The 69,009-nt window shown below is 52.1% G+C and overlaps 2 protein-coding genes and 1 long non-coding RNA gene across 5 annotated transcripts; 2 read left to right on the top strand and 1 right to left on the bottom strand.

Annotated features, from left to right (window-relative positions):
- Nucleotides 1–16,484: 16,484 nt before the first annotated feature.
- LOC141577769 (uncharacterized) lies at nt 16,485–35,904 on the bottom strand. Of its 2 annotated transcripts, none has more exons than XR_012507234.1 (2): nt 35,220–35,904; nt 16,485–26,561 (listed from the first exon to the last, which is right to left on the bottom strand). It is a non-coding gene; the product is annotated as an uncharacterized LOC141577769 (long non-coding RNA). The 2 variants fall into 2 exon arrangements; XR_012507233.1 differs by having other exon boundaries at nt 34,391–35,850.
- Nucleotides 28,782–30,175, top strand: LOC141577768 (olfactory receptor 6B2-like). The gene is given in 3 exon segments (XM_074364641.1): nt 28,782–29,347; nt 29,349–29,411; nt 29,413–30,175. Coding segments are annotated over 3 exon segments (921 nt in total). The 3' UTR covers nt 29,705–30,175.
- Nucleotides 35,905–35,985: 81 nt separating the features above from the next.
- Nucleotides 35,986–68,142, top strand: NDUFA10 (NADH:ubiquinone oxidoreductase subunit A10). Of its 2 annotated transcripts, none has more exons than XM_074364639.1 (10): nt 35,986–36,143; nt 40,133–40,301; nt 41,062–41,277; nt 43,565–43,651; nt 45,097–45,218; nt 47,028–47,107; nt 47,869–47,923; nt 49,729–49,814; nt 57,934–58,042; nt 67,731–68,142. In XM_074364639.1, the coding sequence occupies exons 1-10, from the start codon at nt 36,063–36,065 to the stop codon at nt 67,797–67,799; spliced, it is 1,074 nt and encodes a 357-aa protein (XP_074220740.1). In that variant the 5' UTR covers nt 35,986–36,062; the 3' UTR covers nt 67,800–68,142. The 2 variants fall into 2 exon arrangements, with proteins under 2 accessions (XP_074220740.1, XP_074220741.1); XM_074364640.1 differs by lacking the exon at nt 67,731–68,142 and adding an exon at nt 62,125–67,724 and having other exon boundaries at nt 36,045–36,143.
- Nucleotides 68,143–69,009: the final 867 nt, after the last annotated feature.

The raw sequence follows: 69,009 nt of genomic DNA, 5'->3' as shown, positions 1-69,009 counted from the left end.
TAAATGAGAAAACACCACATCAAATGGGTAGGGAAGGCTGAAACACAGTCTCACCATAAATCCACCCCTACCCCGGGCGTAGCAACGTAATGATTAAGTGGAGACTCACAATTCCCAGCTTCTCCCTTAGGAACAAACAATTTGGACCCAACCTGTAGCACCCCAGCCTTTAAGACTTCACCTGAGAGATGGGTCCCTCAAAACACCTAGCTCTGAAAGCCAAATGGGCTTGCAGACACGAGACCCACAAGACGACAGTCAACAAAGAATCAGTTCTCAGTGGACTCACAAGAACTCACTGTGGATATTCTTCCAGGCCTCAGCAGAGGGGGAACAGACAGAAATACCCATTTCCCAGTCTTCCTGTGAAAGAGACCTATTTGTATACCTTAAAAGCTGCTACTCAAGGGTCAGGTGTCCCAGCACACATCGAAGGGATGGCTGCAATCATCCCTAGATACAGGGAAGCAGCAGATTCCATTGCTGCATTCTCCCTGTAGCCACCTCCACTTGCCAACATCGCCCCCAGAAGGAGCTTGTACACACATCTGACACTCTGGCTTTTGTGGGTGCCCCCAGCACATGCACCTCTTGATTGCCTGGTTCTAGTGGCCAGTAGGTCTTGTGTTTTCAGGTCCCATAGGATTGTAGCAAATAAAGAAACAGTTCTTAACCAGCTCTTCCTCTAGGGCTCAGTGCAGAGGGAGCAGAGAGAAATGTCCATCTCTCAATCTTTCCCTGAAAAAGGCCTATTTGCATACTTTAGAAGCTGTTTTCTGAGGGTCTGATTTACAATTAGCCCGCATCTTGTGCTGACTGAGGTTCCCCCCTTTGGGACACTGGCACATACTCAAGCTTTGGGAGCCATTAAGAACAAAGAAGGCAGTTTAGGCTGTCACTAGAGCTGAGGGACAATCAAGAACTCAGGCCAGGCTAAAAAAGTTTCATCTCCTACATAAAAGCACCACGTCAAGTCTGGGAGGAGAGATAGTTGGTTCATCTAATGCACAGAAACCAACACAGAAGGTCAAGGAAAATGAAGAAACAAAAGAGTATGTTCTAAGCAAAAGAACAAGATAAAACTCCAGAAACAGACCTTAATAAAATGAATGGTCAAAATAATGGTAATAAAGGTGATCACCAAGGTCTGAAGAACAATGCATAACAAAGTGGGAACTTCAGCAAAGTGATAGAAGGTATATGAGAGTATCAAACAGAAATCACAGAGCCAAAGACTACGGTTACTGAACTGAAAAATTCAATAGAGGGGTTCAGCAGCAGACCAGATCAAGTGGAAGAAGGGTCAGTGAACTTGAAGACAGAACAGTGGAATTCAATCAATTAGAGAAGCAAAGAGAAAAAAGAAGGAAAAAAGAGTGAAGATAGTGTAAGAGACTAATGCAACACCATCAAGCAGACCAATATTTGCATTATGGAGGCCCTAGAAGAAGAACAGAGAAAGAGGACAGAAGGCTTATTCAAAGAAATAATGGCTGAAAACTTTCCTAACCTGGGGAAAGAAACAGACATACAGACCCAGAATGCCTATAAATTTCAAATAAGATGGATCCAAAGAGACCTACACAGAGACACGTTACAATTAAATTGTCAAAAGTTAAGGGCAAAGAGAGAATCCTAAAAGCAGCAAGAGAAAAACAACTTGTTACACACAAGGGACTGCCAATAAAACTACCAGCAGATTTTTCAGCAGAATCTTTGCAGGCCAGAAGAGAGTGGCACGATATAGTCAAAGAGCTGAAAGAAAAAAAATCCAACCAAGAGTACCACCTGGGAAAGCTGTCCTTCAGAACTGAGGAACAGATAATGAGCTTTACAGACAAACAACAGCTGAAAGAACTTATTACCACTAGATCAGCCTTACAAGAGGTGTCAAAGAGCCCTCTTCAAACTGAAATTAAAGTATGCTAATTAGCAAGAGGAAAACATGAAAGTATGAATCTCACTGGTAAAGGTAAATATACAATTAAATTCAGGATACCCTAATGGAGTCATGGTGATGGGTAAGTCACTTATAAATCTAGTATGAAGGTTAAAAGCCAACAGTATTTTTAAAACTTTAAAATAATTTGTTAATGGATACACAAGATAAAAATATGCAAATTATGACATCAAAACCATAAAATGTAGGGAGGAGGAGAGTAAAAATGTAGAACATTAGTACGTATTTGAAGTTAGATTGTTATCAGCTTAAAATATACTATTGTAAATATAAGATGTTTTATGTAATCCTCATCATAACTACAAGGCAAAAATCCATAGTAGATACACAAAAGATAAAGATTATTAAACCAATGAATTACAAAATAGCCAGAACACAATTAAAAAAATCACAGTGGTAAGTCCTACCTAAAATAATATCTCTAAATGTAAATGGACTAAATTCTTTAATCAAAAGAACAGAGTGGCTGAATGGATTTTTTTTAAAGACATAACAATGTGCTGCCTATAAAAGACTCACTTACAGGGGACAGTATAGCTCAGTGGTAGAATGCATGCCCAGCATGCACAAAGTCCTGGATTCAATCCCCAGTAGCTCCATTAAAACAAACAAACAAACAAAAAACCAAACAAACACCTAATTACCTCCTCCACACAAACAATTTTTTTAATTTCAAAAAAGAAACACAACACGTAAAGGCACACACAGACTGAAAGCGAAGGGACAGAAGTTATTTCATGCAAATGCAAACTGAAAGAAAGCAATAGCTTTACTTATTTCAGACAAAATAGACTTTAAGTTAAAGATTATAATAAGAGACAAAGAAGGTCATTAAATAATGATAAAGGAATCAATCTAACAAGAGGATATGACATTTTTAAGTATTTATGCACCGAACATAGGTTCACCGAAATATATAAAATAAATATTAACAGTCCTGAAGGGAGAAACAGACAATACAGTAGTAAGGGATTTCAATGCTCCACTTTCAACAATGAATAAATTATCCAGGCAGAAAGTCAGTAAGGAAATATCAGACTTAAATTACATATTAGACCAGATGAACTTAGACATTTGCTAAACATTCCATCCAACAGCAGCAGAATTCTTCTCAAGCACACATGAAATGCTCTCCAGGATAGATTATACATTAGGTCACGAAACAAGACTTAATAAATTTAAAAAGATTGAAATCATGTCAAATATTTATTCTGACCACAATAGTATGAAAGTAAAAATCAAATATGAGTAGAAAACTGGATAATTCACAAGTATATGGAGATTAAACACCATGCTACTGAACAACCAACTGATCAAAGAAGAAATCAAGAGAAAAATAAAAAAGTATATTGAGCCAAATGAAAATACAGCATAGCAAAGCTTGTGAGGTGCAGCAAAAGCAGTTTTAAGAGGGAAGTTTATGATAATGTACCCCTATATTAAGAAATAAGAACGACCTAAAATAAACAACCTAACTATATACTTCAAGGAACTAGAAAAAGACCAAACTAAGCCCAGAGTTAGTAGAAGATTTTATTTTATTACTTTCCATGTAATTTGCAATTCTTTTTTTAATTTTCTCTTTGACCTATGTAAAGCACATTTAGAAATATGTTTCCAAATCTCCGAAGTTTGGATTTTTATCCCTTTTAATAAACATTTTAAATTTTATTGTATATGACCAAAGAGTCTCATTGAAAAAAAAAACTGTTTTTTAAACTTATAAAGATTTCAATTTATGGCCTAGCCAAGATCTACTTTTGGAGCATTCTATGAACAAACAAAATCTTTTTTTAATTGAAGTATAGTTGATTGTAGTTGATATGCAATATTACATAAGTTACAGGTGTACAATATAGTGATTCACAATTTTTAAAGATTATGCTCTATTTAGTTATTATAAAATATTGGCTCTATTCCCTGTGCTGTACAATTTGTCCTTGTAGCTTAGCTTATATGTAATAGTGCATAACTCTTAATCTCCTGCCCCTATAGTGCCCCTCCCCTTTCCCTCTCCCCACTGGTAACCACTAGTTTGTTCTCTATATCTGTGTCTGTTTCTTTTTTTTTATATTCTAGTTTATTTTATGTTTTAAGTGATATCATACAGTATTTATCTTTCTCTGTCTGACTTATTTCTCTTAGCATAATAGCCCCCAAGTCCATTTATGTTGTTGTAAGTGGCAAAATTCCATCCTTTCATGGCTGAGTAGTAGTCCATTGCATATGTATGCCATATCTTCTTTATCCATTCACTTGTTTTTTTTGATATTCAATGTAATGCTTTTTTTTATTGAGTTATAGTCAGCTTACAATGTTGTGTCAATTTCCAGTGTAGAGCTCAATTTTTCAGTTATACATGAATATATTTATTTTCACATTCTTTTTCACTGTGAGCTACCACAAGATCTTGTATATATTTCCCTGTGCTATACAGTATAGTCTTGTTTATCTATTTTGCATATGCCTGTCAGTATCTACAAATTTTGAACTCCCAGTCTGTCCCTTCCCACCCCACTCCCCTCTGGCAACCACAAGTTTGTATTCTATGTCTATGAGTCTATTTCTGTTTTGCATTTATGTTCTTTTTTTTTTTTTTTTTTTTTTTTTTTAGATTCCACATATGAGCAATCTCATATGGTATTTTTCTTTCTTTTTCTGGCTTACTTCACTTAGAATGACATTCTCCAGGGACATCCATGTTGCTGCAAATGGCATTATGTTGTCATTTTTGTGGCTGAATAATATTCCATTGTATAAATATACCACATCTTCTTTATCCAGTCATCTGTCAATGGACATTTAAGCTGTTTCCATGTTTTGGCTATTGTAAATAGTGCTGCTATGAACATTGGGGTGCAGGTGTCATTTTGAAGTAGGGTTCCTTCTGGATATATGCCCAGGAGTGGGATGACTGGGTCATATGGTAAGTCTGTTCCTAGTCTTTTGAGGAATCTCCATACGGTTTTCCACAGTGGCTGCACCAAACTGCATTCCCACCAGCAGTGTGGGAGGGTTCCCCTTTCTCCACAGCCTCTCCAGCATTTGTAATTTGTGGACTTTAGAATGATGGCCATTCTGACTGGTGTGAGGTGACACCTCATTGTAGTTTTGATTTGCATTTCTCTGATAATTAGTGATATTGAGCATTTTTCATGTGCTTATTAATCATTTGTGTTTCTTCCTTGGAGAATTGCTTGTTTTAGGTCTTCTGCCCATTTTTGGATTGGGTTGTTTGTTTTTTTCTTGTAAAGTCATATGAGCTGCTTATATATTCTGGAGATCAAGATTGTTGGTTTTATGTTTTGCAAAATTTTCTCCCATTCCGTAGGTTGTCATTTTGTATTGCTGGTGGTTTCCTTTGCTGTGCAGAAGCTTGTAAATTTCATTAGGTCCCATTTGTTTATTCTTGCTTTTATTTCTATTGCTTGGGCAGACTGCCCTAGGAGAACATTTTTGAGATGTATGTGAAATAATGTTTTCCCTATGTTTTCTTCTAGAAGATTTATTGTATCTTGTCTTATGTTTAAGCCTTTGATCCATTTTGAGTTTATTTTTGTGTATGGTGTAAGGGAGTGTTCTAGCTTCACTGATTTACATGCTGCTGTCCAATTTTCCCAACACCATAATCCATTCATCTGTTGATGGACACTTAGATTGCTTCCATATCTTGGCAATTTTGATAATGCTGCTATGAATATTGGGGTACATGATCTGTTTGAATTAGTGTTTTGTGTTTTGGGGGGATATATACTGAGGAGTGGAATTTCTGGGTCATATGGCAGTTCTATTTTTAGTTTTTTTGAGAAACTTTCATCCTATTTTCCACAGTGGCTGTACCAACTTACATTCCCACCAACAGTGCACGAGGGTTCCCTTTTCACCACATCCTCACTAATAATTGTTGTTTGTGTTCTTTTTGATGATAGACATTCTGACAGGTGTGAGGTGGTTTTGATTTGCATTTCCCTGATGACTGGCAATGTGGAGCATCTTCTCATGTGGCTATTGGCCATCTGTATGTCTTCTTTGGAAAAATGTCTGTTCAGCTCTTCTGCCCATTCTTTAATTGAGTTGTTTGTTTTTTTGATGTTGAGTTGTATGGGCTGTTTATTTATTTTGGATATTAACCCGTATCGGTCATACCATTTGCAAATATTTTCTCCCATCTAGTGTTTCCCCTTTGATCTACCTCTGCCATTTTTTAAGATGTAGCTTGTGTATAAAGCATCAAAAAAATGCAGGTTTATCTCTTATCATTGTAAGAGCAATTTTCTCTGAAAAGTTTAATTTATTACTTTTTCCTTTGTTGTAAGTCTTGATATGTTTAAATTTATAACCCATGTATTTTCTCTTATTTTGCCATTTAAAATTGGGCCATTTTTCTTACCTTTTATCTATCTGTTGTACAAATTATTGGCTTTTTTCTTCCACTTTTTACTCAGCATTTTAGAAATTTCACATTTATTTCTACTCTTATATTTTCAATACATACATTAAACATATATCTTGTATTGATGCCCAGAGTGAGTCAGAATCTCCTTCCTCAAGAAGCCAAGAACATTCGCATGGTCTTCCCTATAACCCCCACTCTAACATTAACATCCTTTAACACTTTGAAACCAAATTGTATTTAAAAAGTAAACATTGCATTACATCTGTATCAAAAGACATGAGGCTTAAAAATACATTTTACATTTTTATATTTCACCGCGATTTCTTTCATGCCTTATCTTTCTAATTTTAAGCCACTTACTTTGCTGCAGTACCTCATACACAACTGTCTCGTCTACTTAATAAGCAGGATGTGCCGGAATCCCGCCTTTTGGGGTCTGTGGCTCCCTATACAGGGCCGGACCACTTTGGTTCCAATTTCCACAAATAGCAATTTTAACCTGTGCACAAATGCCCTACTGTGCACCCTAAGAAAACTGGGGAGGTACTGGTTGGTGTAGACTGGTTCAAAAGTAGCTCCCAAGTCAATCACTGGGCAAAGCCCTGGGGCCTCTGAGTCTCTGCTTTTTGCCTCATTGCTGGAGCACCGGCCACGCTCCCCCCTAGAGCTCTCCTCCTGCGGACTTGGGGGGTTTGATCTTCACCGCATTAGTTATTCCACAGATCTTTCCTTTCTGAAGTGTTCTTTAAAAATGTCTGCTCACTGATGACATTACTTCTGATTTTCCAAATTCCTATGGAGTTTTACATTTCAGGAACTATCTTTTCCAACACTTAATGGAATCAGGAGTGGACAAGAGAAAAGGCAGATGTGCTTAGTCAGCCATATTGATCCAATATTGGTTTTTTTTTAATTGAAGTACAGTTGATTCACAATGTTGTGTTGGTTTCAGGTGTACCGCAAAGTGATTCATTTATACATATATGTGTATATATTCTTTTAAAATTCTTTGCCACTATAGCTTATTACAAGATATTGAATACAGTTTCCTGTGCTGCACAGGAGATCCTGTTGTTTATTTGTTTTATATATGGTCGTGTGCTTCTGTCAATCCCATACTCCCAGTTTAACCTCCCCACCCCTTCCCCTTTGGTAACCATAAGTTTGTTTTCTATGCCTGGGAGTCTGTTTCTTTTTTATAAATAAGTTAATTTGTGCTATTTTTTAGATTTCACACATAAGTGACATCATATAATATATCTTTCTCTATTTCACTTAGTATGGTCATCTCTAGGTCTACCCATGTTGCTGCAAATGGCATTATTCCATTCTTTTTCAAGGCTGAGTAGTATTCCATTGTGTAGATGTATTATATATATATAAAACATACATACCACATCTAATTTGTATGACAATGTAATAAGTGACACCTATGTATTTGGATTTTTATTATGAATTTTTATAAACTTTCAAATTAATTTTATCCAATAAAGAAGAGGTTCAAAAAAGATTCAAAGGATAAAAGAAGTATGTAAGAATTTCTGAGCACACGGCTGCCATGTGTTTTACGTTCTATACTCAAATGCGTATTTCAATATGATAACGTTAATCACCCCGTTCTTACGCTACGCTGTGCAGCTAAAATGCATTCACATGCTTACTTAAATACATTGTGACAACACTGCGAGGCAAATATGAACAGTGCTCCGCAGCGTTCAGCGTCTTTTTTGAGAGCCCCCTGCTAGCGGCTGCGCTGGGACGCGAGCCCGGCGCCAGCTCCCGCGGGGGCGGCCCTTCCCTGCGCGCTGTCGCCCGGCGCTGTCGCCGCGCTCGCGTCCCCCGGGGCTGCTCACTGGTAACGCCGGAGCCTGCTTTCCCGGCCCTGAAGTCAAGTGCTCCCCTGGGCTCTGCCTTCGGACTAACTCGCTGCTGACAGGCCTGCAGCTCTTGCCTCATTAAAAAGTTTCTAATGAGCTAATCAAACACGGGTGAGTTCGGCGCGTGAAGGGCCCCTGGAGACCGGGGGCTGCGGCACCGGGAGCGCAGGGCGCACACCCCCGAGGCCTCAGCCTTGACTGGGGAACCCTAGGGAGCCAGGCCGGCTCGCCTCCAGCTCCCAGGCAGCGCGTGGTGACGAGCAGGGCTTCCCACCCAGCCTCCGGGGGGCCAGCCTGGCCAGCTGCCTCCTCGGGGGGTCTCGCTGCCAAACCAGCACCTGCGCAGCCGCGCCCCGCACGCCCAGGTCCTCGCACGGCGCCTCGCGGGTCTGAGCCTCGGAGCTCCGGGCTCTGGGCAACGCACTGTCTCGTGGGACCAGAGTCAGAGCGCCTGGAAATACCCGAAAGCTCGTTTAGCCAAATCCCATCATTTCCTGGGGCCGAAACACCCGGGATTTTACAGGCTGTGTAAACTCAGACGTCAGTCACAGAGAGAAAAGCTGCAAGAATAACAGAGAAACCTTTGAAAAAGCACATTTTTTTTCAACCAGATGTTCGCATTTATTATGAGTAAGGGCAATTGTGCTGCTATTTAAACAGCCTTTATTGCAAAGCCTACGAAAAACAAAGCTTCAGCCTAAATTTCGCACCTTACATAAAAATTAACACAAATGGATCGTGGACTTCAGTGTAAAATGTAAACCTGTAAAGCTCTGTATTGTTTCTACAACCACATGTCACCCTATGACTATTTCAAAATAAAGATCTAATTTATAAAAGTTGTCAGTGAGCTTGAGGACAAAACACAACCTAAATGAACTGAGCTCTAGAAAGTGCCAGACGTCTCATAGGATAAAAACATCCCACAGCTGTCCCCATCCTTGATGTAACTTCTCGAGGAAAAGGATCCGCAGGAGAGGAGAGAAGACAAACGGGCAAACCTTCACTGAGCTGTTAGCCGTCTCCCTGGCTGGCAGGAGACGGTAGACCCTGGCAGGACCCTGGCAGGACCCCAGACGGTGGCAGGATTGTGCCCCTTAGTCACGATCCTCGCCTGGTGCGGAGGGAGGAGCCCCCGGGGAGGGGTGGACAGAGACTGAGTTGACAGAGACACCGTTGAGGCAAATGAGGTCCCTCCTAGGTCGTGGGCGCAGATGCACCGTTTGTGTGGGCACCTGAGTTACATCCATCAGAGGCACTCCCAGCTCTCGGCTACAAAGGGTTCAGAGTGTGGCAGCCACACTGAGAGAGGCCCTGTAGATATCCTGTATTTCCTGCGGGCGGGGCAGGAAAACTGAGAAACCCCTCGAGTCATAGCTGACATTCACAGAACGGGCTTGGTGGGGTTCGGGACTCGCTACCCCAAGATACGGCTCCTTGGCACACTGGCTGTCTTAAGCCGAGTGAGTCTGAGATGAGGGGAAGCAGGAAGGCCCCTTCTCCCTCCTCCCTCACCCCTTCTCCCTGAGACAGGGCCCAGGCACTGCCGCGAGAGCTGCCTCCCGGCCCCGGGAGGAGGGAGACATTCTCATCACCAGAGACGGGGGGTTCGGAGCCAGAAATCTGTGCAGATAAACCTTATCGTCCAAGTCACTTCTTCACTTACCACCCCCGGCCCAAACCCCTCTATCCTGTCAATTGGTCCCAGATTTACTGTTTCTTTGTCTAAAAGGTACATAGCTTCCTGCTCTGGTTACTTCTTTCCGTCTTCAGTCTTGTGAAGGATCCCAGATTCATGTAAAAGTTCAGTCAAATGTGTGTGCTTTTCTCCTGATCCCGCCTTTGTCAGTTCAGTTTTCAGACCCAGCCAGGGACCCGAGGAGGTGCCAGGAAAGCCGGTTCCTCCCGTGCAGGTGCGTGGAAAGCAACAGGGCCGAGAGAGCTCTTGTGCACAGAGAACAGGTACGTGGCTGGAGAGCAAAGCAGATCCCATTACCTGGAGTCCTGGGCGCCGAGGTACAAGCGTGAAGCGCTCGCTCACAGCTCCTCGAGGAGGTGGCTCGAATTTCAGGTCCCTGCGAGCTCACGGATGCTGGTCCTTGATGCTGCTGCAGGAAGTCATCCCCACTCCAAGCACCTGAAGCTGGCGGTGAAATGGATCAGACTAACCCGCCTCAGAGCCATACGCAGCCCAGTTGCAGCCAGACTGACTCAGTGCTCACCCAGTGCAAAGAAATCCCACTTCAGCCCAGCACAGTCAAGGCAACCTTAGCCGCAGCCTGAGAAAAGACACGTGGCATGCACTGGAATAACACTGAAAATGCATCTGCCTTTCCTTGTGAGCAGTGGCGTCTAGAGGACAATGGAACAGCATCTCTAAGATACTGAAAGGAAAACACTGTCAATGCAGAATTCTTTTTTTGAGTTATTAATTCCTTTTTTTAATTGAAGTATAGTCAGTTTACAATGTTGTGTTAACTTCTGGTGTACAACGAAGTGATTCAGTTATACATGTGTATGTATATATGTTCCTTTTCATAGTCTTTTTCATTACAGGTTACTGCAAGATATTGAATCTAGTTCCCTGTGCTCTACAGTAGGGCCTTGCTGTTTATCTGTGTTATATATGGTAGTCAGTGTCTGCAAATCCCAGACTCCCGATTTATACTTCCCCCACCCATAACCATGTTTGTTCTCTCTGTCTGTGAAGTCTGTTTCTGTTTTGTAAATAAGTTCATTTGTGTTATTTTTTTAGATTCCACATATAAGTGATATCATACAGTATTTTTATTCTCTTTCTGGCTTACTTCACTTAGTATGATAATATCCAGGTCCATCCATGTTGCTGCAAATGGCATTATTTTATTCTTTTTTATGGCTGAGTAGTATTCCATTATATAAATATACCACAAAATCTTTATCCAATCGTCTGTCAATGGAAATTTGGGTTGCTTCCATGTCTTGGCTACTGTAAATAGTGCTGCTGTGAACATTGGGGTGCATGTATCTTTTTGAATTAAAATTCTCTCTGGATATATGCCCAGGAGTAGGATTGTTGGATCATATGGTAAGTCTATCTTTAGTTTTTTAAGGAATCTCCATACTGTTTTCCATAATGGCTGCACCAAATGTAGAGTTCCGTATCCAGCAAAAATATTCCTCAAAATGAATGCAGAAGTGAACACATTCTCAAGCAGAGAGAAACGGAGATAATTTGGAGCTCGCACACCTGCACTATGAGAAATTCTAAAAGAAGACCTCCCAGCAGAAAGGAAATGCGTGCCTGAAACAGCCTTGGATCTTTAGTGAAGGAGGTGCACATTTCAGTTTCTAGAATAATCCCCCAAACTAGTCATATTTGTTTCCTTCGACTGCTGTAACAAATTACCACAAAATTAGTGGCTCAAAACAACACAGAACTATTACCTCATGACAGGAGCCCAGTTGGGCCTCGTGGAGGGAACCCAGGCCGAACCAGGATGCAAGAGTGGCTGCACATGTGGAAGCTCCCAAGGCATCAATTCCTTGCCTTTTCCTGCTTTCAGAGGCTGCATCGCCCCGACCCATGCTTCCTCCATCACATCTCCTTCCCTGACTCTTCTGTTTCCCTCTTCTACCTTTTAAGGACTCCTGTGATCACCCCGGACCCACCCTGATAATCTCCCCATCTCAGGTCTGCAACGCCCCTTTGCCTGCGAGGTAGTGTCCACAGATTCCAGGAGTTAGGATGTGGATGCCACTGGCTGGGGAGGAGGCTGTTATTCTGCCTACCACACTAACCGAAGATGTACAGCTAAAATCTCAAAATGGAATATAAACTGAAATATTTAAAAATACATAATTTGCCCAGTTGAGGAGAGGAAACAGAAACAGAGAAGCAAAGAACAAAGGGAACAGATGGAAGACAGATGCTAATATGGGAGAATTAAAGCAAAACATGTCATTGATTATATTAAGTGTAAATGAAGTAAATCCTCCAAATAAAAGACAGAGAGCAGCCGTTACCTTTTTAAAGCATGTTCTAATTTTAAGATCAATAACCTTGCTTTTAAAAGGCAGATATTTTCTGAAAGTTCTGTTCACTCAGCTTCCCTATGCTTGTCCAAGAATTCCCAGAGGCCAGCCTCCTTTCCTTAGTGGTTTCCTGAGCTCCAATAGATAGGACCAAGCATATTTCTCCTCAAATAAATATCCACTGTGAAGACTGAAGAATGCTAGGTTAGCATTCTCCCTCTTCCAGGAAGAAGGGGGAGTGCAGGCCAAGTAAAGCAGGAACGTTCTCCAAACACCTCTGGCTGTGAAATTCCCAGCCCAGCGCAGGCTGAATTGTCAAAAACAATTCTCCTTCTGCAAGTACCTCCAAAACGCAAAGACTCTACGGCCAGGCCTAACGACCTAATGGGACCTGCGTGGCTAGTGCTGGTATCACGCTGCTTTGAAAGGAAGCCCCAGTAAGAGTCTCTCCTCTTCTAGGTCCTGGGAACCTAACAACATCTAAACTTAGCTGACAGTATTTTCCAAGGAAACTGCCCCAGACAGTGCGTGGCCCTTACCTGTGATTTTGTTAGCATGCCTTACCTTTCTGAAAGTGTGTGCTTCTGTGACTCTGTGTGGCCCGAATGGATGCTGCCACCTTCTTACATGTTCAGAATCTTGGTCACTCTGGTCTGGTCGGGAGAAGGCACCCAACAGAAGTGGGGCACATTTTCAATCTGACCAGAAGAGCAGCTCACAACCCCAACAAAGAGGTGAAACAGGGCACATGGAACACAAAAACTGTGGTCTTCTGCTGTGCAGAGAAAGACCTTCTGGGCCAAAATGGCCAATGAACAAAGGGAAACAAGAGCCTGGGAAGAGCAAGACCAGCCCTGAGCCCGGGGCCCGGGACCCCTGAGACCAGCTGGTCACCTGCTCTGCCTGTCCTTCCGTAAATCACCCAACAAATCCCCACTTTTCATGTCTTTGTTGTGGTTGCACTCCTAGCCTTTCAATATAGAATATATCTTTTTTTTTTCTTTTCTCGTGGGAGAATCTTCCCCAAACCACCACAGAACTGATTCTTCTCCAGGGAGCTCACTGTTAGTCCAATTAGAGTGGAAGGCTCGAGCTGTGATCTGCCTGTAGGACATGATGTGAACTCTCAGCTTTAGCTCATAATCAGCAATCACACTGCTCTCATCTGCAGCACGGTTTCCAGATGTGGCAAAAATTGTTATATGGTTTCTTTAATTAAGGCAATTTTTACAAGTGGAAGAAATTTTTTTAACTCTGTCAATGACAAAAGTGTTCTTGAAGATGTCTGGAGTTATAACAGTATTATGTCCACAAATTTGACAATGTAGATGAAAAATCTACACATATTAAAAATCCACTTTTTCAAGGCACAGTAAGAAGCACTGATAGCTAGACTTCAATTAAACATGGAATCTGTAAACCTAATCTTCCTACAAAGAAAATTCTAGGTCCATATAGTTTCACAGAAATTGCTACTAAAATGTAATGAAAAATAATACCAATCTTACAGAAACTGCAGGAAAATTTGTGGTTGAAACGAATAAAACCCTGCTTCCAAAACACAGGCAGTGCAAGATCAGAAGCCTGCAGCCCGTTCCTCACTGACACGGTCGGGGAGGTCTCCAAGTAGTAACCACATAACTCAGCAACGTGGAAACGGTGCCACATCACGACCAGGTGGGGCTCATTCCGTCAGTTCCAGAATGGAGGACGTTCAAAACCTCAGTATTAAAATTCACCATATTAATAGAATAAAAGAGAAAAAAAATGACCAAGTCAATAAATGCAGAAAAAAGAAAACCTTGACAAAGTCCATCACCATTCAAAGTTAATATTTGAGAAAGTAGGAAGAGAATTTAAGAAAATGTCCTTGAGCCAGAAAAGGCATCTCTAAACTTACAGCTAATACCACTCATGACAGTGAAAAATGGAATGTTTTCCCCAAAGATCGAGAGCCGGCAGGGACACCTGCTGCTACTGCTTTAACTTCCTGCTGGAGGTCTCAGCGGGTCAGGAAGACAAGGAAAAGATGGAAAAGACACAGAGACTGGACAAAAAGTCTAAGATGCTGTTTCTTCACAAATAACATGACCTTCTACGTATCAAGTACTCAGGAGTCTCCAATGTGGCTGCTCAGTCTAGGAAGTGGGCTTGATTAGGCTGTAGATCATATACAAAGTGAACTTTTTTTCTATATAATAGCCACAAATAACAGAAAAATTTACAAGGTAAAATCCATTTATAATAATGTCAGTAAAAAAATAAGGAATAAGTTTAATAGAAGACATGTGAGATGTCTGCACTAAAAACTACAAAACCTTGATAAGGGAAACTGAAGCAGACCTAAGTAAACAGAGAAATGAACTGTGTGCATACTGTTCAAATCTGAACAGCAAATTCCCCTAAATGGTGCCAGACGGAAACATCGAGATACAGAGATCAATGGAAAGTGGTTGAAGCATAAATAAGACTAATTACTATCGGTTATATAAACAGCAAGAGAAATGACATCTGGACTTTAAGATTTATGTAGAATTTTGCAAAAGTCAGGGGAGAGTAAATGAATTTGAACTGTTTTAAAGATCTAGCGTTGTCACAGCTGTTACAGAGCAATAGTCCCCTTTAAACTGTAAGGAGAAAATAAAACATGTTGTCTCTCATAAGATAACAAGGAAATAATAGTTTAAAATGTGTAATGATGTAATAAAGGAAAAATAGAAAGCTAAAAAAATTACTTGAATTGCTTCATTCAATTGCAGGTAGATAAAAAATATAAACAGAGTGGTCAAATAAAAAAATATAAGCAATACATGTCAATAAAATTATCTATCATTTACATTAAACTTTAATGGACTAAATATTTTATTTAAAAGACTAGTATCAGATTGTCTAAATAAAAAACCCTATATACTTTTTTGTATTATCTTATTTATTTTTATTAAAATGTAGTTGACTTATAATGTTGTGTTAGTTTCAGGTGTACAGCCAAGTGATGCAGTTACACATGTGTATATATATTCTTTCTCAGATTCCTTTTCATTATAGGTTATTACAAGATACTGAATATAGTTTCCTGTGCTGCACAGTAGGACCTTGTTGTTTATCTATTTTATGTGTAGGAGTGTGTATCTTTAATCCCTAATTTATTTTAATTTATCCCTCTCCATCCCCCTTCCCCTTTGTTAACCACAAGTTTGTTTTCTGTGGCTGTAAATCTATTTTTGTTTTGTGAATAAGTACATTAATATCATTTTTTTCGATTCTACGTGTAAGTGATTACATATGATATTTGTCTTTCTCTGTGTGACTTACTTCACTTAGAATGACAATCTCCAGGTCCGTCTATGTTGCTGCAAATGGTGTTATTTTATTATTTTTTATGGCTGAGTAATATTCCATTATATAAATATACCACAACTTCTTTATCCAATCATCTGTCAATGGACATTTAGATTGTTTCAATGTCTTGGCTACTGTAAATAGTGCTGCTGTGAACATTGGGGCGCATGTGTCTTTTCAAATTAGAGTTCCCTCCAGATATATGCCCAGGAGTGGGATTGCTGGATCATATGATAAGTCTGTTTTTATTTTTTTAAGGAAACTCCATACTATTTTCCACAGTGGCTGTACCAAACTGCATTCCCACCAGCAGTGTAGGAGGGTTCCCTTTTCTCCACAGCCTCTCCAGCATTTATCCTTTGTGGACTTTTTAGTGATGGCCATTCTGACTGGTGTGAGGTGATACCTCATTGTAGCTTTGATTTGCATTTCTCTGATAATTAGCGATACTGAGCATTTCATGAACCTGCTGGCTGTCTGTATGTCTTCTTTGAAGAAATGTTTACTTAAGTCTTCTGCCCATTTTTTGATTATTTGCTTTTTTTTATATTAAGCTGTATGAGCTGTTTGTATATTTTGGAAATTAATCTCTCGTTGGCCTCATCATTTGCAAATATTTTCTCCCATTCTGTAGGTTTTCTTTTTGTTTTGTTTATGGAAAGAACTCTGTATACTTCTTACAAGAGACATGCTATAAGCATAAGGACACAGAAAAGATGAAAGCAGCAGTAAGGGGAAAATCAAGGTCATGTCAGATTAACCAGAAGAAACCTTGTGTGCCTGCACTAGTACCCGGTGAGGCTGCTTGAAAGCAGGAAGCGTTTCAAGAAATAAAGAGGGAAATTCTAGAACCATAAAGTCAGGTTTACATGCTTCCCCCGAACACACACACATTCACTCTAAGTTAACTTCTTTTTATTTCCATTGTGACAGGATTATTTGTTGAAAAGGCCATCCTTCCCCAACCTGGTACTTTTCTCAAAGACCAGTTTTCCATTTACACGTGGTCAGTTTCTGGGCTATCAGATAATCTGTCCCATTGGACTGTGTGTCAATCTCACACCGACTTGTTTACTGCAACTTCAGAGTAATCCCTGAGACCGGGCAGTAGACGCCCTCCAATTCTGTTTTCTTTTTTCAGTCGTTTGGGCTCCTCTAGGGCTTCCCCTTTTCTATGGAAATGTTAGAGTGAGGCTTACAGTTTCCAAAGCCTGCGGGGCTTTTGACTGTGACTGTATTGGATCTGTGAATCAACCTGGGGAGAATTAAGATCTTAACAACATTGATGGCTTTAACCCATGAATGTGATGTCTCTCTCCATTTAACTTTCGTTATTTTCTTTCAGCAGTGTGTTGTAATATTCAGTGTTTCTCTTCTCAATATTTTTCCGTCTTTGGGATGAGGATTGACAAGGGGTCATGGTCTTCGGGCCCCACCATTGGTTGGGGACCCAAATTTGTACGCATGTGTGTGGGGAAAATGGCCAGAGAGTAGGGAAGAAGCTTTTCTGGGAATCCTTGACATGGGAGCCCAGTGCGGTTCCAAAATCTGTTGGTAAACCTTAATGGCAGCCACGGTTAGACGGGGAGGACATGGAGCTGGACTGGAAGCTGGACTGGATTAAGGTGAAAGTGTGGATGAAGACCGGGAGGCCTGAGTGGACCTCACTGGAGCGGCCGCACCTCTTCCGCCTGACAGGGTTGTCGGGGGAGGCGTGTCCGGGGAGCACGCGCCTGCCTCGGTGTGTCGGCGCAGAAGACGCGTGAGCCGCCCTCCGGTCACGATTAGCAGCACGGGCTGCATGGGAACCACGGAATGTCTGAGCCCATGCGGGTCATTAATTTGAAACCATGCAGAATTATGGACAAATTCTCTGCTGGACAAAAAGGGTGGACAAAAGTAACCATGACTTTAATTAATAACACGGTGGACACCGGAGCGCTGGTAAACAACTTTCTATGTAACAGGCCTGTGCGGCGGTGAGGAAGGCCGATGGCTGTGGGGACCCACGCGGAGCACCAAGCCTCCAGCAGCGCAGGCGGTTGGCGCCGTGGCTCCGGCGGCAGGTGACACAGCAGGCTGGGGACGGGCACTCAGTCCTTAACTCGGCCTCAGGGAGGAGCCTGCCGCGCCAGTCTTCGTGTGGAAGGGCTCCCAGTTCACGTTCACCGCAGCCACGGCGTCCTCTGAAGTCACCCGCTGCCCGTCGGAGTCTGGGTGAGAGGATCCGGACTCGGTGCAGGGGCCGAGTGTGACAAGCACTAGGCCAACACTGCCGCCTGACCAGGCGCGGTCCGCTGGCCGCGCCCGGCGGGGAGTCCAGGCAGCTGGTACGGGAAAGACCCAACTCCCTGATGGCTTTCAGGGTGCGGGAGGGGCCTGTGATCGGCCTGTGGACGTTCTTCTGATGGGCTAGTGGTGAGGTCATCGGGAGTCGGCATCATCCACCTTCCGGTCCCGACCCTCTGGGTCCGCCTGCGTGTGGGGACCGCACAGTTAGCATCTCCACCTGGTGGGGGCCGGAAGGACGAGGCTCAGAGCATCACCTACAGTCCCTGCGGAGGAGCCGGAGGCCCTCGACTCGGCTTAACAGCCGAACTGTGATTACACGTCTCGCTCGACGGTTTTCCTTTCTTTCTGCGTCTTTCTCCCTTCTCTGGTTAAATGTGCTCTTTCGAACTCGGGGGAGCCTAGGAGACTAGAGTTTTTCTCCAAACAAGAGGCAAGCTGAGGACATGTTCCGGGAGGGTCCCACAGGGTCCTGCTGGTTACAGTGCCACGACAAGCTGAGGCGCAGCCGGGACTGACCTGAGCACAGTTCTATGTGTGTGACCAACAGAGGCTGGTGGATGAACCCAGCGGAGACGGAAGGGCCCGCCCCGACAGCGAACTTCTTAGGGGTGATGGGGCAGAAGCCACCCTTGGCGTCCCACAGGAAACCGTGTCAGCTGCAGTCCTTGCCCATCCCCTAAACTAAGGAGAAGCGCGGTGCCCGGCTGGGCCGTTCAGAGGATGCCAACAGCACATCAGGGATACTGCTGGCTCCTACCCGTACCCCAGAGAAGGCCGCCTTTGAATGGGGCTGAACAAGAGCAGGCCGTGTCCGAATCGCACAAAGCAGTCGCTCTGTCCTGCTCTTGGCCCTGATGGCCTGCATGCCACTGTGACTCTGGAAAACTCAACCTGTGAGTCACACTCTTGCGGCCAGGGCTCATGGCTACAGCGCGTGAGTGCCACCCGGTGGCCAACACTGGGATTTGGGGCCAGGATGTCCCCAGGCCCGGCGGTGACGGCGGACGCCATCTGAGAGACAATTACTAGCTGCTGTTGGGCATTGATTGCGAGGGTCCCTAAGACTGACAGCATAAAACCATCCTGAGACTGGAAATACCCATAATGTGTGGGCGATGTCAGAAAGCCGCTGTGAGAAGGAGGGAGTTCCGTGGTAACACGAAAGCGGCCACCGGGGCACGCTGCCAGGGGTGAGGACCATCTCGCGGGGCTCCTCCTCTACAGCTGACTTCAGAACCATCATCGGAGCGGAGATCCTACTGCCACGTGGGCAGTGTCCTGGGAGCGGCTCTTGACTGACCAGCCATAGCTTCTTGGTTTGGGAAGGGCAGCTCCAGGTGGGTGCACAGCACCCTGTTTGGAAGTTCTCCCATCCTGTGACCAGCTGACGCAGAGCCCTGGCTGAAGGAGGCGAGAATCAATCAGCTCCGTGGCTGCCGTGCGCGCTGCGTTTCTCAGTGGCGGATGAAGTGGGCGGACGGGCCCCTCGATTTGGGTGTTTACTCCCTCGGGGGCCAACAGCCTGGCTCTGTGCCTGGGCAGACCGGCAGAGGGAACCTGGCCTGTGAGAGGGCTGCTGGTCTGTGGCGCAGTCCTACGGGAAATACTGTGGGAACTGGGGGGCCCGGTAAGGGACCCTTCAGTGCCCATCAGAAGAGCCGCTTCCAGGATCAGACGGTGGTGTGAACATGCAGGTGAATGTCACTAGGAGGTGACCACCTGGGTCCATGGAATGAGTGGACGGAGGGGCTGCAGCTGTGCAGAGACAGAGTGACCACGGACGTGTCCCCCCTGCCCCCTCTGAGCCAGTGGAGAGGGAGAGCGCAGACAGCTATGGACAGGTTCCCTGGGGGAGGCCCGGCACAGAGCAGGCAGGTAGACCACATACTGCCCGGCACCTGGGCGGCTGTGAAAGGGTCCCGACGGGAATGGACACTCCGGACTAGGTTTTGCTACCCGATGGAGGGAGGGGGCATGGAGGCTTAAATTCTGTGAAAGGCCCGGGTAGAGACACTGGGCCAGCCTGGGCCGCGGGGCCACAGGCCTTCCAGCCGGGGAACTTGCTCGACAGCCCGCGATCAGCGCAGAGATGCCGCATCCAGTGGACGCATCGCTGCTGCATTTCATCCTCAGAGTAGCGGTTCGACAGGATTGGAGTGGCCGTTGAAACGCTGGCTTACGGTGCTGGGAGACAGGCGCACAGGCCTCCACAGGCGTGCGCTCACACCCAGCAGGAGGGAGGCCGAGAGAGGGTCCTCCCTCAATAGCCCCTCTTTGCTGGTGGGGTGGGGGGATGGGGTAGATACAGATCTCAGCTTTCCTCGTCCTGCGCAGTGGTCCTGGGACCGGGGCTGCAACCACAGGTGTTGGAAGCAGAGCCAGCCCTTCAGCGAGAAAATATAACCGTGCTTTAAACCCTCAGGCCAGGATTTCTGAGGGTTGATAGGAATTACGCCTCCTCCTACCTGGAAACACTGGAGTGGGGGGGATCGCGGCCGTGCGGCCCCGGGGGGCTATGTGGGCGGAGCGGGAGGCACTCTCTGGACCGGCACTGCGGCCGGGATGCAGGGGCTCCTGTTTCCCTGCGTCCCGGCCAGGGTTCTTGGACCAGCGCCGGCGCTGAAGCTCATGTCCCTTCCAAAGGTGGCACAATTTGGGCTGAAATCAACAACAAATGGAGACAAAGAGAGAGAACACCCGAGGGTACGGAATGCAGAACGGGGGTTGGCAAGGAGGGAAGCGCAGACAGCCTCCCACTCAGGCCATGGGACGCCCCTTGTGACTTTGAGAAAACAAACACGTCTTAAACAGTGCCAGCCTAAGGGGAAATGACGCAACGAGACTAACGGCATAGAGGCATCTCTCCGTCAGTAAGGGGGAACCTCTTTCCATCAGCATGACTGGCCAACATAGGTCACCCGTCTACCCAGAACCGTGAACTCCTTCCAGGGCAATACTGTGAGCTGGTTCTCCGAATTCTGGGTCCTGTGGTCTACCGAGGGCAAACGGGTGTGAAAGCCACGCTTAGTACACGGGTTTGCACAGTCAGCACTCTCCCCGGGAGTTAGGAGTGGCTGGTCTTGCCCCAAGTCTCATGGACTCAGCGGGGAAAGAGAGGACACCCAGACGAGTTGGTGCCCAGCAATTCTGCTCATCAGTAGAAATTAGTGAGAGGAGGAGGAGGAGTGGAGAAAAGCTTGTAATACATATAAATTACAAAAAAAAAAACCCCTCGAGTTATGAATAAAGATTTTGAATCAATGGAAGAAAGACAGCAAGTCCAATTAAAAACAGAAGAGTCACATAGCTGCTTCTCAAGGAGGAGCCAACTGGACACTAGGTGTATGAACGGGGGCCGGTCGTTTCAGCGCCTGGGGGGGGGTGCCCACTGAAAACATCTGAAGATATCCAAAGGGGCGGGAACACAAAACCCTGAGCTGTATCCACAAGGTTCATCGGTTGGCTGGTTTTTATTGTGGAATAAGATTCTGTTGTATAGATGTCCTGCAGTAGACTTGTCTGTTCACTCGCTGAAGGACCCTCAAGTCATTTCCAGCTTTTATAATTATGACAAGAGCTGCTGTAAACGTTCGCGCACAGGTTTTGTGTGAGTACACACTTAGCTTCGTAAGCAACTGCTGAGCTGTTTTCTGGAGTGACTGACAGTGCCCCGGAGTCCCGTTTCCTTGCATCCCGGCCAGCACTGAGTGTTGGCACTGGTTTGCTTTGGCTTTTGCTTTTGTTTTTGTTTTTAAACTGAGGTATAGTCCATTTACAATGTTGCATTAGTGTCTGATGCTCAGCACAGTCATTCGGTTATACGCGCGCACGCGCACACACACGTATATTGTTTTTCACTATAGGTTACTACGAGGTATCGAATAGAGTTCCCTGTGCTGGACAATAGGGCCTTGTTGTTTATCTATTTTGTGTATAGTAGTTAGCATCTGCAAATCCCAAACTCCCAGTTTACCCCTCCCTCCCTCCGGTCACCATAAGTTTGTTTTCTGGCTGTGAGTCCCTTTGTCACTGGCTTTTAGTTGAGCCGTTCTGACCAGTGTGCAGGGCTGCCTCATCATGGTTTGACTGCATTTCCCGACGGTGAGTGGTGTTGCCTGTCTTTTCTGTGCTTTTGGACATCCTTCTACCTTTGCTGAAGTGTCTGCCTGCCCGTGTTGTAATCAGTGCATCCTTTGTTCGTTCCACTGGCTTTCCCGAGAGCAGGAGAGATGCTGGCAGGTCCGGGTACTTGTGCACAAGAAGGACGACCTCCCTGCTGCACGTCACCCCCCCCCCGGGCCCCAAACACAGCGACTCTTCCAGCAGGAGCAGGGCGCCCCCCCGCAGCCAGCACAGGCCTCTAGGTGGTGCGCCTCCCGCCATCTTTTGGAAATGTTTGCAAGGCGGATCTGCTTAGGCTGAGGCTCATACAAAGGCGTGCGCGTTGACTGTAAATGGGGCAAAAGTTATCTTGTGCCAGAAACTGGGATTTCCCTGCCCCTTGTGCATAGCCACATTCAGGAGCCCTGAGATAGAGCGGGGTCCCCACCGAGTCCGTCACCCTGGACCAGACCACCTGTGACAGTCCCTTGTCCCCCAGCAGGGGCCATGCCCCTCTCTGGCCCCAAAGGGAACGGGGTAGCAGGGGTCATGATGGGGACAGTGCTGTGTGGCTGGAGACTGAGTGGACAGGGGAGGAAGCTTGGTGAAGAGCCTGGACACCTGGGCGGGGCACGGAGATGGTCAGTGGGGAAACCTCAGCCAGGCGTCAGCAGCAGGGCCCAGAGGCCCTGGACAGGAGATCCCTTCAAACTGGCAATGTGGGGCAGTCACGGCTCCGTGGGGGCAGGGGAGTAACTGGACGGGAGATTCCTGCTAATTGGCAGTTACAGCTCCTTGGGGGGTGATAATTGGACCTTGGAGCCCCACGTCTGTGCACGAGGGGGAAGGAGCCAACAGCCGTTCTTCCCGGCGCCTCCTTTAAACCAGCATCACTCAAAGCTCGGCTGGCCACCTCTCAGGACCCCTCAGGCTACCCCGGAGGCCGCCACTCAGGGGTCAGTGGGCAGAGAGGAGGGGCTCCTGGCCTGCGAGAGGCCAGGAATGCCTGCAGTTCACCAGGTAGGTTCCCATAGCCCCCTTCCTTTGGCTGAAGTGGCTGGTCCTGCAGCCTCTGGACCTGGTCCCTCCAGGGGAGTGGTGGGAGCAAGGCCGGGATCGAGATGCCCCGTCACCACCACTGTCCGCTGGCCCTGGTCTCACAGGTGGGGACTTCCTCCCTCAGCGTCGCCTTCTTCCCATCCGCGTGTCCAGCATCCTCCCCCTCTGAGCTCTGAAGCTCCCTACGGGGGGCTCAGGCACGACTCCCACCGCCCGCTTTGCCCCAGGGAACTGCCCCCGCCCCCCACTGACTCTGGGGACCTGGGAGAGACCCCTGCCGAAGGTCCCCTTGTCCCTGCTCTCTGCCCCAAGGTGCTCTCAGGGTGCTGCCCGCCCTCCCTGCGCCCTGCATCTCGCGTGGTGTCTCCGCAAGTGGGCGCGGACGGACCTTTCAGATGCGGCGCTTTTCTGTGTCTGCCCCGGTTTGCTGCAAAGCCGGAGCTGGAGAAGGGCGCACAGGCTGCTGCTGCCTCCAGACGCCCCCACTTTGCCCACACCCCCATCGGGGGTGCCCACGAGGCTCAACAAAAGGGGCCTCTGCCTGGGGGGAGGGCTGCCCCCACCGCCCCCCTCCACCATCCTCCGCGCTCCACTTCTGTCCTCCCTCGTGTAAACTTCCACTCAGTCCCTCTTGGATGAGGCCAGAGATGAGCTCGCACTTGCCTCACAACGGGGAAGTTTGAGAGCTATAAGGAACGCACAGGAACGCGGGGAGTCACTTGCCTTAATCACACTGCTCCAGCCCAGCGGATGGGGGGTCTGGGCGGTGTCCATTCTCCAGAGCCAGTCCTGGTGCCACCAGTCCCCCTGAGCTGACTCCCCGGGCAGCTGTGGCCCCAAACCGCCACATACGGTGCCCACACTACGAAGCCCAAGCTCTAACGTCTCCAACACCAGGCTCGAATCCCAGACAGAACCCAAATCCACCCCCGCCAGCAGGTGGTCCGGGCTGCACACCTTCAGTCTGGGCTGGACTCTGTGCGTCTGGTGATTTGGGGCGGGGACACGTTCTCAGCTGCACCTTGTGCTGGGTCCCTCCGCCCCCCGGCCCGTCCCTCTCCCGCAGCTCACGCCTGGGGCTGGAGCGTGGCCCCCAATGCGGCCACTAGACATACTGGGAGTTTACTTGCATGTTATGAATGTTGTTCACTTTTCTGTCCTGTTCCTATTGAGTCCTGTTCCTTCCACATCCTCGGTGTCTCCAGAATCAGCTCCCTGGACTCCACCCTCGCAGACATCCCCCACAGCCCTCGTCCAGGCTGCGTCTCCGCGCTCCAAGTGGTCCTCACCTGCCGTCCCGACTCTGTCTGCTCCATCCTCCACATAGCAGAGAACTGGACGCAAACCCCCTCCTTCACTAGAGCCTAGATTTCACGAGGGCTGGGGTCTCGGGCTGTTCTCTCTCCCACTGACCCCCAGTGCCCTGAAGCAGTGACTGCCCGGTGGTGGGCACTCCGTCGGATCAGGTGGGCGGGTAAGTGGGGAGCCCTCCCCGCCTCCTCCGTGAGACCCAGACATCATGGCCTTGTTCACCGGGTCTCCCCTCAGACCCAGGACATCCCAGAGCTCGCATCCTCCTCTCGCTCACAGACGTGCTCTCACCTCTGCACCCACGCCCTGAAACCTCCCTTTGGGGGGCATCTCGTAGCAGTGCTGGGAGCTCAGTGAGCCCTCGGGGGGCATCACGTCTGAGGCCTGACGGACGACCGAGTTCCGCCGGTGATGGGGCGGCAGTGACCCGAGCTCAGCAAGGTGCTCTCAGGGCCGGGTGGTTCCTCGGGCAGGGTTCTGTCCTTCACAAGGGGACAGGCGTGAGGAGCAGCAGGGGGTCTGTGCTAAGGGCAGCAGGCGGATGGGGCTGGGAGAGGGATTTGCACTCAGTTCCCTGCTGCGTGGAGGATGGAGCAGATGGAGTGGGGAACAGCAGGCGAGGACCGCCGGAGTGAGGAGCCTGAGACTGAGCCTGAGCCTGAGCGAGGGGCGGCTGGGCAGAAGCCCGAGGGGACGGACACCGGGGAGCTGATTCCGGAGACGCGGAGGACGTGGAAGGCACAGGACCCAGCCGCTGTTTAGCAAGGGGGTGGGAAGGGCGGAGCCGGGCTCCTGGCCCGGGCAGCGGGGGGGACAGTGGTGCCCTGGCCTGAGGTGAACACCGGGAGGGCGTGGGCTCCGCGGCCAGCGGGGAGGACTCTTGTCATTGGCTGGACACGTGACCTGCAGAGAGCCGAGGAGGGGACGGGGCATCTCAGGTGGAGACTCGGGGTGGGTGCCTTTGCCGAGTGAGGACAGTGAGAGCGGAAGACTGCGGCCACAGCACCTAGTGTGGCGGAAAGGCACGTGGACAAAGGACTGAAACACCAGTGACGGGCTGGTCACGGGCGTCTGCGGGACCTCAGGTCCAGGCGCGTGGGGCAGAGCCGGGGGCGGGGCTGAGGGTCAGGAGCCAGGGGCGTGGCCGCGGGGCGGCGACCAGGGGCGGGGCTGAGGGAGGGCGTCTCTCTAAGGATGAGACGGAGGAGGGCTTGACGGGGAGACTGCTCTTCGCTTGCAAGACGCAGTCTCAGAGACGGATGACGGTTCAGCGGAGCCAACAGCAAAGGGGAGGAGACACGGGGAGAAAAGCGGGGCTGCGGGGCCGGAGGGGCGCGGGAGGCTGGGCCTGAGGAGGAGGCGCATCACCGCGGGACCCCGCACCCACAGCTGGAACCAGGTGACACAGGAGTTGGCAGGTGCCAGGCCAACTGAGGGGCGGCCTGGGGAGCCGGAGCGGTTCTCACCGCGTCCAAAGGGCCCGCCTCTCGGGGTGCGCGGGGACGCCCCCCTGTGTTGCCCCAGATCTTGCATTTTTTCAAGAGAAACCGGAAATCTGTGCTTCTGTGTGGAATGTTCTGATTTTCCAAAACGATGGTCAAAGTGAGGCTATAAAGAGTTTCCTGGGGTGAGGAAGGAGACTGCGCAGCGGTAGAGCGCATGCTCAGGGCGCACAAGGTCCCGGGTTCAACTCCCCAGTGCCTCCGTTAAAAAAAAAAAGAATTTTCTGAAATGAAATGTAGGATGAGACGGGGGCGTAAAACGGAGCGGGGCCGGGAGGGGCCCTCAGGGGCGCTCAGGCTCGTTCAGTTCTCACTCTTCTCCCCCGGCGGGGCCCGCGCGCACGGGCGCTTTGGCCGTCGCAGCCTTGTCTTCTGATGTGACACATGAAGAAGAGGCTTTTTTTTTTCTTAACGAATGTTTCACCAACGACTGTGCATCACTGATTAAGCGATCCACCCTTTCCTCCCTAATTGTATCAGGGGAGCTCTGACTTAGGGCTCCCTATACTGCTTCCACACTGCGCCGTTGATTAAACGGCAGCCCTCGTCATTCCTAATACTTAATTTGTTGAACTACTGGTTTCACGTTTATCACAGTTTCCTGTCTCCAAAACGGCACATTCCTCTTCATTAATCTGCTTTCTTTTTTCTGAGCTTTCTTCACTCTTCCCATCTGTTCATACTTGCAGACGATTTTAGGAATTATTGCACTGTTTTAAGAAAAATAAAGTTTGGTGAGATTCAACCATAATCGAGCTAAATTTTAAAATCTATTTGGAGATACTGACAGCTTTGCTGTATCTTTTTTTCATCAAGGAACATTCTAATTATTAACTGCAGGAATACAGGCAGACTACAGAGTTCACGTCCATCTGAAATCCCACAGTCAGTTATAATAATTCCAGATTTTCTAGATGAGAAGCCATGCTATCTGGAAATAATGACAATTTTGTCTGTTTCTTTATCCATCTTGCAGTAGGTAGTCGAGGGCAGTGTTGTTACACAGCAGTGGTTTCGAGAGGGGACCCGTCTTCCTCCTGACCTCAGTGGCTGGGAGTGACTCTGGTATTAACTGTGGAGCTGTTACCGGCTGTTGACTGAGTCAGAGATTTATGTATTAAAATGAGTCACTTATTTGGGATGAAAAATGTACAAAAAATTGGAATCGTTTTAAACCAAAGCCTTTTCCACAGCGGCTAGGCTCTCATGCGATCATTTTAGCAGCTCCACTGGCCTGACCACCCCCTGGACCCCCGAGATAAACCAGGCTTGCACGTGGCACATGCCCTTCCTGTGCTGCGGGTGCTGCCCGCTGCTTTTACCTGAGCTTTCTAACTACAGTGAAAAAAAAAAAATAGATCGTTGGCATATAGCTCCCTTCTGCGCAAAGGAATTTGCCGCTTTGTGAAATGAACTGGGGAGACATTTCCATGCTCTGTGACAGTTTACAAAACGTGATGGAAATGGAAGACTCATGCCAGTGAAGTGTCTGGGGGCCACCGGCTTTCTCTGGAGCAACTCCGACCACCCCTGTACTCCCATCACGGTCACGTGGAGCTTCTTGTCTTCCTGTGTCAGTTTTCTCAGAAAGTTGTCACTCTGAGGCTCTAACGTGCCTACCTCCAGTCGCGGTCTAAGCTCCTGCCGTGGTCTTCCTCATCTGCATGATGAAGCCGTAAGTGAACACTGCCTACACCTCTGCCTTTTCTTCACAGTAATTCTGTTTATTTTGTGACTTTTGTTCTTGTCACCTGTTAGGGTAGTGACAGAGGGCAACCACAGACTCTGCCCACCCTAAGAACTCCGAATTCCCAGCCACACCCAGATGGGTTCATGTTTTCTCTTGGTGACATCCCACGGGAAGAGCCGCAGCCTCGGCGTTTGAAGACCCGTGTGACCTTGGGTAAGTCCGTGACTCCTTCACTGCGAGCCTCAGATTTTCATCTGGAAATGGAGCTGTGAGCCTTGTTTTCCCGGGGCCACAGTGAGGACTACAGGGAGTGATTTATGTGAGTACACGTGACACGGAATAAAGGCGACGTGGTCCTTTCTGACTCTAAGGTCCCACCCGCAGGATGGAGAGTGTGCCGGGCAGCACAGTTCTGGAAACACTGCACGCAGGAGCCCTGCTTTCATGTCCCCCTCACAGTCTCCTTCACACCTGCCCCGTGCAGGGCACCTGGCCCCTCCCTCAGCTACAGGCCCCTTGAGGACATTCTAGACACCCTCCTCTGCTGCCTTAGCCACCCCCTGCCTTCTCTTTTCTCTCCTCCAGAACTGTGTTGACGGCCCCATTGCTGATAGCCCCTCCGGATCTTTTTGCTGTTATGGGGTTTAATTTTTCACTCCTTTAGATTATTTTAAGGGGGACTTGAGATGTCACAGAGGGAAACATGTGACCACCTCCTCTCTCAGCCTGGAGGCTCCTGCAGCCCCACCTCCGGCCCCGTGCAGAGCCTGGGTCTGGGGTCTGGCTAACCTGGGTCCCGTCCCCCAACCATCCCGTGAGCCCGACTGGTGTCCCTTCTTATAAAGTCCTCTCTGGAACCAGGTGATTAAAATGATGATTATCTACGGACCAGACGGCCCTGGTTGTGCAGAGCTGTGCTCGTCCATCATTGCTCTTAGAGTCCCTGGAAAATTCCAGGTTCTAAAAGCAACTGGGCAGTTTCAGGACCACTGTGGGAGAGCTGGGGGAGGCAGTGGGCACTCTTAAGAGTCACGGGCCCCAGGAGACCTAACCTCCACATTCAGACGGTAAAGGCTTCACTTGGAGACACTTTCTGCCCCCAACCCCTGCTGCTGGTGGAGCCAGGGCCCCATCCTGGGCCACAACGCCCCCAGGTTAAGCTCCGCTTCCTCTCCCCAGCTGCCCTCGCCCCCGCCTGGCACGAACTTGTCCTGCAGCCCTGGGCTCCTGGCACAGAAGGATGAGGGGCGAGAACGTGAGCAGGGTCAGCGCCTTCGTCCTGGCGGGCTTCCCCACGGCCCCGCAGCTGCAGCACCTGCTCTTCCTGCTCTTCCTGCTCACCTACCTCTTTGTGCTGCTGGAGAACCTGGCCGTCATCCTCACCGTCTGGGCCAGCCCCTCCCTCCGCCGGCCCATGTACTACTTCCTGGGCACCATGTCCTCCCTGGAGATCTGGTACGTGTGTGACATCATCCCCAAGATGCTGGACGGCTTCCTCCTGCAGCGCAGACACATCTCCTTCGTCAGGTGCATGACTCAGCTCTACTTCTTCAGCTCCCTGGTGTGCACCGAGTGTGTGCTCCTGGCCTGCATGGCCTACGACCGCTATGTGGCCATCTGCCACCCCCTGCGCTACCGAGTCATCGTGACCATGGGGCTGTGCGTCCAGCTGGTGGCCTTCTCCTTCGTCAGTGGCTTCTCCGTCTCCGTGATCAAGGTCTGCTTCATCTCCAGCGCCACGTTCTGTGGCTCCAACGTCCTGAACCACTTCTTCTGTGACATCTCCCCCATCCTCAAACTGGCCTGCAGACTTCTCGATGGCGGAGCTGGTTGACTTCATCCTGGCCTTCATCATCCTGGTGTCCCCGCTCAGTCACCGTGTTCTCCTACGGACACATCACCCTGGCCGTCCTGCGTGTGCCCTTGACTACCGGCCGGTGGAGAGCCTTCTCCACCTGTGCCTCCCACCTCACCGTGGTCACCATCTTCTACACGGCCATGATCTTCATGTATGTCCGGCCCCAGGCCATTGACTCCCGCACCTCCAACAAGCTCATCTCTGCTGTGAACACTGTCCTCACCCCTATTTTGAACCCCCTGATCTACTGTCTGAGGAACAAAGAATTTAAGGACGCCTTTCGAAAGGGCTTAGGTCGACTTTAACAGGAGCACAATTAAACGTCCTAAAACCCAATTTGTGGTGATAATAAAATAACATTAATATGGCACTTTGTGTTTTTCAAAGTAAATTTTTCAATGACATTTAGCAAACCTCCAGAAGTGTGTGCAAATCATAAGCCTTCACCTGGATCTGTTTTCACAAAAGGACTACACTCCTGTCACCAGCACCCAGATCAAGAGTCAAAGGCCCCCCTCACACCCCCGACCCCAAAATGTGCACTGTCCTGACTTCTAACACCAGATACTAGTTTTGATGGTTCTGAGGGTTTCGTGAATGAAGTCACGAAGGACGCTTTCATGTCCGGCTTGCTTCATCCGCTGTGATGTCTGAGTGGATCCTTGATGTCTCTGCATGTAGTGAGAATCCACGCATAGAACGTGTAACAGTCCAACCCACAAATACATCATGATGCCTTCACGTGTTCCTGCTGGGGTAGTGGTGTGCACACTGCCCGTCACAGACAGCACTGCAGTGAACATTCTGGTTCACGTCTTCTCATCGACATTGTACAGATTTGTGTGCTCTGTGCGAGGCTGGGCCTAGGTACACGCAGGCGACACCTACGGCGGCTGCAACAAGAGGTTCCTGTATGTTCGGGCTCAGGAGAGACAAGAAGACCATCTTCCCCAGCAGGGCACCAACTCCCACCCCCACCAGTAGCTCTGTGTCCTTTTCGACTGGGCACTCAAAGCATTTTTCTTCTCACCGTTCTCCTGGGTTTGCAGAAGTTCTCACCGTAGCTTTAACTCCCTTAATGTCACGTCCTTTGCCTGTTTACATCGAGCTGCTTTCCTTTCTAGCGGGCAGGAGTTCTCATTCTGGGGACATGCCCTCTGTTCTTGTTTACTGCGTAAGTGTCCTGATTTCTGGACTTGCCTTTCATTCTCTTAACAGTGTCTTTTGATGAAGAGACGGTCTTTATTCTGATGTCTGATGTGTCTGTTTTCCCACAGTACAGTTTTAATTTTCCATTTAGGCACCATTTGCCTATTCCAAGGTCATGAAGGTAGCCTCCTGTTTAATCCCAGACGCTTTATTGTTTTACCCTTTACTGTTTTAGTTTTTATTGCTTTACAGTCCAACCAGAACTGATTTTTATTTATGGTATGAGATATGGGTCAACATTCATTCTTTTCTGATGGGTGTGAAATTAACCAGCACCCACCATTTACTGAAAAGACCAGAGTGTCCCCTCTGCAATGTCACCCTTTTCATAAACCAAATTTGTCTGTCTGTCTGTCTGTCTACCATCGCTCTGCCTATGTTCATCCTTTTTGGACTCCTTATTTTGTTCCATCGCCCATTTGTCTATTCCTCCACTAATACGTGTAATTACTGCAGCTTTTTCATATACTTTGATATGTGGCAGTGAATCCTCCGTGCTTACTCTTTTTCTTCACGTTTGACTTGGTTATTCTTGGCCCCTCCCCAGTGGGGGTTGGGGGGCTACACATTTTAGAATCAGCTTGTCAATTTCAACTGGAGAAATTTCGGGGGGATTTTTACTGGGACTGCATGAAATCTATAGATCAATTTGAAGATAACTGTCATCTTTTTACAACTTTGAGACTTTTAATCCAAAATGAGGCATCTCCTCAATTCAGCTACAAGTCCTTCAATTTCTCAGCGCTGCTTTGTAGTCCTCAGTGTATGGCCTTTCACGTCGTTCTGGAGATTTGAGTTTTGGGTTTTTTTAAAAAGATTCTAACGCAAATGGCATCCTCTCTTTTTCAGTTTTTACTGTTAAAAGTTGAAGTTTTAACTTTTTATCTCTCTTTCTGTTACTGGTACATAGAACACAATTATAGATTCACAGGAAGTCTCAAAGAAATACAGAGGGAGGTCCTGTGCACCCTTCACCATCCTCCCCGACGGCACTGTCCTGCAAGGCTGCAGCACAACGTCAGCCTCGGACACCGACTCCAACGCAACCCACAGATCTTTCTCAGATTCTGCAGTTACACACGCATTCGCCTGTGTGCGTGTGCACATGTGCGTGTGTAACTGCATGCAATTTACCACCTGGGTAGCGTCACGGACCACCACCCGCAAGATACGCGTCTCCATCACTCACACCCCGCTTCCTAGCCGCCGGCGACCACCAGTCTGCTCTCCGTCTCTTTAGTTTGGTTATTCCAGGGGTGTCGCATGAGCAGTTTTACACTGTAGGCCATCTCTTGAGCTTGGCTTTCTTCACTCAGCGTAACCGTCTCGAGGTCCGTCTGGGCTGCCGCACATACCCGCGTCTGCTCGGTCGTGCTGCGAGCAGCGCTCCGCGGTGGCGCTGCACCACTCTGTTCAGCTCTTTGCCTCCGAGGAGCAAGTCGGCGGTCCCGTTTTCGGCTGCTAGGAACGAAGATGCTGTGCTCACTCACTCCAGTTTCTCTGCAAACCTGCATCCTCACTTCTCTGAGGCTAACGTTTCACGCTGTAACTGCTCGGTTGTGTTACAGCTCATTTCAGCTTTAGTTCTGTCAGTTTGGAAACTGCCAAGCTCTTTAGCAGAGTGGCCGTGCCGTTCCACAGCCGCGTTCGCTGTGAAGGCGTGATCTGGGTTCCACGGTATCACTACTTTTTGAATTTGCTCTTTCTCATAGGTGTGCAGTGGCATCTCACTGCGGATTTTATTTGCATTTCTCAGTGGTAATGATGCTGAACACCTCTTCACGCACTCACTGGCCGTCAGCGTATCCTCGTCTATGGAACGTCTCTTCAGGTCTTCTGCCCATTTTCTAATTGGATTATTTGTTTCTCACTCTTCAGTTCTGAGATTTCTTTGTGTGACCTAGATACAAGGGTTTTGTCACATATGTGGTTTGTGTCCACCCCACCTGCCCCCAAAGTTTGCCTTTTCATCCTCTTAGGGTTTCTCACAGAGCAAAACTTTTTAAAAAAACGTTGATGAGGTCCAGTTTACCAAGTTCTCCTTCTGTGTATTTTGCTCTTGATGCCAAGCTCAAGAACGCTCCTCCTGTCCGAGGTCCTGCAGGTTTTCCTCTACGGCTTTCATTCTAAAAGCTCTATTGCTGTACATTTACAGTTAAGCCCATGACCCATCCTGAGTTAATTTGGGCATGGGGGTGAAGGTCATGTGGAGGTTTGTTTTCTGGCCCGTGGACGCCCAGCTGCTGCAACACCACTTGTTCAAATGGCTCTCATTCCTTTGCTGAACTGTATCTGCATCTTTGTGAAGTATCAGTTGAGAACATGTGTGTTGGCTTGTTTCTGGACCCTGTGATCTATGTCTGTCCATCTGCCAAAATCACATGGTTGTGATTAACGTAGCTGTATCCTTAGCTCTGGAAGAATGATGACTCCTCCCACATTAGTCTTCTTTGCCCAAATGACTGTGGCTATTCTGGGGCCTGTACATCGCCATAACGTTTTATTATAAGCGTATCTTTGTCTACAAAAAGTCTCGTTGAGATTTTGATAAGAATAGCATTAAACCTATATATCAATTTGGGGAGAACTGGCATCGTTGCTGTGTTGAGTCTTCCCGTCCATGAACAGTCTCCCCAATTACTGAGGTTTTCTTTGACTGCTTTCACCAGTGTTTTGTAGTTTTCAGCATACAGACCCTGTACATGTTTTGTTAGATTTATACCTGTCTTGCTAGGTTTATACCTAAATACTACATTTTTTGGAGCAATTATAAATGGTATTGCATTTGTTTGTTGTTAGTATACAGAAAGGCACTGTGTTTTTGTGTGTTGACTTTGTAACCTGCAATCTTGCTGAATTTACTTACTACCTCTAGGAATGTTTTATAGATTTCCTTGGGATTTCTACATAAACAATCATGTTATCTACAAATACAGAAAGTCTTACTTCTTCCTTTCCAATCCATCTGCCTTTAACATCCTTTTTGCCACTGCCTAATCGCATTGGTTAGAACGTCCAGCGCTCTGCCGAACCGGAGCGGGGAGGGAAGGCACCCTGGCCTGTCCCTGTCTTAGGAGGGTTAGGACGCCACCAGTCTTTCACCGTTAGGTACGATGTTAGCTGTGGGTTTAAAAGTATCTCCTATTGACCTGGAAACATCAACTTTTTCTTATAAACTAATGTTGGGTTTTCTCTCATTTGGTTTCACTGCAGTAGTTAAGTGATTAACCAAACAGAAGCTGGAAAGGATTACAACTGGAAGACAGATCCATAAACACAGCTCAACTGGAAGTGACCTTCCTGAGTGCACTGTTTCTGGGCAGGGAAGGGCAGTGCCTGGTTGCGGCAGGAGGCCCGGATCCCATAGTAGACAGTTATGTGAATGGTCTTATAACTAGGGACCCTGAAACACAGCCTTGATTTCTGTGCACCAGGAGCTCAGCTTATTCTAGATTCAAGAGCACTTCTGTTTATAAAGTTTTGGTTTTCAAAAAGTAGTTGGGGAACATTATCTATGACAAAGCAAGCCTCTCTGCAATACTGACGACAAATGTGTTAAGAGCGCCGAGGAGGCCCGGCCCCAGGGATGCTGTCTCCTGCCCCATCTCAGAATCCATCTGTGGAGGCGGGAACCAGGAAGGAGAGGAGGCCAGGCCTGGAAAGACCCTTGACAGAGAGGCATTCCCAAACAGAGTGGTGGATAAGGGGCCGAGAAGATGGACCACGATTCCGAATGGCAGAGTTGTTCAAGAAACCTTAGGCGAGTGATCTCTGATACTTACGGTTATTTTGTTTCCTGCTGGGATCTCTCTCCCTTCTTCAGCATGCCATCAGTAAAAGGAGCTGAACGCAGAACTTCACCTTGGGAAGTGAGGTGAGGGCTGTCTTTGCCTGGGGTGAAGCTGGGGGAGACCACCGCGGGCCCGGAGGCAGGATGCGAACGGCATGGGTAACGGAGCAAGATGAGGGGACCCGACAGGGAGGCGCCCCCTTCCTCTACGTGTCGCCCCTCCGCGCTCAGACGCGCTGGAAAGCACGCTGGCTTCCCTGGGGTGTCGGAACGTGGAGCCAGGCCTTGGGCGGTAAGAGGCGGCCCCACGGGGCCAGGGGACCTGGGGCCCCTGCTCACACCTGCTCGCTGGACGTGCGCTCGCCCGCCGTGCTCGTGGTGAGCCCGTGACTGTCGGGAGCTTTGCCTGGGGCAGGGACACGGTGGTGGCGGGTCTGGATGCGGCCCCTGCTCTCAGGAAATGCAGGGTGTAGAGCTGTGTTTCTCTCAATGTGGATTATTTACATCAGAATTAACAGGAAGCTCGTCAAGCAGATTTCAGAGCCCACCCCAGATCTTCTAAGTCGGGCCCTCGGGTGCTGGGGACCAGGAATCTGTATTTCGGACCAGCAGGGATCCTCTTATTAGAGAAACGCCCACTGAAGGGACCTTCGTTTTCACAACTCTGAGCATTTTGAAAAGTGAAAACCAAACGGAAGTTAAATGAAAGAAAACTCAGGGTGTTAAAACCTGTAAGCCCAAGGGGGAGCATGAAGATTCTAAGTCCTTTTCAACCGGCACGTGCAGGAAAGAAACCTCACACTAGAGTCACTTGTACCAACCTGAGAGGGCTGAGGCCCCCAGTCCTCGGAGAGGCTGACTTTAACGGCGGAAGGAGGATGGCTTTTGTCTGCACGTGACTCACGGCGTCAAGACCAGCAGAGAGACCTCTTGTACCCGCAGCCGCGACGCGGGCGGGGAGACGGAGCTGGAGGGGGGCAGGACGCGCGGCCTCGGCCAGGCCGGCCCTGCTGGGCCCGGACGGACGGAGCACCGAGGGGCGGCAAGGCCAGTCCACGGTCCGTCCTCCCGCGCTCATCCTGTGTCCGCTCTCACACTTCCCCTCCTTCCCCCCACCCTCCCCGCCGCAGCGCCAGGCCACCTTCCCGGCCTCGGACGGTCAGCGAGCTACAGGGACACGCCAGAGGGTGACTCTGCGGTCCACACCTGCGGGTCTCGGGAACCGGGAGGGTGGGGGCGTCCCAGACCTGGGATGCGGCGCCGCGGGACCTGCAGGGTCGGCGGCAGCCTCACCCCCCGCCCCTCCCGCCCCCGCCCCCGCCCGACCTCAAAGCCCGGCGGCCCTTCCCGCAGGGCGCGGGCGGCGCACCGGCCCTCCGCGGAACCGCCCGGAGCCTTCGTAGCGCCTTTGCCGCGGCCCCCAGCCCAGCCCGGCCGGCGGGTACCGCGGAGCCCGCTTGGGGAGAAAGAGAAAGCCCACGGGGCGCCGGTCAGCCATCGAGGGCGCTCTCTGCGCCTGCGCCGGCGGCGGCCGCCCGGACGTTCCCGACAGGCGCGGCGCGGGCAGCCCGGCCGTGACGTCACGGCGGCGCGCCGGCAGCGGGAGAGGACCCCGTCGCGACCGCGTCCCCTCGGGTCCTTGAGCCGGTGCAGACGGCGGAGCCATGGCCTTGAGGCTGCTGAGACTGGCCCCGGCGTCCGCGTCCGCGACCTCGCGCGCCCTCGCGGGAGTCGCCCAGCGCGCGGTGAGGCGGCGGCGGGCGGGGGCCGCGGGTGGGGACCTGGCCTGTCTTGGCGCCGCCCCTTCCTCTCCTCCCCGGGCCTCCGGGCGGCGGCTCCCAGGGCCATTCTCGGGGGGACCCCACGGCCCCCTGGAGGGTTTGGTTCTGGGTCACGCGGGCAGACCTCGGAGGGGCCACACGCTTCTCCAGGCCATTTCCTCTGAGCTCCAGGCAGAACGCTGGGGCATGGAGGTGAATGGGCCGCCTGGCAGCCCTGCTGTAGGAGGCCGGTCTGCAGGTGCCATTACCCGGTGCAGTGGTGCGACAGACGTGTGAGCTGTGGGTGCACCCAGAGGAGCCTGGGGCGGGCGGGCGCGTTCACTCACTCAGTAATTCATGCGGCGGCTCTGTCGAACGCCAGCTAAGGGGTGATATGACGTTGAGCAGAAATGACAGAAGACTTTCAGGTTAGATCGGGAAGGTTAGAACTTCCTGTGGTAGAGAACAGTGGAATGATACTGCAGCGGCCACACGAGAAGCAAATGAACTGTGCCTGAAAACCTGAGCAGAACTTTATTTTATGACTGGCTGTATCATAGCTTCTTTGTTTTCTAGTGGCTGGAGCAACATCGGTGTCAAATTGTAAAGGGACTTGACCTTTGTGCTAAGGATTTTGATTAGAAAAGGATTTTGAACAGAACAGTCAATAGTCTTATTAAAAAGTCATATAAATATTTTTAGAAGATGACTCAGGCTGCAACAGAGAAGGAAAGAAACAGGGAGAGAAAGCTGCTTGTCTTTATAATACCCAGTGCCCTTCGCTCTGTTAGTGGAAGTGAGAGCCCCAGACTAGGGGAGGTGATACTCTGCTGCAGTGCACAAAGGAGGGAACCCGCCTGTAACTGTTTCCGTCTGGGCGCTGCTCTCTACAGGGGACATAGATGAACTTCGGTAGGTCCAGACAAAAATGAGTAAGATGAAAAGGGAATCAGCTTGTTACTTGAGAGGTAATTGAAGGAACTGGAAATGTGTCATAAGGATCACTTACTCCGTGTGATTCCAGAGAGTAGAAAAATGGGACTGAGGGTGGGAAATTAAAGAGAAGAGCACTTTCTGAAGACTTTGAAGTCCGGAAATGGTTGATTGCTTTATTCAGACATCACTGTGCACCTGCTTTGTGCCACATCTCTGATATATTCAAGTTGGGGACACAGATGGGAACAGTTTGCATGTGGCTCAGAGGTAACCTAGAGGAGAGAGTGATTAATTTCTGGGGTGCACGGTGCCAACATGATTAACACCCCTCACTTATCTGCTACTCTTTCCCAATCCAGGCCACTGGGCACCAGCTACACGGGACTTGCTGACCTTGTGGTGTTCTTGCCTCGGGGCATTGGCACCTACCGTTCCATCTGCCCAAGAAACCCTCTTCCAGATGTCCACGTGGCCACTGCTTTCCAGTCTTTGTTTGGTGTCACTCTTTCTGCAAGGGTTCCATGACCACTCGTTTTAACATACATCCTACCCCAAAACCACGCTCTCACCACAGCACTTACTTAGTGTGCTGTACAATTGCTTTTTTGTGCGTCATCCTGTGGAGTCTTGGCTCCCGGCTGCATCCCCATTGTCTAGAAAAAGGGCTCTGCACAGTATGGGCGTCTAGTAAAGACTTGCCGAGTGAGTGGTTAACTGAGTGAGTGACATGGAGCTGCTGCTCAGTAATCAGGTATTCAGGAGGTGTTGGGATTTGAGATTTTTGGAATATATAGAGAGTGTCCTGCCATTTACTAGCCCGTTCTCCTGTCAGTGGGCCTTTGGGTGGCATTATTTCTATGAGCACTTTGTTTTTTTTTAAAGTCACCTCGATTTTATCTATTTATTTATTTATCTATGAGCACTTTGATATATTCCTCTTGTTCTTTTGTGGCTTGACATCTCAATTCTTTTTATTGCTGAATAATGTTCCATTATTTAATGTATCACAGTTTATCCATTTAACTATTGAAAGACATCGTGGTTGCTTCCAGTTTTTTGGCAGTCATGAAGAAGACTGCTGTCATCATGTGTTTGCAGATTTCTTTGTGGGAATTGCTGGTAAGACTGTGTTTAGTTTTATAAGAAACTGCCAAACCACCTTCCAAAGTGGCTGTACCATTTTGTGTTCCCACAGCCATGAGTGAGCACTCTCGTTGCTCTGTGTTCTCCCAGTGTTTGGTGTTGGCAATTACTTGGATTTTTATCTCTTCTAGTAAGTGTGCAGTAGCATCTTTCTGTTTTAATTTGAAGTTACCTGATAACATGATTTAAGTGTAGTTTAATGTGCTTATTTGCCACTCAGATGTCTTTTGTGATGTCTGTTCACATCTTTTGCCCATTTTTTATTTGTTATTTTCTTTGCATTCTCTTTGTGACCTGTTTTTATCCCTCCCCTTCAGTAATCAAGACTGTGAATCAAGCAAATCAGAACTGAAAAAAATCTTGATATTATTTTATATTCTTTTTTATTCCATAGTACAGTATTTTATTACTTTAGTGAGTACTTAGTATTCCATAATATGGGTATACCTTAATTTTTTAGTACTCCGTTTTTGGAAATTAAGGGTTTCTATTTACATTTTTGATGCTATAAACTACACTTCATTGAGCATCTTTGCAGGTGGATCTTCGCACAGATCTGTGCACATTTCCTTAGGATAGACTCCTGATAGCTCTGGGCCTGCACCTAGGTTTACATTACCAGTAGCAGTTTACGTGGACTTTGTCCAACCCCAACGCTGCATGTCATCATTAAAAAAAAAATTAAGTGTTCATCAGTTTGATGCATGAAGGGGTGTTTTCTCCTTGTTAGTAATCTTCTGCTTGTTTGCTTTCTGTAGCAAGGTTGAACGTTCTTCTGTGGTTCTTGGCTATTTTTAACACGGTTTACCCTTGAGCAGCGCAGGGGCTAGGAGTGCCGACTGACTCTCCACGCAGTCGAAACTTGACATGTAAGTCACAGTCAGCTCTCCACGTCCGCGGTTCCCTGTGTCCACAGTTCTGAATCAAGGATTCCACCAACCGCAGATAGTGTAGCACCACCGTATTTACTGCTGAAAAAACCCCCGTGTCAGTGGACCTGTGTGGTTCAAACCATGTTGCTCAAGAGTCAGCTCTGCCCCAAGTCAGCCATGGCCTCTGTCCGCTCTTACTGACCTGCAGTCTGTAAACGAGCTGATCGGATCCCAGTTGTTTGCCTTTGGCTGTGTCCCTTTTCCTTTTTTGTGCGGGTGGAGGGTGTTAGTTTCAGTGTGGAGACTGGATGGGCGAAGACAGGAGATGCAGCAGGCGTTTGCGTTGTAGACGAGAGATGTGAGGATGTGCGCAGAGTCCGTGCGGTGGTGGCAGGGAGGGGACATTGGCCAGAGAGATGTAGGAGTGAGGGTTAGTAGGGTTTGTGAGTGATTATGGATTTGGAGGACGGAGAGGATATCAGAGACGACTCGACTCTTGTCTTTGCTCCATTTTGCTTGGTGGGTGGGGAGTTTGTGAGGGACAGCAGGTTGAGGGTATGGAAATGCATAGGTCTGTTAGCTGTCAGGTGCTTTCAGGACATCTAGGACGTTAGAGCTGTTTAAAGGCATGAGGTAAGCAGCTCCAGAGCTCAGGACAGAAGCCTGGACTGGAGAGGTGTTCTTTATTCCCTTCCTCCCTGTCTCCCCCAACCCCCTCCTCCCTGCCTTTCCCCCATCCATCCATCCATCCAGTTTTTACTGAACATGGTAAGTATGTTCTGTTCGAGCCACTGTACCAGGCCCTGAGGATTTAGCAGTGATCAAACCAGACAGTCCCATGCCTTTATAAACTTATGTTGGGGGTGGGGCAAGAGTGGTAATAACACAAATAGGTAATGAAGACGTCGATGTTGGCTTTTTTTGTCACCAGGGGTCTCCTTGGCATTTTTACCTAATAGTCGCTAATGCCGACAGTAAACAGAATGCTCACGTTGTGCTGTTGTGTGACGTTGTGTTTTTCAGGGAGGAATTCATACAAGTGTACAGTGCAGGCTGCAGTATGGCCCTTTGGCCTTCATACTTGGTGAAAAAACAACCAAAAAACTGACAGAGAACAGCAAAGTGATAACTGTAGACGGCAATATATGTTCTGGAAAAGGCAAGCTTGCGAAAGAAATAGCAGAGAGACTAGGTAAGAATTTATGCCGTGCAGAATAACAGCTTTTTCTGATACACAGTTACTTACCTGAGTTTGGTTTTACTGTAATATTGAATAGGTAGAACTGGGCCTAAGGTAGGTATTTTATAGTTTGGGGGATACTTACTGGAAGAGCTGTTTTGTTTTGTTTAATGGAGGTACTGGGAATAGAACCCCGGACGTCGTGCCTGCTAAGCACGCGCTCTACCACTGACCTGTACCTTCCCCACTGGAAAAGCTGTTTTCCGTCTTTTGGATTTGGAAAATTTTAAAAATCCATGCTGGTTGTCAATGTGAGTTGGAATTTTGCCTTGATGATCCAAGCAGAGCACTTAAACGCGAGCAGTAACTTGATTTTGCCGCCCTCACTTACAGACGGTGAAGTCCGGAAGCAGCTGCTGCCACACAGCTGGTTACTGCGAGGCCAGGGCTCGCGCTTCCTCGCTCCGGGAGCAGGCGGCGTCCGTCGCCCGACCTCCAGTATCTGACAGGCCGGGGCCCAGCCGCGCGGCGGGCGCCCGAGCTGTGGGCGGCTCCGCTCTCAGGCGGAGGGCACAGTGCGGCCCTTTGGCTTCATGCGGCCCGCACACGAGGGTTTGGGACCTGTGTCTTCCGTGTGTCGTGTGTCCCTGTTACACTCCAAGAGCGCAGGCCTTCGCCGACCGGCCCAGCGATGCTCTTCGGAGGAGCCCCCACTGCTCGCGAGGGGGCGTGAGGCAGCCACGGTGTTTGATCAGGTGGTTTCTCCCCGCAGGCCTCAGGCACTTCCCGGAAGCAGGGATCCACTATGCGGACAGCACTACTGGGGACGGAACAGCCCTGGACCTGCAGTTCAGCGGCAACTGCAGTCTGGAGAAGTTTTATGACGACCCGAGAAGCAACGACGGCAACAGTTACCGCCTGCAGTCCTGGCTGTTCGCCAGCCGCCTCCTGCAGTACGCGGACGCGCTGGAGCACCTGCTGAGCACGGGTGCGCGCCCGCCCCGCCCCCGCCGCTCCCGGCCCAGCCCGGCCCCGCGCCCGCCCCGCGCCCCCGCCCCGGCCGCGGGAGCGCGGATCGTGCGCGCCCCGCTCCAGCCCTGGTCTCGGGTTCAGTCATCTTAGACGGCCGCTGAGCAGAGCTTTCCAGGAGGCTGTTTGATGAGGCAGGTTCTGTATTCCCAGTGGCTCATGCACTCTGAGGTCCACGCTGTTGCTGCCGTAGAATAAGGTCACTTAGTATCACTTTCATTTGGTGAGGTCTGTGGGCTGTCTGGGACTTCGTGCCACTGCTCCAGTCTTGCTGACGAGATGCGTCACAACGATGGGTGCCTGGGAGGCCGTGGGATCACACTCGTGAAGACGGGGCCGTGTGTCATGCAGAGATGTGGACGCAACAAAATAGGGTTGTCTCTGAGGGCCCAGAGATGGGCTCGAATTTACCCTCGATCCACAGGGTAGAAGTTAAACGTTGAGAAGAAGGCAGAGGTGGGGCAGGCGAACTGGCAAGGTCCCCTGGGCCCTTAGGGTAAGAGTGGGTCTCTGGGAGTCTTCCGACCCAGGCAAGAAATGCCCAAGGGCTGTATGTGGGGGCAGCAAGGTCTGAAATCTGGGAGACGGGGTCAGGGTGCAAAGTTAGGAGGGGGAGGGAGGGAGGACAGTTAGGGTGGGAGCTCAGGTTGTTCACAGAGCATGGAAGGAGGTTGGGACCCAGGCGAGGCTGCTTCATCCTGGGGACAGCCTGCAGGGTGAGCTCCGTCCTGACCCCAGAACACGCCAAGGATCGTTCAGATACTGCCAGTGCTTGGCGGAGGCCCCGAGCTCTGTGCTTCCCAGTCTGAGGGCAGAAGCAGACGGCATGTGTGGGTGTGGGGTGGCACTGGGGGTTTGTATGAGCTCTGTGTCTCCTTGGTTGCCACACCGTGTCAGCCAGCAGAATTCTGGGTGAGCTTCTTTACAGACAGCTCAGCTGCCCCCTAGAGGATCTGCTTCATGGGGTCTGAGCGTGAGAGCTGTTCCTGACACGGCTCCCAGGGAACCGACTGAGCTGGTTCAGCACCTCGCCCGCGCTCCCGGGGGTCCCGAGTAGACAGGTGCGCCACCGGACCAGGGTGGTGTCCACCATCCAAGCACGTGCAGCAGGTCTGGGGGCTAGCTTGTTTCCTGCCTCTGATGGTAGCAGTGCTGGTACCCGAACGGAGGCCCTGGCCAGGGTTCGTGTTGCTCTAAAGGAGAAACGCGGTCATTGCTGTTCTCTGCCAGCAGCCGGCTCGCTGAGCAGCTGGGAGTTCATGCTGACCCTCCCTCACTCCAGATCCTCTTGGAAGAATCCGTCAGCCTTCTCTCAGGACTCCCTGTTTCTTAGAATTAAGAGGAAACATCTTAAATGAAAACTTGTTTCCTTTTCTGTTGCGTTAACTTGTTCATTAAATATCAAGTGAGTGCCCCCTGTGTGCCAGGTGCATTCCGGGACCCTGAGCACTGGTGGGAGGTAAAGCCCGGCCCCCTCCTGGGGCTCACCTTTCAGTGGGGGGATTAGAGCAAGTTGGGGTTTGGGCAGGGCTGGGCTGAGCGGGGAGATGGGGGTCCAGGGGCCCCTGGGGACCCATGCTCTGAGTGGCTGTGCTGCTCTGTGTGCTGAATGACCATCGGGAGCGCAGTGAGCGGGGCTGGGATGGGCTCAGAGAAGTAGCCTGGGCAAGACGGCCGGGTCTCCAGGGGATGTTGTCTTCCCTCTGGAGGAGAGAGGACACCATCCGAGGTTTGGGTAGCAGAGTAACAGTCTGGCTGTTTTAAATATGCCTTCTGCTGAGGTGAGAGTGCCTGGGGGGAGGGCGGAGTCAGGTGAGGAGGTCAGTGGATGGGTATGGGTGGGTGGAGGAAGCTGGTGGTTCTCGGATACCTGGGGTGTAGGGGAGAGAGTGGGCGGGCAGGATGACCCTGGGGTCTTGCTGAGCGGTTGGGGTGGGAGCAGGATTGCAGCGGGCATCGCTCAGGTATGGGGCCAACCTGTGGTTTTAAAATAAACACTTTCCTCTGTTAGCTGGATGCTTTTGTCGTAGCTGAAAGAATGAAGTGTTGTATCGCCAAAACTGAAAAAGTATAGTTTTTGGAAAGGATTTCTCATTTAGAAGGGCATGTGTGTTTTGAAAATATTGGTATGGAAATGGAATTACAAATAATGTATTATTTCTATTTCTAAAATGAAAAAACTAGTTCCCATTGCTTCAGTTGTTGTCTGTCTGATTTTCGATTTTTGTTCCCATGGTTTTAAACAGGACAAGGCGTGGTGTTGGAGCGCTCTATCTACAGCGACTTCGTGTTCGTGGAGGCGATGCACAGACAAGGCTTCATCCGGAAGCAGTGTGAGTCCGGGCTGGCGGCCAGCCTTCCTGGCAGGGGTGCCGTTCCTGAAGGCTCTGCAGACTCGCCTTCCCTCTGGGTGATCAGGAGTCTCATTCTCTTCACCCGCCCCGGCGACAGCCAGCATCATCGTCCTTTCCTCCTCTCCAGCACGTGCTGGTGTGCTGCATGGGGACAGAAGCACTGTGTTGGGGGGTGTTGAGAGTGGATGAGAAAGAAAACCTCTGGTTGAAGCAGGCTGGCCACGAGGAGTGAGGGGCACGTCAGGTAGGGCCGGGCTGCCCGCAGCTAGGAGCGCGCCGGGCGGGGCTGTGAAAGGGCCGTGTGCGCCCGCGGCCTGCGGGCATTTTCAGCTGCGTGCTGGGCTGCCTGGAGCTGGCGGGCGGCTCAGATCTGGGGCCCAGAGTAAGAGCTGTCGGTTCTTGAATGGGAGAGAGAAGCGAGGACTTGGAGGTGAGGCTGCTCTTGGTCTGTGTGCCCATCCTGCGTCCGGGTGGCCCTGTGTGCCAGAGCCCGGCTTCTGCCCCCGGCGCTGTGTCCCACAGACACTCGGACAGCCGTTGGGGCCAGTCAGCCAGCGTTGCTGGGGTGCAGGCTGTGTTCCAGGCTCTGCCTGAAGTGAGGACAGGAGGGTGGGCGAGACAAGGCTCCTGGGATTCTGGGGCGGAGATGGGCGAGGGGGGTGCCCGAGGCAGGCAGGGCCGTGCTGGCAGGGCGTGCACTCGGCCGGGCTGCTTGGGCTTCCCTGAGTCCTGGGGAGCCCACCCTAACTGAAGGGTGCTGGGCACAGGAGGCACGTGGCTCAGTTTGCGTTCACTTGTCTGAAGGCTGCATCTGGGGAAGGGAAGTCAAGGAAGAGGAGGCCCGCTGGGAAGACGTTGGGTCGGATGGGGCCCCGGAGTGGGGAGGTCCGCGGTGCGCAGTGGGGTGTTTCTGAGCAGGGTGACCTGAGATACGGGGGTCATGCAGTGGGCAAACCTGGTGGTCAGCTTTGTGGGAGAGTAAAAGTGGGCCTGCCTGGGCTGGTGGGGCTACCGAGTGAGGAGGATCTGGAGGGCCAGGAGGCTGAAAAAGTAAAGGTGTCCCCTTAAATGTGGCCAGGGGACACTTAGCCTCTAGAAAGCTCTTAGGCTGGGGTTTGAATCCCAGTGTTGGACTTTGTGTAAGTTGGCTAATGTCTCTGGCCTGGCACCTAGGTCTGTAGACGTGAGGAGGAGAAGAACTGCTTTTTGGGGGTGCTGTGAGCGCTGGGGGTGCTGTGAGCACCGCAGGTGCTGTGTGCCGGTGCCCACATACCCGGTGAGTGTGGCCAGTGGTCACAGTCGTGAGCATTACGTGGTTTGCAGGTTGCTCTGTGACTCCGAGGGCCGCATATGCCTTTGCCCTTTTATTGGTGTCTGGAGGCTGTCCGGACTGTTGGATGACGGGTGGCGCCTCTCTCGTGCAGGTGTGGACCACTACAACCAGGTGAAGAAGGTCACCATCTCCCAGTACCTGCCCCCGCACGTGGTCATCTACGTTGATGTGCCGGTTCCCGAGGTCCAGAGCCGGATTCAGAAGAAAGGAAATGTAACTCAGCCTCTAACTCCAAGACCCGCCTCCTTTTACGTGTCCTTGTTACTTCTGATGTAGATCAGCCCCTGACAGTGGCGTTTGTAGTCGAGGACCGTGCACTGCCGACTGCCCTCACAGGGATGGGCCGGCCCCTTGGTCCGTGAGGAGCAGGCACTTGTGCGGTGGATGGAGGAGGCCCCGGGTCACTCGCTGCTCTCCACCAGGGCTGCCCTGTCCCCCTGTCACTGGGCCGCTCTGTGCGGTTGGGCGTGCCCCTGACCACCTCCCTCAGCCCCGAACCTTTCTGTTTTCTGACGGGCTTTTCGTGCCCTGTCACCTGCGAGCTGAAAATGGTTTCTACTCTCCTCTCAGTGTGCCACCCCCATCCGTGTAGCTCAGCTGGGCCTCTCTTCCTCTTTCTCCTGCTCAGTGGATCTGGAGCAGTGGAGCGGTCGTCTCCACACATGTTCATTTACTCTTACGTTGGTTGAGGCAGTTAGGTGCCTGGAAGCCCCGCACTTCGAATTCCCCCGGCGCCACAGGCGTGACGCAGGGGCCAGCACGGACGGTCTTCGCCCTGATGACCAGTTCCGTCTGGGAGGATCGCTGCCACTTAGAGTCTTTTCCTGTGTGTTTGCCACTCCCGATCCCATCCTCAGAGCCGGGATTCTTGTAGGTGCTCAGTGAGTGCCCCGATAGCAGGTCCCGGAAGGGCCGCGGAGAAGCCCAGTCATCCTTTGCTGGGACTCCCGGCCACCTCCCCCGTGTGGCAGTGAACACACACGTGACGTGGGCTCCCCTGCTGGTTACCGGCTGTGCGTTGTGTTGCCTGACAGTTTGCTCCTAGGGTGGGTGTAAGACTTGGGGAACAGCCCACCAAGTGGCAGGAGGAGGGAACTGCAGGTCAGAGGTGCTCACCCTCCGGGGAGTAGCTTTGAATACTTTTGCTTATAAAAGTGACATTTATTGAGAAATATGAAGGTATATGTGTAGAATTCTCTAGATAACTGTTTTGTAACCTGGATAACACTATTTCAGAAACAATTTTGAGGAACAAATTAGAGCTATGAACATTTTAAGTTTTTCAGTATTTGATGAATACTGTCCCAAGCTAAAGTTACCACTGTGTCTAAGAAAAAGATACTTTATCAAAGGAACGTGGTGTCGTTAGTACATGTGTATTCTCCTATTCTAGTGGGAGAGACTTAACGGTAGACAAGAAAATAAGAAATACGTGAAGTGAAGGCAAATGCCATGAAGAAAAACAAGGCGAAAGATAACTTGGCCATTAGCATCACTCAACTAGGAGAGGCTTTTAGTGTGGGAGCGTGCCGCGCGCAGTTGGAGCTGTGACGTTGTGAGATTGGCCTTCGCTAGGGGAAGTGGGAGAGGGGAGGAGTGGGGGGTGGGGGTTGGAGAGAGAGTCAGGGACAGAGGAGGGGCTTGGGAGTCGATGGGGGGAGGTGGGCCATCCCCCTTGCACCGTCTAGTCTTCACCGCCTGCACGCAAGCGCACAGCGGAACAGGGAGCCAGGCGTAACCGGAACGGGTGCCTTTCTGGCCCTGTTCTGAGTACACACCTTAGAGTCTGTAAAAGAAGTCCAGCCGTGGGTTCACCTGGGCCGACCGGTGCTCGCTGCAGCAGGATGAGAACTGTTCTGGCTGGTACTGGGGCCCCTTTCTAACTCCCCAAGTTCCCCCGAAGTCAAATGCCCAGCTTGACTTGTTCTGGGGAAACAGTGTTCTTTGGTGGTTTCACGTTTTGCACAAGCACAGGAGAAAGAAAAAAGTCTAAACGTTGCACGCTGTGTCTGTCTGCTGCAGCCACATGAGATGAAGATCACGCCCGCCTACCTCCAGGACATCGAGAACGCCTACAAGACGTCCTTCCTCCCCGAGATGAGGTGAGCCAGCAGGGGCTCCCGATCTGGGCAGCCTCGCCGGCCTCTGGCCTGGGTGGCGGCCTGAAGTCTGGGGCTGGTGGCAGAGACAGGGACAAACTTGCCAGGATGTGGGTTTTGGTCGTTGCCTGGCTGGTAGGCGTGGTGAGGCGGTGGGCAAGGGTGCTGGAAGCTCGCTCTGCTGTCCCCCTCCTTCTGGGACCCAGTGTGAGTTTTCAGTGTCCAGATCAAGGAGCAGGGACCAAGGGGACTGAGTTGCTGCCATCCTGTTGCTTAATTTGGTTGACACCGGTTATTCTGAGGGCTTCACTTGTCTCTGAAGTTCTAGGAGCTCAAGTGCGATGCCCCCGCTCCCTGCCTCCAGCGCCATTTGGCAGCTCTCTGCCATCTGTCCCCTGTGGCCCTGGGCTCCTGTACATCCCTGTGACAAGCACTGCAGCGAAGGTGGCTTGTGTGGCAGCAGAGATGACTGTCCTGTCCCTACAGTGTCCCTGTCCCCTGTAGACACTGGTCTCATGCCCGTGTGGTGGGGGGCAGTCCAGTCAGAGGAGAAGTCAGGGAACAGACCTGCAGGGGTCGCTGTCCAGCCTGCAGCATGTCCCTACTTCCGGCTCGCCGTCCTTCACCAGTCCCCCGTGAGCCTGTTGCTGTTACGTGAATATGAGGTGATGTTTAGAGCTGGAGCCAGGATGTCATGTGTTCATTTGCATAGGAACGGACACTTGGAAAATTTACGTGAAATGTCATCTTGCTTTTTCTTACAGTGAGAGTTGTGAGGTTCTGCAGTACGACGCCAGGGGAGCTCAAGATGCAGGAAAGGTAAGACGATGGCTGGGAGATGTGTGATTATTCTTTGATTCACATATAGGAGTTTTACAGATCAGGTGATGAGTTTAGCTCCTATTAGTCTTGGAGGCGTCTGTATTTTATAACCTAAAAGGAGTACCGAGGCAACCCATCACACACCCCTGATGGTGAGCTTTTTCTTTTAAAATTTTAAGATTTTCTTTTAAAATCCTCAGTTTCTAGGATCCTAAAATTATGGAGTGGTGAAGATACAGAGAACCTTGGGTTAACTGCCCCAACATTTTTGTTAAGCAGACAATAAAACTAAAAGTGGGTGTAGTTAACAGGAGAGATTGAGAGACTGACCCTCGAGCAGCGTGGGTTTGAACACATGCATGCACTTACACATGGGTATTTTTCCGTAGTGAACCCCGTGGTCCTGCTCGGAACCGCAGATGCGGGGGAGCCCCATGTAGGGGGCGACCATAAGGTGTGCTCAGATGTTTATTGTGTGGGGCGTGCTGTTCAGGGCTCACCTGTATAAAGATACTAGCTTGCCCCAGATCAGTAGTTGCATTCGTGAAGTGCAGGTCAATCTCTCCAATTTTCAGGAGAACTTAACGAGTAATAGCCAAACAAATTGATAAAGAACAGCACAGGAACGTTTTCCTTCTCAAATGTAAATACACATTGAAAATTATGGTAATGAAGGCACTGCAGTATTCATACAAGAGCTAATAAATAGCTTAGTGGAGCAGAAGGGCGCCCAGAGACTGGCGCACACGCGCGCCCGTCCGTGTGTGCGCCTGCGGTTTGGTGCAGTCGGTGCTTTAAAGGATGGCGAAAGGTAAGGTAGAGGAAGCGGGCTGCTTCTTAAGTGATATTGAGGCAATTGACCGTCCATTTGTTTTTTTTAAAAAGTCCGTATTTTATATCCTATATTAAGCATAAGTTACTAAAAAACAAAACAAGATACAAAAAATTCTAGAAGAAAATACAGGCTTTGTGGTCTGGGTTGAGGTGCAGGTGGTGAGAGCACACAGAGAAGGCAGGGCAGCATGGCTGCTGCCCCCTGGCGCGGGGCGGAGAGGGACGGAGGCCGGCAGGCAGGCTGGCGGTTCTGCGCCCGGCCCCGCGCCCTGTCCCGCACCCCGGCCCCGCCCCGGGACTCTGTCGGGCGGGCCTCCTGCTCGGCCGGATCCAGCTGCGCTTGGTCTCCTTCCCGACAGTCTCCTCTGTGCTGCTGCCTTGTCTGCGTCTAGGTCGTGTTCAGCCCTCGACGGACCGTCCAAGGGCAGGTACCTGCGCAGGAGAAGAGTACATTGTCTAAGCCTGTGTTTCTGAGTCCGTAATTGAATGCGCTCAGGTTCTGGAAGCCTGAGTAGCGGCCTGGCTTGGCTGTGCCTGGGGGAGGACGCGTCTGAAAGGCGCCCCCTGGGAGGCCGAGCTGCGCGGACCCCAGGCCGCGGGTCACCGGCGCTCTCGAAGAAACGCATTTGTTTTCCTGTTGCGGTACTGCCCTGAGGGGCTGGGCCGCGCCTTCTGGAGTAGAGTTACTGTGGGCGGGAATGAGGAGTCAGGCGGGGTGCGGGTCTTCCTCCCTGGTCTTGACCCTCCCTGCCCCCGCTCCTCGTCTCCCGGCCTGCCGGCTCGTCTCCACACCGCCACCTGGTGGTGCCTGCCGGGCCAGGGCCCTCGCCGGGGTCACACCCAGCCCCGCCTCACTGCCAGCTGCCTGTCTGACTCCCATTCTTTTTGACTTCCCTGCTCTGACCCTCCCTGCCAGGCACTTGGTTTATCGTGTACCAGACGTCTTCTCACGACATTCCTCTGTCCAGGTGGTGGAGGACATTGAGTACCTGAGGTACGACAAGGGCCCGTGGCTGGAGCAGGACGACCGCAAGTTTCACAACCTGAGGATGCTGTGAGTCCCCGGGCGTGGGTGCTGTGTGGGAGCGGGGGGGCTGTCTTTTCAAGGCTGGGACTTTGCCTGGGGCAGGTGCTCCAGAATCCTGAAGTAGCTGTGCCTCAGGCCCCCAGGTACAGCGGTGTGCGCCCCGTCCCCTCCGCGCAGCCTCTTGCTTCCTCTGTTCTGACGTGAATTAAGTGATTGCTGTTATTAATTCAACAAATACTTTGCTCCCACCGTGAGGCAGGCATGGTTCCAGATTTAGGGGCTATGGTATCAAATAAAAGTACTGCTGTCATTGAAGATGCGTTTTGTGCGGGAGATAGAGAGCCCCCAAATCAGTAGAACCTAGGTGGTGCTAACGGCTGTGAAGAAAGGTGGCCCTGAGAGATGGGCAGGGAGGGGCTGGGGTGCGAGTGACAGGGCACGTCTGGGGAAGGTTCCCGAGTGTGCGAGGCCTGGGCCTTGTGGTGTCTTGGGGTGGGCACGGGGCACGGGTGCCCACGGGTGGGGAGGTTCTGAGGCAGAGGCACAGCGGGAGGGTGTGCCCAGCGGCCCGGCCACTGCGGCGGGAGCCGGGTGCGGGTGGGGGGCACGGTGGACGTGAGGGGGGCGTGCTGAGCATGCCACCTTGTTCAGCACGAGAAGCGCAGTAACTTGGCAGTATTTTGCCCGGAAAGCCCACTAGACGCTGAGCGCCCAGGTTTTTTCCTGGGCGGGTCACGTCAGCACCTATGCTCTGGTGACGACTGAGGTTCCAGGCCCCGGGGGGAGGCGGGCCTTCGCCCCGCGCGTGGGGATTGAGCTCCGGCCGAGGAAGGCCGTCTGGGCTGCTGTGTCTACGGCAGTGGCCTAGGGTGGTTCTGCGGGCGCGTGAGCTGTGCTTCTGGTAGACGCGTTCCGAGCGGGGAAGGCAGACCTGCGCCCAGGAAATGAACTTTCCTGCGACGACCAGTGGCTTCCCCTCGTGAGGAGGCCCCATGGAGTCCACCCGCATTGTGCCCCGGGCGGGGCTGTGCTGGGGGCCCAGCCCCCGCTGTCGGCGCCCGAGGCGCACACACCGGCGGGGCCAGGTCAGTGCTGGGGGCACACGTTGGGGCTGACCTCGTGTGGCCTCCCTCCTGCCTCGGTGACCACGCCACCCCGCGGCCCTCGGGGTGAGCGCCAGCAGAGCTGGGCCGGGACGGCAGTGTGGGTCTCCCCTGTGCAGACGACTCTGCTGGGTCGGTTTTTCTCTCAATAGTTAATGCACTTGTATTTTTTCCACTTGGATGCATCCAAATATGAGCATGTGTAGAGAAACTGCCGTTAGTTTTCTGTCTTATGCTTGAAAGAGAGTAATTCTTCCTTTTGAACCTCTCACTCGATATAGTTATTAAAACTAAGACTTAGAGTTTTATTCACTTTTTTACAGTTGTGTTTTGCCTTTTAAGATGGAAGAAACCCTATTTTGTACCAATCGGAAAGATGCTATGGTTGGAGGGGTGGGTATTGATGCAGAGAGAACAGGAGCGTCCTGGAGGAGGGTGTGGGTGGCCGCGAGAGGGCGTGCGCTAGTGCACCAGAGGGCAGTCCCGGCTTGTAGCGCCGGGGTCCATGTGGCGGGCGGTGAGGGTCAGGGAAGCAGGTGTGCCCTGTGGGCGCATGGAGCTTCTCTCCAGGCAGCTTCGGTCTTCATCACGAGATGGGAGACAGGCCATCAGCCCAGAGTGGCAGTGCGGGCTGGAGGGGCCGCACTGGAGGCTTGAGGAGGGAGTTCAGCCCTAGGACGCTGTCCAGGCGGTGGGGAGAGGAGAGGCCCGGGAAAGGGGCCGAGGGCGGACAGGGGCGTGAGTGTAAGGTGGGGGTGCTCGTCTCCAGGCGAGGCGGGGCTCTGGGCGTGGTCGGGCGGGGGCGTGCCCAGCGAGCACGAGGGCAGGGAGCTGGGTGAGTGTAGCTGCGCAGTCCGCCCAGTGAGGGCCCTGAGGGAAGTCGGGCCGCGTGGGCTGGGGGGCAGAGTCGTGGCTTTCGGGAGAGGAGGCTGGGAGACAGAAGTCCGGGTGAGCCAGGCTCCCTGTGACCGCCGCCTGGCGCGGGCCGGCCCTGAGCCACGTGGCCCCTCCTGCCGTCTAGGGCGTGCGCGCTCAGGGGTGCCCGGGGGTCTCCTGTGTGTCTCTGCGGTCTGGGTTTAACGTGAGCGTGTCCCTGTGTTAAATATTTACAAATTTGATTTTCTAATGGCTCCTCGTGCCCATAAATCCACTGACTGATGCACAACAGGGCTGGCAGAGCGGGGCCTGCGGGGCCCACCCAGGCCTCAGCGGCGAGGAGTGGTTCTCACATGTTCGAAGGAGCGGAAGGAAGCGAAAGCGTGGATGTGAAGCCCTGGAGTGGCCCTCGCGGCCTCAAGTATTTACTGGCCGGCCCTTCACGGGAAGAGCTGTTGACCTCGAGACACGGGCATAACCCATTTACCATTTCTTCAGGGTCGGTCACTTGGGTTATTTCCATTTCTTCACACCTGTAATTCTGTCGTCCTTCCTTTTGCTCCACTTCAGGTTACTTTCTTAAAGTGTGAAAGTGGAGCTACCAGGGCAGGCCGTGTGGGCACACTTACGCTGCTGCTGTGAGCCTGTTTTCCCGAAGCTGTGCCCCGGCCGGCGCCCTCGGGCCTGTCTCCTCGCGCCCTCACTAAGGCAGTGTGGCCAGCACGAGGAGCCGCAAGAACTTGTGGCTCGAGACCAAAGAAGAGCTTCTGCCTTACTCTGCGACTCACAGGCGCTCCGGTCTGTGGCTTTATTGCCTGTTCACTTGTCCTCTGGACCCTCCCTTCGTGCTTATGGATCTTTTCAGAGAACCAGCTTCATGCTTTGTCGGTTTCCGCAGTTGTCCTCTCGTTTTCCATTTCATTACCTGCTCCGGTTTCATTGCCTTTTTAATCTGCTTCCTTTAGGCGTCAGCTGTCGTTTCTCTGGTTTCCTGAGGGCGGAGCCAGGATGGCTGACTCCGGGTCTCTTTTCTCACGTGAGCGCTCCACGCTGTTGCTGTCCCTCGGGCCTGGTTCCTTTGTGGCCTGAGCGCAGGCCCGGTGAGGGCTCTGCCCTCACGCTGGGTAGGACGCTGCGTGGTCGGAAGCTGTCCTCCCCGACGGTCCCAGGCTGCGTGGGGGCGCCGTGCTGCCGCTCTGCAGACGTCCCCGAGGCAGGCGGGCGGCGTGGGGTCCAGGCCGTCCGTGTCCTTGCTGCTTTTCCGCCCGCCGGTCTGGCCGTTGCTGGGGGGAGTGTTGGAGGCTTTAACCGCGTGGCTTTAACCTCTGTTTCCCCTTCGAGTTTTGCTCACCTCTGCCCCGTGGGCTGTGCTGTGCTGCTGGCCACATCGCGCTCAGGGCGCTCGGGTCTCCCGGCACGCCCTCCCCCGGTGCGCGTTCTCGTCCTGAAGCCAGCTTCGTCCGGAGCCCGAGTGTCTTCCCAGCCCTCAGTCCCTGTTGGCCACCCCTTCACTCTCAGCCTGAGCCTCTGGATTTGAAGTGCGTTTCTCGTGGGTGACATCTGGCTGGGCCTTGTGTTTAATCTCTCAGGCCGTGAGCTTGGACAGTCGTGTTGAAAGTGAGAGTTGGTGCATTGCTGTGCTGGTCGCTGGTTTCCAGCTGCTGCGCTTGTTCTTTGTTTCCTTCCCCCGCCCCTTTTTCCTGCCTTTTCTGGCTCTAACTGGACGTTCTGTGAGTCCGCTTTGCCCTCTGTCAGCACTTCAGCTGTGCTTTGTGAAGTGTTGTTGCGGTTTCCCGTCCTCCTCCGTCTGCTCCCAGGAGGCGCTGCCACCTTGGGGGGCGGGTCCCCTCGTGGCGTGCCTGCCGTCCGTCGCGCTCTTCTGTGTGCCCTGATCGCCCAGCGCGCTGTTGCGCTGTTACTCCAGGACCAGCGATGGGCGCTTGTTCTTCTCGGCTCCCTTCCCCGTCTGGACACGAGCAACGGTGTCCTGGTTCTGTACTTGCTGGAGCTGAACCTGGAGCCCTCTTGTTGTTTAGAGCTTGGGGGTAACTTTATTTTTTGTTTAGATAGTTACATATGTATATGTTTTTGTAAATTTACCTAAATGATACTATGTACTGTATCATTCTGAACCTTGTTTAAAAAACACCTGCAGAGACGGACCACAGAGATCCCGCGGCTCACCTGCAGACCAGCGCAGGGGAGGGAACAGCACAGTGAAGCGAGTCACGTGAATTTCTTGGTCTCCCAACGCATATAAATGTTATGTTTGCAGCAAACTGTAGTCTGATAAGTATGCAATAATGTGTCAGGAAAAAGTACATACTTTAATTAAAAAATACTTCATCGCTAAAAAACGTTACCCATCCTCTGACAATGCAGGCTTGCCACAAACCTCCAGTTTGTGACAGACTCAGTATCTGCGAAGAGCAAGTGAGCCCGGTCTGCCTGAACCCCCTCCTGTCACCTCTGCGTAGCGCTCCACCTGTGGTCCGAAACCTCGAGGTCTCAGCCTTAATCCTAGGTACTCAGTGAGTGCCAGCACCGCACCGGGAAGGTGTCTGAGGAGCATTTCCTGATCCCACAGCTCTCCTGAGGGGCCCCTCATTTTACAGGGGAGGAAACCAGGCTCAGACAGTGCACTGTGCCGTGGCCACGGGATGGTGGGGGGCAGGGGTGCCCTGGGTCCTGGGCACGGCCATCCTGCCCTCCCCCCCGGCTCAGGCGTGAGTCCTGGTGGGATGGTGCCTCCTCCCCTGCGGTCCTCTGCTTGAATCCTCTTTCCCTACTGCCCCCCACCTTCCGCTGAGTCCCACACGCGAGGCTGCTGGGCTCCAGTGAGTCTCCTTCCTTCCCTCTGCTGCCCTTGGGGTTCCAGCCCCTCGTTCCTGATCCCCGGTCCTCGGTCAGTTGTTTCTTCATCCCTCCCACCCCTTGTGTGCGTGCCTGCCAGGTTAATTTTCGTGAAATGTCACAGCGACCCTGTTTTTCTTTACTCAGGCCTTCAGTGGTGTACCTTTGTTTAGGCCCGAATCCAAGTTTCATTTCCTAGAATTAATTCGGAGTCCTGGTCCTCAGGTTCTGCAGACTCCTCCGTCAGGGTACAAACCATCTCCTGAGTCTGTGCCCTTGCCCACCTGCCCCGTAACTGTCCAGAAACCTGAGCCTCCTTCTGAGCCTGGCTGTCTTCACCTTCCTCCTTCTGGAGCCCTTCTCTTCACTTTTCCAGGCTGTCGTTTTATCTGGATTTATGTGTGATTCTCGCTAGTGCTGGCTGCTGCTGGGCAGAGCACGTGGAACACGCACGTGGAACATGTCGCTGAGACGAGGCCGTGTGCGAAGGCTTCCACGCCTTCCGTGGGCAGTGAGTGCAGGGCAATTTCTAAGCGTAATCTGGAGTGTGTGTTAGATTCTAGACCACTTCCAAATCCACATGTTAAGTTCATAATCTTACTAGTTACTCAGTTATGCTGGCACCGGAGCAGAGAGAAGGACCCTGTCGTTCCCTCAGAGCTTACAAATGGAGTTTTGTAAGCATGCAGTTAGCTGTTTTCACTGTAAATGTCATTGCTCGTCCGTTCTCCCGCGTTTTACTCCTCTGCCTCCTCAGGATATTTCATGACAGTTTACAATGGTAATTACATGTGTGTTTTTTTTCCTTGTAAGCACCATTTCTTACTTTAGGGGACTCAAGTGAAAATTATGATCAATTTTCTAAGGTAATTATGGTAAACATCCCATTTACCAGTTACACTCATTTTGTCCAGAACCCAACCAAATTATGGCTTAGAGCATTTTTGTACCATCTCGGTGACGGGTGTTGGTGTATAATTATGTACATGTGAGTGCTGGTTTTTCAGCCTTGATCACATTTGGTGTGTGTATCCGTAGTCCGTGACTTACCGGCACAGCCCTGGTGGGCTTCATCCCTGTGCTGGTGAATTACTACCAGTCAGGCCTCCCTCCCCCGGGCCCCGAGCCCCCTTCCTCAGCCCCTCCCGAGCCTGCCCCCACCCCGCCCTTGCTTGCTTCATCACTGAGACCCGTTTCCTCTGAGCCCTGGAGGCTGTGTTCCTCACAGGAGACGCCAGTGCTGCGCCCTCCACAGGGTGTGCGTTTGGTGTCAGAAGTTGGGGTTTCAGACAGAACTTTGCAGTTCAGGAGAAACTAAAAAATATGCTTTGGGCGTGTTTTAGGAGGAAGTGTAGGTGTTCTGTTAATTGGGAGACCGTTTGTGTCATAAGTCATGATTTACTGTGTTATTTCTTTCTGTCTTTTGCTTGGAATAAGGTGGCAGAGCTCCTGGTGCTGCAGACTGGACTTGGCGCTCGGTCCTTCGCGCCGGCCCTCCGGCTTCTGGTGTTGGGCCGGTGTGCTCAGCTTTGCGTCTCCTTAATTAGACTGAGGGCTCTGGGAACGGAATGTTTCCTTTCTCCGCCTTTTGCCTCCTGAGTCATGGAGGCTTCCTGTTGTCTTCGTTCCTGACTCATCTTCCATCTGGAGCATGTCCGGTCTGTTGGGGGTCGAGACCCGGGGCTGACTGGAGACGGGGCGCCATGGGCTCTTCGGGGCCCTCGATTACTCCCGTCCTAGAGTCAAAGAGCAGCTTGGCTGAGGGCAGGTCCCCGTGGATCATTTTTTTAATCTTCAAAAACAGCTTGAAGGTACTGTTCCGAGATTACCCTTGCTGGGGGTTGTGTGTAGACGGCACTTCTGCCAGATGACACGTAGGTGGCGCTGCTGCTCTGAATACCGCACACAAGTTCCCGGACCAGACGGGTCTTTCCAATTTTTCAAGCTAGAGAGAAACCAGATCATACCCTGCCCGTATTTGTTGACACTCAGGAGTACAAGCTTCATTTTTAGTTGAAATTGCTGCCGCGAGATCACTTTAAAAAGTGCCTTTATAGGATAAATATCGAGTAATTTCATTTATGTTAAAAATGAAAGATGTGTACTTCACATTATTGATATGTGCTTTCAAAAGATCACCTATAACCAGCTCCTTGTTAAAACTGAGAAAGCCTCATCTCTGAGTGCGTTACAGCCATGTGCAAGGTCAGTGCGCGTCCACACAGACACGCCGAGGAAAACGGGTGTCCGGCAGCGTTTGCTGGAGTGACAGTTGGTTACTGGATTGTTAGTGGTCGTCCGTGTGGCGCGGCCTGACGGTGGCGCTCGGGTGCGCCTGTGCCGCCCGTCCACGCGCACTCGGCCTGCCAGGCCTCGGCGGTCTCTGCGGTCCTCTGTGGGAGAGGCCCCGGGGGCGGGGGGCGGGCCTGGGCCCTTTCTCCCCAAGTGGCTGGGAGCCCGGTGTGTCTGAAGAGCTTCCATTTGGACCATGACAAGCAGAAGCGTCTTCTGCCTTTGTCAGTCGTTAGTGGGAAGGGGCCGTTTAAAATAATTGTTTTCTTTGTTTTGAGCCCTTGAGAGGAGACTTTTTTTTAACATTTCATCTTCAAGTGTAGTAGTTATAGTCAGACTAAATTTAATTTAAAACAAGCAAATTATAACAAAGTGTGAATATTTTAGCATTTAAAATAAAATGGTGAAGCAAGGAGCGTTTCCTCTGGTTTGTGTTTCTCGGCGCCGAGAAGAGCAGTGAACAGGACGCTTATGGGCGACGGTGCAACGGGGGGTCCCGCGGGGCGGTCCACCACCCCTGCCCCACGCCCCGGTGCCTCGGATCCCTTGTCGGCCCCACGCCCGGGATCAGGCAGCGGGGCGAGGCGCAGAGGGGGAACTGTGGAGGGGCGAGAGGGACTCGCCGTTCTTTCCCTCAAGCCTCGTTCATTTTGCAAATTGTTCATGAGAGCATCCCCTGTGCGTGGCACCGTAATACGTGGTGTTTGTCTTTAGCTTTCTATTCCTGCCATACCCATGTTTAAGGCACACTGTGGCTCCTTTTTTATGTTTTCAAAATTGTATCTGTTCCCGAAAGGCAGCCGTCACGGCCGTGAGACTGGGAAGTCGTTCCAGGGGAGCTGTTCCACCAGCCCGGTCCTTGGGCTGCAGGTTCTGCTTCTGAGATGACGGCTTGGGAATGAGTGCTGTTTATTTGAATGTATGAGTTTTTTAATATGGACTTTTTAAAAATCGGCCTTATAGCTTGTTTTATTATAAATTTTTTTGGTGTGTAGTGTGATCACATTTGCCTTATTTTTTAGGGTTCAGAACAAGTTGGAGGTGCTGAATTACACAACCATTCCTGTCTACCTCCCAGAAGTCACGATCGGAGCTCACCAGAGTGACCGGGTCTTCCATGAGTTCACAGAGGTGAGACCCTAGGAGTCGAGGCCGCACCCTGGTGGGTCTCAGACAACTGGTAACAGAGTCACATGTCTGAAAAGTGCTTCCTTTAGTGAGAGAGCTCCCTGCTCACTGAGGTAATTCTCCTTCCCCACGTCGTCACTGTGTGTGGAGCTGGCACAGCTCCTCAGGAGGCAGGGCCCCCCGTCAGCACGGAGCTCCGCACCAAAGCCGGCTCCGCCCCGCCGCTCCCCGCTCGCTCTGCAACGCCGGGGTCGCTTCTCGTGCCGCCTCACTCGTCACCGCGGCCGCCGCGCTTATCAGGAAGGTGCGGGTTCCTGAGGGGGGTGCGAGGGCGGGTGTGGGGGCCCCACTGTTGGTGGGTTGATGGGTCTTCTTTCTGATGTTTAGTGAATTACTTGTTTTCATCGTGGCTTGTAGAATCGTTTCAGGCAAGATGTCCTGAGCTTAGAGTGCACTGTGAGTTCTGTTCTGGGACCTGGCCGGCGAGTGAGGGTGGTGGTGTGGGTGGGATGGTAAGAGGCCGGCGCGCTCCCACGTCGGCTGTGGCCGTGGTTTATTGTTGGCAGGCGTGGGGGGACTGTTTGTCGGAACCCCGGCCCCCGCAGGGCACTCAGGACAGCGGAGGTCCGGGCGAGTGCTCCGCGCCACTGTGACTCTCTGCCTCACTGCCTGCAGGTGCTTGCAGCGCCCACTGGATGTCCAGGGACTTCCCGGTTCCTTTCTTTCTTTCTTGAGATACTTGGCATTTTCTTTTAAGTAGGTTCTTTTGGTGGCTTTGAAGGTGATTTTATTCAATGTAGAAATTTTGGGAAATACTTAAAACCATAAAGGGATCACTCAGAGGCACCCACAGTTAGTATTTTGGCATATTTCTGTCTTGCTGACGTTTGCAGATATGTGAGTTTGTGTAGCGTGTCACTTTCTCGCTAAGTGGAGCTGCAGACCGGGGGCTGAGCTGGGGGGCTCGATGCCACCCTCACATCAGCCAGAAGACCCGCCCCCGGTAACTGTCCCCCCCACATTGAACGACCCACTCGGCCCTGTTGGGTCCGTCTTGCAGGCGGCGCCGTCCTCTGTCATCACGGCTGCTCTGTGTGCAGCCACCATCATCTTACTTAAGTTCCTACTGCAGGTTCTTCTCCGGCCTCCACGTCCAGGCTCCCCCCAGCCCCCCTCTGTAACACAGGAGCACCGGTGCTGACATGCAAAACCACCAGAGCCCGTCGCAGGCCTGCAGCCCTTCCGTGGCTCCCGTGGCCTCTGTCGAGTCCGTCCTGCGGGGTGGGTGCCCTGGCTGTGCCGTAGCCTCCTCCTCACGACAAGCCTGAGGGTGCCCGTGCCCCCCGGTGGTGTCTGTTAGTCCTTCCACTGGCGCTGGGCCTTTAAGGTGGTACAGAGAGCTTTAAATCAGGTAAGTAACTTGCCCTCTTGAGTTGTAAAAGTCTTCCTCTGATTTTGCCGGCGTGGCGATCTGCAGGTAATAAGCGTAACGTCTGTGCTGCTGTGATGAGCTTGCGCGCGGCGCGCCCAGGCTGCAGTCGCCGGCGGGTGGGGCCTGGCGGCCCAGCTTTGTCTCCGTAGTTTCCTCGTCTGCCCGCTGTTGTGTGTGGTGAGTGGTGCTGGCTTTTTGTTTGTGTTACAGACACAAAGTTCCTCTTACCCAGACTTACGTGAACCAAGGTACTCTGTGTTTTTAACGTGAGCAGCAGTGCATTTGCTGTGCAGCTGTGTCCCGCAGGCGGCCCGACAGCCACCCGACAGCCGCCCTCGGCCACGCCGGGCGCTGCGGGCGCGCTCTTCCCTGCGTGTGCCGCGTCCGTCCATCCGTCCGTGTGCTTGTCTATCCCACGACGTGTGTACTGAGTGCGGAGGAGGCGCCGGGCCTGTCCTGGGCCCCGGGAACAAAGCAGTGCGTGACCCGGGCAGGAGTCCCCCTCCCTGGGCGCTTAGGTCAGGGTGGGAGGAGAGCAGGGCTCGGTAAGTGGCGCCGACGAGGGCTGTAGGCAGCCGTGAACTCCCAGAGCGGGGCGTCTGACTTCTACAGTTCCCCGCTGGGCGTTCCCTCCCCCCATCTGTGTTTTAATAGCTTATCTTAGTACATGTTTTATATTTTTCTTACCCGTTCTTTGTATTTATTTTCTTTCTTGCTTGCTTTCTTTTGGATTTTTTAAACATTTTTGTTTTTGTCTTTTCCCCTAGGTGAGGCACAGGGGACTGAACCCAGGACCTCGTGCATGCCAAGCACGCGTCCTACCCCTGACCTCCACCCCAGCCCCTTTCACAGCGTCATCCCGTTTCCCGTCTGCTCACCAGTTCTCAGTGCTCAGTCGCTTTAGTGGCCGACCTGGTAGCTCAGGTCGCCCTTGATGCGTGAGCTCCTGGGGTCGGTTAGCAGTCCTCTGGTTTCCGGCAGTGTCAGGGTCTTAGAGCACTTGTACCTCCGTTTGCCCCACTCCTGTCTTCCGTGCTGGTTTTGTCGTGTGTCGTAATTCTTCATGTGTTTTAGGCCCTGGGGACACTGTGGTCATCGTCTGTGCAGTCAGGTCATGCCGGCCGCCCACACGGGTCTCCCTCCGGGTCTCCACACCTGCGCGTAGGGGCACGTCCTCCGTCTGAGGAGGCTTTGCTGACCACGGGCTCTCACCTCGTTTACGAATGGTCTTTACTTGTGCTAGATTCTGTTTTCTAATTTTTTAACTTACAGAAATAACGAGAATAGAAAAATAATGTCTTCCAAACCTTTATGAGTAAGTGATCAACATTACGCTGTCATTTCCAGCACCTCAGTGTGCGCGGTCCCCGACTGCGGCCCCTGTGGCAGCGCCACCGGGGCGCTTGCTGGTTCCTCTCAGGCCCCGGTCCAGGCCTACTGGACCAGATTCTCTGGGGACCGGGCCAGCGAGCCTGTTTTAAGGAGGCCTCCGGTCAGCGCTGACACACACCGAGGTTTGAGAACCACGGCTTTGTGTGCGATTCTCCCAGACGAGCACGTTGTCCTGCCGGCCTCAACACAGCCGCCACAGTCAGGAAACGTCCACGCGCTGCTGCCGTCATCCGTAGGCCCCGGTCCAGGCTGGTCAGCTGTCCCAGTGATGTTCTTCAGAGCAGACAGGTCTGATCCAGCGCGAGGGGCTGCGTTTAATCGTCTCATCTCCTCCGAGTCTCTGAGTCTGAGCAGGTCTCGTCACAGGATGGTTGTTTCTGAACGTCCCTCGATTTGGCTTTGGTGTTCCCCCATGATTAGAGTACGGTTTCCTGGTGTCACAGTAGGAGCGTCAGGGACATCGTCACGTCTTGTCAGGTGGCACGTGGTTCCCGTTTGTCCCGTCGCCGGTTAGACTGGCTGCAGTCACTTGGCCGAGACGTGCCCTTTCTCCCTGTAGTTAATGTCTTCGGGGGAGGTATTCTGAAACCATGTAAATGTCCGTTTCTTCTCAGACCTTGAACAGACAGTTTTAGGGTCTGCTGGTGTGCTCGGCTGAACTCATTCTCAGCGTGCTTGTTGCCAAATTGTCGTTCCCCTAACTCTGTCAGTCCACCTGTGCTGCTGATGAGGACCTGCTGTAAGGAAACGCCTTCCTGCTCTCTGTTCACTCAGTTACTTGTTTGTGTCGCTTTAGGGCCCCTTCTCTGCCCGGCCGGGCTGGCAGCTTGTCCCCAGTCCCCTCCCTGCTGAGGGCTCAGCTCGCGCAGGTGGGAGGGGGCGGGGCCCTGGAAGGAAGCAGTCCCCTGCAGCCACTTTGGAACCTCCCTTCCTTTGAGGTCTCAGCACAGATTTTTTTAATGTGTTGTCCATTTTTCCTGGTGGCTTGGGAGGGGACTTGGTCCGCCCTGTCTGCCAGAAGCTGGACGTAGTCATTTTAACCAGTGACACGGGAGGCTGTTTGTCAGTTCTCATCGTTATTGTGTTTGTCTTATTTTTAATCTGTGGCATTAAAGAGACTCTGCTCTATTGGGCTTGTGATTTTAACGTTTAGAAACGCTGAAATCCTTAATCAGTGTTTACATGATTGGAGAAATCTAACTTAAAATTCTTCAGTATTTTAAAGAATAGCTTCATTTATAGAGCAATTTTAAATTTACAGAAAAACTGGGAGGCTGCTGGAGAGTTTCGTATCTCCGTTTCCCGTATTAACACCATGTTAGCGTGGGATGCTTGTTACAGCGAGCAGCAGCCGTGCCGTCACTGACCTCCGTGCACACCTCATCCTTAGTTCCCACGTGTCTGTCCGTCTCCGCTCCGGGAGCCTCTGCAGGCGCCACGTGACTCGTCGTCGCCGTGTTCCCAGAAGCTCCTCGTGGCTTTGACTGCTTCGCAGACGTCCCTTGTTTGTAGTAGTCCTGACAGTTTTCAGGAGTTCAGCTCAGCGTTCTGTAGAGTGTCCGTCACCTGGAGTCTCTCATGCTTTTCTTGTCATTTGCCTGGGCCTGTGTTTGGGGAGAGACCCCGCCTCCCATCCCATCGCGCACCACCAGCGAGACGCGCCGCTGCCGATGGGGACCCTGGCCACCCGGCCGAGGGCTGTCCGCCCCACTGTGCCGGCACCTGCCCCCTCCAGGCGCCCCGTGCGCCACGGGCTTCGTGCTTGTCCACTGAGTATTTACAGGAATGCTGGTTTTTTACAAAGAATTCAGTTGCTTGATGTTAAAAAAAATGATAAATTGAAATGAGAGAGAAGGTAACAGTGGCTGTGTCTCCTCCTTCACAGAAACTCCTCTGGATGCTCAGGGCGTGGGAGGCTTCCTGCCACGGGGGGAGTGGGGACCACTTTCTAAGACCTGGGGAAGTGGGACGGGGCCGGCACCCCGAGGGCTCGGCCGGCGGCCCAGACGGAGACCCAGAGACCTGGAGCCCGCCCTGCAGGGTGGCGTGGGGCTGCCCGCCCAGACCAGCGCCTGGCATGGCGGCCACACGGCACGTCCGCTGGGCTGTCACCGAGGCCACCTGCTCCTTAGTTGACATCGCTGGGGCCTCTCCAGGGCCAGGTCCAGACAGGATCACAGCTGTGTGGCTTCCTGTACTTCCATTTTCACAACACAAGGAAGGCCTTGGTGTGGTTAGTCTCACGTACTCACGTATGTGATAGCCAGTGTGTCTCTGGGCTCGATTTTCCTTGAAGATGTCTTGACCAGGATGAGGCTGGAGTGTCATGGGGGACGAGGGGAGAGGCTGGGCAATGAGGCAGCTGACCCCGAGCACCTGCTGTGCCCCAGGCCCGCGCCGTTGCCCCGGGGAGGCGCTGCTGTCGTTACCCCCCCTTGTATGTAAGTGGGCACTGAGGCACAGAGAGGTTGTCCGAGGTCCCCCAGCTCCCAAGTGACACCCCCCACCGCCCACCGCCAGGGCTTGGGGCTGCGTGGCGGTTAACTTGTGAGCCCTGCCCCTTCAGCTGTGCATGAGGCAGGGGCCTAGACTAGTGAGGAGGACGTTTTTAGAAGAGAAGAGAGCTTGGATTTTCATACGAATAGAAGGATTTTTGAACTCTTGGGTTCGTTTTGTTTTGTTGATCCTGTGACCTTGGCGTTTTGCTCAGTCCTGCGGCTGGCCTGGCTGGGGTCCTGCTGGCTTTCAGCCTTCCGCTAGGACTCCGGGGGCTGCCCGGGGATCGCAGGCTTCACCTGAACTGACGTTGGCAGAGGGCTGTGAGGACCTGAAGTCTGAGAGGTACTTGGCAACACACTCTCCATTCACACAGCCCCGCCCCACTTCTGTAGTTGGACTTGGCCCTGTGAGCGTTCATGTGAGTACTGAACGTGTGCGTGGCGGCCTGCTGACTCTTAAAGGCCTTTTCAAACACGGCAGCAGGTCACTTTCTGTTTCCATACAGCCCTTCCTTGGGGCAGACAAGCGAGTCGGTGTCCTCTGCCCACTCAGGCGCTTCCGGTTGACGGAGGCCAGATGCTGTTCAGGTGCTGGGTTCCTCCCTGAGTCTGATCGGGTCCAAGGCGGGCGTTGCTGGGACAACAGAATCTTCTTTTCCTCTCCTGCTATTCTTATTTCTTTGCTGTTTCAGGTTACTGTTTTCATTTTCAGTGTCACGTTATTTACTGGTTTTTTAAAATAGATGTTTAATGACTTTAATATGTTAACACTGGATGTTCTTGCTTTTTGAAATTCACTTTAATAAAGACAAACCTGCAGTAAACAGAAAAGCATTTGGATCAGTTTATCTAAACCTGCTGAAGAGGAAAGGCACGGACTTGGTTGTTTCAGGTTAACTCTGGACAGACCTTAGGTAGAACTTTTTAGTTTTTATGTTAAAACACAAATTCTCCATTTAGAAGTTGTTTAGTGTGAAAGTAAATGTCTAAATCGTCGGTCTGTGTTCATCAGTTGCGGCTGGGAGAGGCGTGAGGACCTGCCCGCCTCCGGGCCTCGGGCGCGCCTCGCGGAGGCCGCGAACTGAGCTTCAGCGTTAGCCCTGCTGTCTGCGTCTCTCCACACGGAAGATGACATGCGGCCCTCGGAGCGGAAGGGCGGCGTGAAAGGCACCTTGTTGGCAGCCGCGCTGCCAGTGCATCATGCAGATTTCCACGTGGACCTACTGGGCAAAGCAGTGGGCGCTTGGGTTCAGGGCCTTCCTGTGCGCGGCATTAAGATGCTGAAGGGACATGATGTTGTGGCCCTCGTGGCAGCGAAGATGGGACCTAAACACGGGTGTGTTTGTGATAGGCTGTGTGTTTACGCTTAAAAAATAGGAGGCACTGACTTTTAAAATGAAAGTTTTTTTTGAAAATGCACTTTCATAAAATAAGATTTTTTTGAAAGTTGATTTCAATTTTTTTACACTTGGCTTATGCGTAACAGTAATGGGGAATCGGGGAAATCGTGTATCAAAGAAGTGACTGATAAATAATTTCCACAGTACTGCTTTTTAAAATTAACAAAAAATTCTTAGCAACGCACGGGAGCGTTTAAGGGGTGGAGACTGCAGGCCCTGAGCTGCCCTGGAATTAGTGGTCGTTTCAGGCTCCTCAGAGCATCCAGAGAGCGGGTCAGCAGTGCCGGCGTTGCCGCCTCCGGCCCCGGGAGCAACACAGACTCAGAGCAGGCCAGGCTTTATTCCGGCCCTTTCCAGCAGTGCAGCACGGGGTTTGACGCTGGAATTAATCTATGTGTTTTAGTCCTCCTCGAAAACTCTTCCAGCTAAGAAATTCTGAGCATTATTGAACACCCCTGAGATGATGGCTAGGAAGTAAAGTTTCCCCACGGCGGGCGTTTGAGGTGCGCATAAAAGGGCGTGGAAGCAATGAAGTTGGCCTTCCCGGCTCAGAGTGGTTGTGAACTGTGCTCTGACATGCGTCCCCGAATCTCACGGCTGAAAACATGAGCCTCGGAGCGCAGAGTGTGATTGGCGGCTGGATGGAAGGTGGAGGGAGGAATGGCACGCCGTAAACCCGACAGAGGCCGCTGATGGAGAGACGGAGCTGCCGCGCGTTCTCAGGCGCTAACAGTATGCGAGGAGTTGCCATGTAATGCGGTGCGTCTCCACAGGGTGGCGAGAAGGGGATTCCTGGGCTGGGGATCAGGGTATCTGGGCGCAGGTCGAAGCCTGCAGTGTCGGGGGTCTGAAGCTCGGTTTAGATGCAGCTCTGAAGTGACGTAAAGAAGCAGCTTATTTTGCATTTCCGCTGTGAAACGTTCCAAATGGGAACCCTCCTGGGGTTCTCTGTTGGCTTAAATGCACTGAAAGGGGACCCTGAGGATGTGGGAACCTGTCCCTGGATGTCAGAGGCCAGTCAGATGCTGCCAGGGAGCAGATTTTGTGATGCGATTAAGAGGTACTGGCTGGACTCTGCGGGCGTGGGGTTCTGCTCGTATTTATTCTCCGCTCCGTGGTTTAAAATTCGACCTGCAGAGCAGCAGCAGCAGAGCTGACCGGCCCCCCAGCCCGTCCCCAGGGGGCTGCTGAGCGGCCAGCGTCTGCAGAGCTGGGGCTGCTGCTGCTGCTGGGGCTGGAAACTTCTCGCTGGTCTCTCCTGGGCGCAGCGCTCTGCTCTTGGACGTGACGCTGGGGTCCGTCCTTCAGGTGAGGAGAGGCCCTTCCTGGCAGGCCGCTGTCCAGATGCAACAAGACCTGAGCGCTCCTTTCCCGCTGCAGCCGCTGGCTCGTGTTGGCGCGTGGCTGGGACTCCCCGGGACGGGGGGCTGCTGGGGGAGGAGTGTGCACGGCTCCTGCCCGCCTGCTTCTCACCCGCAGCGGCGGCCTGCTCTCCCGCTGGCTCCCTTCCCTCGTTGTGCGGACCCGCTCAGGTGCCCCTCACAGAGCGCGTAACCTCCTGTGTGCGTTCCACGCGGTGCCACGCCCGCCGCCGGCAGCTCAGCGGGCAGATGGCAGGCATGTGCCGTCCCCCAGGTCTGGAGAGAGCCCGGTGTCTCTTTCCTCTTCCCACTTCTGGAGGCCGCCTGGGCTCCTGTCCCCGTGTCAGTCTGACGCTGCTTCTGCCGTCACCTCTCCTCCCCCGGTAGGCCCCTCGTGATGGCCCCGGGCCCACCAGACGGTCCAGGACGACCTCCTCACCGCAGGGTCTCAGTCACTTCTGCAGAGTCCCTGTGCCAGCGGGGCCACGTGGTCACAGCTTCATGGGTGTCTTTGGGGCCTCATTCTGTGACCTCGGACCCCCTGGACCCGGAGACTCTGCTCGCACCGGTCTGCACACGCGCAGCCCCCACCAGCCCAGAGTCCACACACACGGACCCAGCCTCCACCCGTGAGCCCGTGCCTATCTCGGCGCCTCTCCCCTCCTCCGCCCTCCCCGGGAGCCCTCGTGAGTGGGGGCGCGTCCGGGCGGTGGTGTGTTGGCCCCTGTAGGTTCCAGCCAGCTGCCCACTGCCCGTCCCCCTGCGCTGCTTCCCGACAGCCGCCACTCCCGCCGCAAGCGACCTTCCCCACAGATGCATGGCTGGTGCGGAACATCTTTTGCTGAGTAGAATGAGGGAAAGGCTGATTTCTTTTTTAAAATGCTTTAGTACTTGTTCTTAAGGGCAAAATTGGGAAGATTTTTGTGTGTCGTGTGTGCAGATCTATTGTTTAAACACATTGAATTGAAAACATGAAAAAGAAACTCCACATTTTGTTCCCACCCTGTAACTCGACGAACCACACTGTGCTTGGATGTTCCCCCGCCCCACGCGCGGCTTCTGCCAGGCTCACAGCCAGGCGCTCGGGGCGGCGCTGCCCTCGGTGACCAGTCACAGCTGCGGCCCTCGGCCTCACCGCAGGCTCCCTTCCCGGGGGCCCTCCTGGCTGTGTGAGGGGGCCTCTGCCCACCCCTCCACATCCACCCTGTCTGTGTCCTGGGACGCTCACCTCCATGGACTGCGTCCCCTGGCCAGTGCCCCGACTTCCCATAGGGTGACCAGTGGGCGGCGCTGGCAGGAGATGGGCGGGTGGAGGGGATGGGGGCACCGAGACATCTTCCCCCAGCTCCACTGCTGCCCTGTGACACCCCCGTCCCCCCACCACAGCTCTGCCGGCCCCCCTCCCCCTCCCGACAGTCGGGCGGACACTTGAGGGCAGAGCTGTGTTGTGCTTTATCCCCGCGGAGCCCCTCACCACTCCAGCAGGACGCACACGGAGCCGGCCTCCCTGGCCATGGCCACTGAAGGGATGGGGTCAGGAAAGGCGTCAGGTGTGCTGGGGGGCGGGGGTCCGCTGTAACCCAGTGCTAACCCTGCTTTCCCCCACAGCTGCCCGGCCGCAAGTACAGCCCTGGGTACAACGAGGACGTGGGGGACAAGTGGATCTGGCTGAAATGACGATGCTGTGCTGACGCGGCCCAGGGGACGAGGACGAGGACCTCCCAGGCCACCGCTGCCCTGGACTCCACGCAGCTTACATTGGGGCACCATGTCTGGAAACTGTGCCGGGGAAGACGCAGCCTCCAGACAGCAGTGCCCGCAGTGTGGTCGAGGGACTGCAAGGCAGCTCCCTGTTGAAAGGGGGGCCTCCAGCTCTGACTTGGGACGACTCGTGCTTGCCCCCCGGGGGAGAGGACGCATCACCGAGGGGCGGCCTCACATCACAGTCACACTCTGGGCCGGGCGGAAGTGTGTGCTGCTCCTTCACACGCCGAGAAATAAAACCGTTCTGTGGCCCTTCTCTCTGTCGTGCGTCTGCACACACATCCCTGCCACACACTCACGTGTGCGCACACACTCACCACTTGGCTTTGATGCGGGTGGTTTGATTAAGATGTTCACTAGGGTTGAAGGGTTTTCGGAAGCATTTGCTCTGTTTGTTTTAGGATGTAACTGCTACCCTAGAGAAGAGGGGGAAGGCAAAGAGGGGATGCCGGCAGGGGGAGGCTGCCCGAGCTCTGCAGAGCCGGGTGCTTACGCCTCCTGGGGGCGGGGGTCCGGCGCCGAGTGTCAGCGGGAGAGGCACAAAGACAGAGCAGGAGACTCCTTGCCTGAAAACCAAGCTGTCGCTCAGAAACGAGTCACGTGAGGGAAGATCACGCTTGTCTGTCCCCTCTACCGAAACAGGGAACAGCGCGCTTCCCTGCGCGCTCGCTGGGCGTGGAGGCGGCGTCAGCTCGGCTGTGTGGTCTGTTAGCCGTGTCTCCTGCTCCAGAGCTCCGTGAGTCCAGTGTGCTCGCCCTCGGCGCACGCGGCTGTTTGAATTTAAATGAATTAGAATTAAATGCAATTTTAAGCTCAGTTCCTTAGCTGCACTGGCCACAGTTCAAGTGCTCAGTAGCCACGTGGCCGGGGGTTTCAGTGCTGGACAGCAGAAGAGGACGGGCGTCCCCACTGTGGAAGGTGCCCGTGGGCCTCGCTGCCCTTCCCGCCCCGCTCCCCCAGCCCTCCCTCCAGCCTTTCTCTCTCTCTCTCTCTTTCCCTCTTCCTCCCGCCCTCCCCGCTCTCCCCTTTCTCTCTCTCTCTCTCTCTCTCTCTCTCTCTCTCTCTCTCGCTTTGGATTTTAAGAATTGAACATAGTTTCCCAGCAATTTCTGGGAGTCCAGAT

The sequence above is a fragment of the Camelus bactrianus genome, chromosome 5 (genome assembly GCF_048773025.1).
Source record: "Camelus bactrianus isolate YW-2024 breed Bactrian camel chromosome 5, ASM4877302v1, whole genome shotgun sequence".
NCBI lineage: Eukaryota > Metazoa > Chordata > Mammalia > Artiodactyla > Camelidae > Camelus > Camelus bactrianus.
Note: the sequence above shows the minus strand (reverse complement) of the source record. Positions and strands in the feature narration are given on the sequence as shown.

What these genes read in the sequence shown, in the direction of transcription:
- NDUFA10 (XM_074364640.1), top strand. Translation starts at nt 36,063, where the DNA reads ATGGCCTTGAGGCTGCTGAGACTGGCCCCGGCGTCCGCGTCCGCGACC. An exon ending in GAGCTCAAGATGCAGGAAAG is followed by an intron (nt 47,924 to 49,728) that starts GTAAGACGATGG and finishes TCCTCTGTCCAG; the next exon opens with GTGGTGGAGGACATTGAGTA. An exon ending in TCTTCCATGAGTTCACAGAG is followed by an intron (nt 58,043 to 62,124) that starts GTGAGACCCTAG and finishes TTAAATTTACAG; the next exon opens with AAAAACTGGGAGGCTGCTGG.